This window comes from Haliotis rubra, unplaced genomic scaffold (assembly GCF_003918875.1).
Source record: "Haliotis rubra isolate DU_JTF1 unplaced genomic scaffold, ASM391887v1 Scf77, whole genome shotgun sequence".
Lineage (NCBI taxonomy): Eukaryota > Metazoa > Mollusca > Gastropoda > Lepetellida > Haliotidae > Haliotis > Haliotis rubra.
In genome coordinates this window covers 447,295-519,383 of record NW_025767490.1, presented here as the reverse complement: position 1 = coordinate 519,383, position 72,089 = coordinate 447,295, and the positions used below count along the sequence as shown (strand labels likewise).

General features: G+C 39.0%; 1 protein-coding gene across 1 annotated transcript; it reads left to right on the top strand.

Annotated features, from left to right (window-relative positions):
- The first annotated feature begins 38,347 nt into the window (after window positions 1–38,347).
- On the top strand, window positions 38,348–70,950 carry LOC124260615 (protein-glutamine gamma-glutamyltransferase K-like). Its single transcript, XM_046694936.1, has 14 exons — window positions 38,348–39,005; window positions 40,730–40,951; window positions 45,668–45,925; window positions 47,254–47,372; window positions 47,829–48,111; window positions 51,623–51,761; window positions 56,816–56,919; window positions 57,648–57,810; window positions 58,826–58,905; window positions 60,835–60,917; window positions 64,200–64,398; window positions 65,115–65,275; window positions 65,886–66,023; window positions 68,446–70,950. The coding sequence occupies exons 1-14, from the start codon at window positions 38,849–38,851 to the stop codon at window positions 68,554–68,556; spliced, it is 2,217 nt and encodes a 738-aa protein (XP_046550892.1). The 5' UTR covers window positions 38,348–38,848; the 3' UTR covers window positions 68,557–70,950.
- Window positions 70,951–72,089: the final 1,139 nt, after the last annotated feature.

Sequence of the window (72,089 nt, the reverse complement as noted above, 5' to 3'; positions counted from 1 at the left end):
TACTCATGTCCTGAACGTACCCGTGATGATCTTCAGCTGAGACTATATAACGTTGTAGAGCATCCCTGTCTTCAGTAACCCATGCTTGTCGTAACGGGATTGGATGGTCAGGCTCGCTGACTTGGTTGACACATGTCATCGGTTCCCAGTTGCGCAGATCGATGCTCATGCTGTTGATCACTGGATTGTCTGGTCCAGACTCGATTATTTACAGACCGCTGCCATATAGCTGAAATATTGTTGAGTGCGGCGTAAAACTAAACTCACTCACTCACTCATGTCCCGAACGATCATGTTTGTGAGATATTCAACATCCATCCTAGTCAATAACCAGTCTCGACTTTCCCATGAAAAAAATAAAATGCAAATAAAGGAGAAAATGATATGAACTAATAAATGGAAATCCGTGATAGCACAGGTGTTCGCAAAATCTTATCCAGATGGACGGACAGAATTATGCAGAAACCGTTGGCTTTAAGAATTCTTCTGTGCAAGGTGATCATTTGTCAATATCCGTTATGTGAGATGTATGTAAACGCAATATGGATAACGGAGTATAGTAACAACTGGAACGATTTCTGCAGACGAAATAGACATTTGGGATTCTAATTATTTATAAGATGTTTTATTTTTTAAAGGTTCCCTGTGTTTGCTTAAAGGAAAAATGTACTATAATCACGTCAACACGCATACTGAAAAACGTACCAGATCCACATAGAAATATAACACACAAAATAATCTATAAAAAAATGAAAAGGTACACCAAAAACAAACTAGCAAGTTTTTTTATGAAACATATAAACACGAAAAAGTCTTTACAAAAATCCTAAGAAAGTATATTGTTCAATTCCGACTGTATAATGAGAATTATCTAACGAACCACTATAATTTTAGGTTTCAACAGTCCAAATTAAAATATTCATAACGCGAAACGATTCTGTTTTTTCCGTAAGTTTATAAAGAGAGGACAAATAAATACGAAGTGATATGGATCAAGGTTGTGAAGACATTAACAGGGGGGTACATCATGTGTCAGAGCGACGCAGCAAGGAAGGCTGGACATAATCTTAGCCACAGGGGCGTGTCACGCTTAGAAACAGCGTTAGAAAGACATACAGGAATATAGACCCTACCCTAGTACTATATTATGATACTATATACCTGTGATCTTAGCAACACAAACACAACACAACAGCAAGTACACACGCCCCCAACAAACATTCACGGTCACTTGGTTCCTCTACGGATTGTCGCTCAGAATATCAACCACTGGTTGGTCTAATCTGGATTCGATTTTTATAGGCCGTGATCATGTATCTGCAATATTTTATAGTGAGGCGTTAAACATTATTTAACACAAATCAAACTTAACCTACAACTATTCTTGGCCAATTATTTGATGTTTCTCTTATCATCAATAACTTGCCTGGGAATTAGTGCTGGTCCGATTAATTGAAATAATCGAAGATTGGTCGCAATGACTAAACGACCAAGCAATCGATCATGTTTTCTCATAATCGAACACAAACAATTTTGGCACATTTGTTTGCATTTAACAACATTTTTCACAAGGTTGGTTTTGTCTGTTACATTTCATAAGTACTACAAGCTCGTTACTTGTCATGATTGAAATTATCTTAAAGATTCCAGGAATTTTATGTTCCTAACATACTAGTCCTCCTTTGTAAATGCATTTTGTGCAATTTGCAAAAAACACCGAAGTACATGTTTTTTCTATATATTTTTTGTGCATCAACAAACATAACCAGGAAAATTTGATAAATCACGCTAACCAATTTTAGGAAACAATGACTTGGGATTTTTAATGAATATACTTTTAATAAATGTTTATCTAAATTGAACAGTTATATTCTGAAAAACGCAAGAACGAAAACTCTGTATACACCGTGTGATCGTTAGCCTATGGATCCGATAAACGATAAAGCTGGACTGTAATTGTTTGTAAAGTTATTTGTTCAACATTGTCGCATGCCACATTATGTGCTCATTCATTTCACCATGCCAAGTTTTGGAACTTTTTTGGGCGGCTATCGTAAGGTAAACATACCCATTTATTTTCTTTGAACAAATGCTCTCCCCAACTGTTGAATGTACTCTTCTAACGAGACCCTACTACGATCGTTTCCTGAGTTTCGATGGATCAGTCTATTCGTTGGAAAGGGGATAACCAATCCCATTAATTCAACAGCCACCGTGCTAGTTGAGACGTGATGTTCTGCTGAAACATTCTTGAAAGCGTCTTGGCAGGATTGTCCAGAACCTGTGTCATGTGAAGACGACTGCAAGTATCTGTTGAAACAGCCGTAAAATCGTAAGTTCAACACAGTGCACTGAATTTCTGGTAATTTCTGTGTCCCGCGAGAAATGCGCTGGCCCTTCTCACACATTGAAACTGTCACCTTCACCTCGACTGTTGAGCAGAGCCGATTTTTCATCCAGTATAAACTGTTTTTCACACAAACGTTTTTGATGATATGATATGCATTGCAATCGTTGAAAACTTGATTAGTATAAGGTTTTCGTAGCCGTCTGTGTCGTTGGGAGCGTTAGTGGATGAGTAGGAGGGGTGTGTGCGTGTGTGCGTGCGTGAGTGCGTGTGGAAGATCGGGGAGGGTCACTCAAAAATATGATAATCTCCAGTGGTGGGTAGGGCAGTTGGGGTAGCCTAGTGGTTAAAGGGTTCACACGGAAGAACCATGTTGTTCGATTCCCCAATGTTTGAAGCCCATGTTTGGTGTCCCTCTGCAGAGATATAGCTGGAATATTTCTAAAAGCTAAAAAAACTTAACTCACTCAAGTGGAGGGTAAAAAAATGATATGAATAATTATAAAGTAAATAAATAAATCATAAACATGTGTACATGGACAAGGGCAGGGCCTTACATACATATGCCATGCATGAAGGGAGGTTCATTATTTTGTGCACTTGAAACCTGTCACTGTTGCCGTGAGTTCAGAGGTAAGAATGTTTACAACAAACCAGTCTGACAACAATAGACGAACAGTCCATATAAAGTTTAAGCTTCATTGGTCAAGTGGTTTTAGAGGTGAGGCTGTTGCCTGACCACAACAACGGCAATGGACAAACACACCATGACATAAAAGTCTGGCAAACTCAAACCTGAATCAAAAGCAATGGGAACTAACATTATCCAGTTTTCATAAAATGTAAAATCTTACAGATATGGTGACAGAATGTTCTTTCTTATTTTTCATGTTCCAAGCTGTGTACACATTTATTTCTGCAATTAGCCATGCAGATATTTAATTACAATATGAACGTGAGTAGGTACACAGTATATTTAGCAGCTAGCAAATATTTATCTGAGTTGAGTTGAGTTGAGTTGGGATTTTGCGTCACATCGGCATTATTCCAGCCATATAGTGACGAGAACAAGTTTGCATTAATAAACATTTTAAGTACATACTCGGAATGAGTTTTATTTTAAAAACATATATTCATTACATTGTCATTTAAAAGCAGAAAAAGTCATAGCACCAAATTTAAAGGTAGGCAATTTCTTAGTCACATTTCACAGTTACAATTTATGATAGTCACATTTCACAGTTACAATTTATGATACAGATCAACTTCCCTCAGGTAGTTCACTATCAGATGAGCGCTCACGCGGGAGAACAGATCTTTCAGATTTGTTGCATCATAATGTGAGTCCCTTGCAAACGATAAGTCCACGCATTCAAGCAGGATATGCTTGATGGTGAAAACCTCATCGCAAGAGACGCACATGGGGGGTCCATCCCCATCCATTTTCAGCAGATAGTCATGAGTAAACCGACTGTGGCCAATACGACATCGTTGTAAAATTACCTCATCACGTCTTGATCTATTCATCAGAGAGCAGAAAGACCTTAAAGAGGAGGTTTCCATGATGTAGTTAATGGTTCAGACATATTCGTTCAGAAGAAGGGAAACAGGGTTGGAGTCTTCTAACTGAGTTCACCCTCTCTCTGGTAATTACACATTTTAAAGTTCAAGGCATATATATATATGTATTTACATTAGTGTAGAATGGCTACACAATGTTTTGATAGATAGAACTTGTTAATATCCGGGTTAGAATTGATCTTCAGTGACCCATACTTACAAGAGGCAACTAAGGATATTAGGTGGTCAGGCTGGCTTGGTTGTCACGTGTCTAGACTTAGTTACAAACCGCCACCATATACCTGGAATATTACTGAGTGCGGTTTTAAACAACATAGAAACAAACTTTAAAAGATAGAGTTATAGAAACTGGGAAAGTGTTGTGTGGTCCAGAGGGAAGAACATGCATGTATGAGCAGTTCTGTAAATAGATCTTTTAGGACTACATATGAACTGTTGGACTGCCTTATATACAGCCTCATTATCTGTGACAACATGTTCTGCTTTGCTATGTTGTTGACTCCTAAGAGAGGAACAACATAACGCAGGAGACGAGCCTTCCACTTGACAGGCTGTTTATCCTAGTCTGTCATGTGTTACATAACTTCACCGGATTTTTGTCGTTACCTGCACTAAGTGCATTAAACAAGGGACGTCTGCTGGCCTATCATAATAGTCTGTAACTATTTCAGTTAGAGATATGACACCATATAACACTAACTTTACATCAATATATTGACTGAAATTGGTGTTGGTGCTCTTTTCTGGAGCAGAACTTTCAAACCGTTCGGAAGATTGGGTAGCCTAGTGGTTATGGTGTTGGCTCGTCATGCCAAAGACCCTGGTTCGATTCCCCAAATGGGTACAATGTGTGACGCCCATTTCTGGTGTCCCCCACCATTATATTGCTTGAATATTGCTAAAAGCGGCGTAAAACTATAGTCACTCTCTCACTCAAATCGTTCAATGTTTCTTCATCAAACTTGGCACATAGATCAGGTCTGGTGGTGAACTGGTGCCTTTTGGTAGTTTTGGATTTCTAAATAAAATATGTTTTGTGTTTCCATGGCTACAAATTTTGACTGAAATTGGTGGTAGGGCTCCTTTCCTTAGAACTTTAAAACCTTTCAATACTCTCTTTCCACTTTGTGGGTATTCAAGAACCTAATGACATAATTCAACAGTACCACTCTATTTCCAGTATCAACATTACTGAGGTACATCAAACTGTACATTTGACTTTGTCATAACTAGTTGACATATTCATGACGAGTATTTTAGGGGATATTGATGACTCTGTCTTCTTGTTTCCATTTGTTTGTAAATAGCTGTAGTCATTCTAGGAAAAGTCTGACATGACATTGAGAAACAGATATCTCTGCTCTTGTTTCCTAAGCCTCCACTTACATGGAGACAAGGTGACCATGGTGACTCAACATAGTTTTAGTTATATCATCAGTTTTGTCATATTCAAATTGCCAAAGGCTTGGTTTAATATCTACTTGGACTGTGGGACTGTGTTCTGCTGGTTGAAGGTCAAGGTCATATTTTAGATAGGCAGGGCATATAAGGGTTGCTATTACCTGACATTTCCGGTTTAAAGGTTGACATTAGCCATGATTGTTCAAACTGAAAGCAATGACATTAGTTCAGAGGCACATATCAGTTTCCTGTTAAGGTTATTGAAGTCATGGGATGTGTTGATATGTCGGTGCATATGTGCGTTTTACAATCCAAAAGTGCTGACATCAACGTGGATTTGGGTATTATTTGGTACATCTGTGTGTAGGTAGCTGGAGTCAGTTGGTGATTGAGTTTAAAAGCACACATCAGACACTGGGTGCCAGTCTAACTTTTTCCTCAGACAATTAGTCAAGACAGAGGGGCTACTGGAAATTTAACACATCTCTTCTACGAGATCATGAATACGTTAAAATAGTCAAAAATGAAATTGAGGCAACCAAAAGACAATATGCAATTCATTCTGAAATCTGCGAGATTCATGATATTGATTTATAGTTAAACATAGATGATTGCCTATTTTTGGAAACTTTGCTAATGAATATTAGAGGTAAATCTATCTCATACAGTTCTTTTGTGAAAAAAGAAAGAAAGAAAAAACTTTGGAACTAGAATCTAAAATAAAAGATCTAGAAGATACGATACGTGGCAATTTGCAAAACATTGACGAAACCCTCCTTGCTGACTTGTCAAAATATAAGTTAGTATTTGAAAACATTAAAGAACAGGAAATTAAAGGATTGCAAATCAGAAATAGGATTCAATGGTATGAGGAAGGAGAAAAACCATCTAATTATTTTTGTAATCTAGAAAACAGAAACTTTGTTAGTAAGTCTATTACCAGTTATGTCTGATACAGGGGAAATCATCACTGATGGAAAACGTATATTAGATAAACAAAAGGCCTTTTATCAGGATATATTTTCTGTATCGATGACCATGAAGGTGCACAGACGTTATCCGACATGAACACCCCTGTCCTTCCAAAACCTTTACAAATTGAACTGGAAAAGCCTATTGATACCAGTAAAATTCTTAAAGCAGTTAAATCAATGAAAAATAATAAGAGTCCAGGCACTGACGGCTATTCAATCATGTTCTTCAAAAAAACTTGGCTGGATTTGGGAAAGTGGATTCTTCGATATATAAATCAATCTTTTCAAAATGATCACTTGACTTTGACTATGAATAGGGGTGTCATAACTTGCATACCTAAACAAGGAAAGGATAGAAGATATTTGAAGAACTGGCGCCCTATATCTTTGTTAAATGCCATTTATAAGATTATAAGTACATGTATCACTAATAGACTGAAAGTTACACTTGACCATCTGATACATGAACATCAAACAGGCTTCATTCCTGGTAGATGTAACAGGGAAAATATAAGACTGTTATATGATATCATGTTTGAAACTAGAAAACAAAATAAGAATGGCCTTTTACTATTAATTGATTTTGAAAAAGCATTTGACACAGTTTCAAAAACATTTGTTAGCAAGGTTTTACAAAAGTTTGGATTTGGTCCATACATGCTGTAATGGATATCTATGCTAACGAAAAATGCTACCTCCTGCATTATCCAAAATGGACATCCATCCGAATTCTTTCCTAATAATAGAGGCTGTAGGCAGGGGGACCCCATCTCGCCATATCTATTTTTGTTTGTAGCAGAGATCCTAGGTATCATGATTCCTGCAAATGTAAGTATTAAGGGTATAATCTTGAATAGTAAGGAATATGAGCTAGGTCAATATGCTGACGACACCCAGTTCTTTCTGGATGGCTCCGATGTCAGCCTGAAGGCTGCTATGGATAGTCTCTCTCTCTTCTATCGCATGTCAGGACTAAAAATAAATAAAGACAAGACAAAAGCCCTGTGGATTGGAGCTATGGCCAACAGTAAAGATATAATATACTGAATCAAAAAAGAAACTTCACATTCTTTCTTCAGGGCACTATAAAAGAACAAGAGATGGTAAGATGGTGAAATTGTTATTATTTCATTGCTGAGATCTGTGTGATGTACTCGATACACTGACAGTGCCATAATCAGTTCCATTAGGCTACACCGCCATTCCAAAACATGGGTATACAGAATGTCAAGTCACAAGAATAAAAATGCGAAATTTCTCAGTTCAATATCGTGAATGGCCGCCCCGCACATTCACCACTGCCAAACACCGTCTCCTCATCGACTGCCTGATGCTTGTGAACACATGGTTGGGGATTCTGCACCATTGCTCTTGCAAGGCAGCGCCAAGTTCCTGCAAATTCTGAGGTTGGTTCCTAAGACCACGAAGCCTTCTCCCAAGTGCATCCAAAACGTGCTCTATTGGATTAAGGTCAGGGGACCTCGATGGCAAGTCCATGACGTTGATTCCAGTGTTTTGAAGGAAATTTCGTGTCAACATCACGGTATGCTGTCGAGCATTATCATGCTGGAACTGTAGACCTGGGCCATGAGCCGCCATGAAAGGAACGAGTTCAGGGGTGAGCACCTGGTCGCGGTAAGCAGCAGCTGTGACGTTTCCACGGATGACCAGAAGTCAGGAGGTTGTTCCCACAGAAAGCACCACACACCATGCAACTTCCGCCCCCGAATCTGTCGACTTCCTGTACACAACATTGGGCATACCGTTCACGACGTTGTCTCCAGACTCTATGCCTGCCGTCCGCGAATCTGAGGGTAAACCTGGATTCATCGCTAAAGACGACTCGATTCCAGTCTCTCTGGGTCCATCGGAGGTGACGTTGGGCCCACAGCAGACGTTGACGTTGATGAAACGGCGTCAATATTGGCCCACGATATGGACGTCGAGAATGGAGATTGGCAGCCCGCAACCGATTTCGAATGGTCTGTGAGGACAGTCGACTTCTAAACATCTCAGCCCTGGTTCGTGTAGCCGGCAGAAATCTGTCGTGTAGCTGACGTAGGACGATTTGACGGTCTTCTGCTGGTGACGTCACACGTGGACGACCCAACCTTGGGCGATCAGAAGTGGTGCCAGTTTGTTGTAGACGACCTCGCAAGTCATACACAGTACAACGGCTGCATCCCATTGCCCTTGCGACGTCAATAACAGATCTTCCCGCTTGCAACATGCCAACGGCACGTTCACGTTGCACATTTGACAATCGTGGCATTTCAAGTACCGTTAGAACTGTGGTTTAAAAGTGTTTTTTCAATTCTTGAGGCCAATGCAAACATGTGCATATGAAGAAAACTTCGATGCGAAGATCACGTGCACGTGATCGACTGCACGTGCAAAACCTGATTTGGCACTAACGTCATTTGCACGACGAATGGATGGGTTTGAGTGGGTTTTGCTAACGTTTTTCTAGAATCGAAAGATAGGGATCACATTCGGATCCATAGATGTATCATCAGAGAAAAATTATTCATTATTTTTCAAATTACATTTTGTGAAGTTTCTTTTTTGACTCAGTATATGTAGTGAATATGGCCTGGACTGGCACTTAGGGAACTTTGAGGTTTTGGGTATTGTTTTAAATGCCGATTTGAATGACCTGTGGGTTATCAACACCAGGAAAAGGCTAAAAGTTATATCTTGGGAATTGGCGAAAAAGGAAGTTGACTATTACTGAAAAGATAACTGTGATTAAATCCTTGGCTGTATCTACTTTAGTACACATTTTTACATCACTCCCTAATCCTCCTAAATGTTTCATGGATGATATTGAGAAAATGTTTTTCACTTTTATCTGGAGTGGTAAACCTAATAAGATTAAGAGGAGGAATATGAAAAAGGATTACAGGGAAGGAGGACATAGGATGGTTGATTTAAAATCTTTCATTGCTGCATTGAAACTAGCCACTATTAAGAGGTATTTTAACAATGACGCTAATAAACCCTTGCAATGTTCCTATTCGTCAACTTGCTCAGATGGGCTCAAACATTGATCAATTCTGCACTGTGGACAACCCATATTGGAAAGATGTTCTTCTATCATGGAAGAGATACAGAAGCCTATTCATAACTGATGAGAATGATCTGTCTAAAATACTCTCTGAGCCCCTCTGGTTTAATCACCAGTTTGTTGATTCATCCTTTTTTCTTAAAAGTTGGTTTGAGTATGGAATCACTGAAGTTAAAGACCTCTGTAAATCTGCCGGTCTACTTTCTTTTAATGAGTTCAAGAGCAGATATCCAGTTAGAGGAACATTTCTAGACTACAATAAACTTTTGAAAAATATCCCTGTCTCATGGAGACATACAGTCAATAATTCTATTAATGAGACTCAAAATCTGGGTATTAATGACATAGTGTATGAACTTATTATACCTTCAAAAGGTTGTAGAAGGTTCTATGACAAATTGATTAAAACATGTGAGCTACCTGATGTGTGTAACAAGTGGGAAAGTATGACTCAGATTACATTACCTTGGAGTATTGTTTCTACAAACTATAGAAAGTGTACTCGGGATGTTAAGTTATTGGATTTTCAATTTAGATTCATCCACAAGATTATATATACTAAAAAAGAATTGTTGAAAATGAAATTGATTGACAAAATATTTGTACATTTTGCAAATCAGAACCAGAAGATATTATCCATGTTTTTGTCTCGTGTGAACATGTACAGATGTTCTGGAGTGAACAAAGGATTTTTATTAAAAACGCTTTTAGCATTGACATTGTACTCTCAGATTTCACAATCCTGTTGGGACTTAACACTGGCTATGATTTTATTAACAACATTATTTTCGCTGGGAAACGATTCATATATGCCCCAACAGTTGTACTGTAGTAGACTGGAGATGCACACATCAGACACTGGATGTCAGTCTAACCGTTGTACTGCATTAGACTGGAGATGCTCACATCAGACAGGTTTGTCAGTCTAACCGTTGTACTGTAGTAGACTGGAGATGCACACATCAGACACTGGGTGTCAGTCTAACGTTGTACTGTAGTAGACTGGAGATGCACACATCAGACACTGGGTGTCAGTCTAACAGTTGTACTGTCAGTCTAATCAGTTGTAACTGTATTGTAGTAGACTGGAGATGCACACATCAGACACTGGATGTCAGTCTAAACAGTTGTACTGTAGTAGACTGGAGATGCATCAGACACTGGGTGTCACATCAGACACAGACACTGGATGTCAGTCTAACAGTTGTACTGTAGTAGACTGGAGATGCACACATCAGACACTGGGTGTCAGTCTAACAGTTGTACTGCATTAGACTGGAGATGCACACATCAGACACTGGATGTCAGTCTAACAGTTGTACTGTAGTAGACTGGAGATGCACACATCAGACACTTGGTGTCAGTCTAACAGTTGTACTGTAGTAGACTGGAGATGCACACATCAGACACTTGGTGTCAGTCTAACAGTTGTACTGCATTAGACTGGAGATGCACACATCAGACACTGGATGTCAGTCTAACCGTTGTACTGCAGTAGACTGGAGATGCACACATCAGACACTGGGTGTCAGTCTAACAGTTGTACTGCATTAGACTGGAGATGCACACATCAGACACTGGATGTCAGTCTAACCGTTGTACTGCATTAGACTGGAGATGCACACATCAGACACTTGATGTCAGTCTAACAGTTGTACTGCATTAGACTGGAGATGCACACATCAGACACTGGGTGTCAGTCTAACAGTTGTACTGTAGTAGACTGGAGATGCACACATCAGACACTTGATGTCAGTCTAACAGTTGTACTGTAGTAGACTGGAGATGCACACATCAGACACTTGATGTCAGTCTAACAGTTGTACTGTAGTAGACTGGAGATGCACACATCAGACACTTGGTGTCAGTCTAACAGTTGTACTGTAGTAGACTGGAGATGCACACATCAGACACTTGATGTCAGTCTAACAGTTGTACTGTAGTAGACTGGAGATGCACACATCAGACACTGGGTGTCAGTCTAACAGTTGTACTGTAGTAGACTGGAGATGCACACATCAGACACTGGGTGTCAGTCTAACAGTTGTACTGTAGTAGACTGGAGATGCACACATCAGACACTTGGTGTCAGTCTAACAGTTGTACTGTAGTAGACTGGAGATGCATGGAGCTTTTTTATTTAATCCCCCAGACACGTCACACGTTTTTGTTCCCAGTTGTATTGCATAAGTGACGTGGTTTTATGAATGTGAATGAGATGCTAATTGTTCAAATGAATGCCGTGTGTGTGCTGTGAATAATGACAAGAGATCAAATTTCAGTGGCCAGGAATTTCAAAGTATGACTGCTAATCCGATGTGCAGACATCTACTACCGGTATTTGCTTGGGCGCTGTCTTAGTCAACTCTTGTTAACACATCATCTAGCATGTCAGTCCCAGGCCATCACAAGAATTTCTAAAACTGAACATTGAAATGCTTCACTACATTATACTCTCAAAAACAGCCCTCATTCTGTTAAGTTTTAGTAAATATCAGATATATATAGTAGATATATGAATATGATTATGAATTTTTTAGGGATTGTTTGGTGGCCAAGTGGTTAAAGTTTCGCTTGTAATGCTGAAAACCTGGGTTCATTTCCCATGTTGGGTACAGTGTCTGAAGTATCCTCTGCCATGATATTGCTAGCATATTGCTAAAAGCACACTCAAACTTTAAAAAAATTTATTTGATTTTTAGTCATTCCAAGAATAACTCAAAGGAAATGCTGATGAAAAATGTAATCTGCTATCAAGATAGCCTGCTCACATGTGCATCATTTAGGTGTCTGTTTACTTGAGCATAATGTACTTAAACCAGTATCTATAGATGAGTTGCAGCGTAATGAGCTTGCATGTTTGGCCTCTTCCCTGTAGCTGCAGATACTTAGCTGTGACTTCATGGAGGTGTGCCAGACACGCCGTCTGTTTCATTTGACATAGGTTTTAGGTCATGGAGGCCAGGTATAGAATGTGGCATGCACAGCAAGTGTTATCTTGAATTAGGGGAAGGTATACATGTCTGTTTACTGTCCTGGTTAGTAAAGGTGTGGGGTCCTAGTTGTTGTGTTAGCCTTTGTGCAGTGGCGTGTGTATTATATTTCATTTCTGCAAATTTACAAGTGCACTGACTAACACGCAAGTTATTGAAAACATTCAGCAAGCGTGGTGACATTGTCGGCATCTCTGAAAAGACGGTATTATGCAACTTAGACGAGTACCGACTAATCAAATGAGTGATTCAAGACCTATATACTCTCAACTTAGTGTTCTTGAACACTTGGGGCGGTGGGGTAGTCTAGTGGTTAAAGCGTTGGCTCGTCACGCAGAAGACCCGGGTTCGAATCCCCACATGGGTACAATGAGTGAAGCCCATTTCTGGCGTCCCCCACCGTGATATTGCTGGAATATTGCTAAAAGCGGCGTAAAACCAAACTCAGTCAGTCAGTCTTGAACACTTACATAAGCTGAACATGGTGATATTGTAGACATCTATGAAAAGATGGCATTATGCAACTTTGACGAGTACCGACTAATCACATAAGTGATTCAAGACCTATATAATCTCAACTTTGTACTATTAGGGTTTGAAATACCCCATATATTAGCGTACCATGGCATGGTAAATATTGAAATGACATGGATAAAAATGTTCCCTGTGCCCTATGTCACGCCTAATGGCTTAGAGACATAACTCACCTTTAGTCATTTAATCCCCAAACAAAACACTTACACAAATTACAAACAAGCAAAAACATTTATTGACTTTATCGCCCAGGAAATCACTGGAATTATGATGGTTCATGTAAAGAAATCTGGTTGTTTTTTCCATTTAGAGTGATGGGAGCACTGATAGTTCGGTTATTGAAGAGGAAATTGTGTATGTTAGATATACTGAACAGGTGAACCTGTCACAAAATTCTTAGCTATTAGAGTTGTTGGGAAAGCAGAACAAATGAAGCTTAAGAACGCCATCTTAAACAGAATATATATCCGTGATAACAGAAAACAGGTTACATTTGTTGTTTACTAACAATAAATTTCAAATGATCATCATCATTGCTCTAGTCATCTATTCTAAAAACATGTGGGCACACCTAAAAAATATGTCTGGTGCCCCAAAAAAGTATTCCTATCCCTGACTATTGTCGACCAGTTATAAGAGGCTGTGTATGATTTATGCAATGCTTGACGATCCCATCCCACCAGAGACCATATAATAATCTTATTATATGGTCACTGATCCCACTAGGTGACCTTTGCTCTAAGACAGTCGTAACACCACATGTCCAAGATTCCGGTAATGGATAAGTTACTGGACTCTTGTTACAAATAATATATGACTTATATAAGCTGGGAGCAATCAATATTTGCAGCAAATGTCCAATGTGTGCTTTAACTCACTTTAATTTCAGTGTCTAATTAACAAAATGCTGTGTAATCTAATTCAAAATACGATAATTTGAATATGAAAATACATTCAACACAAATATGCTGAATGGAAATTTCTTTCAGTATGTTTGAATTATAATAAACTTTTTCGCTGATTTTGCTGAGAAAGCCTGAATATTTTTGTTTTCTATGTTCATCTATATTTTGTCATAATAATGCTGTAATATTGCTGGAGTGACATATAATATAAATTTACAAGGAATTGAATGTTTCTATCAAAGTTATATATATTCAGAGTGCTAGTCTAATTCTAGACTTGCATAGACATATGGTTTATGCTGTAATCGTATATAATTTCAAGGGGTGCATTTTTCGCGGAAAGTTCACAAAAGACCTGTTAGCGCAGTTGTTTTTTTGCACATTTCAAACACCTGAGTTTTCACAACCGATAGACATGCAATGATCAAAGCCATCCGCCTTAATTGAAACATGTTTATTAAAACAATCAGAGAAAGTTGGGATTATACTTGTGTCAACATTGTGATTTGTGACTGACAAAGGTGAGCTTCGTTCATTTTGTGATTACGAGTAATCAGCTGTTAATTAACTGACAAATTGATAACAAACATTTGCTGATTGTGATCGCTATTACTAAGATCCTGGCATATGCCTCTATTCCTTTATATATTGTTTTGATGTTGTTATCTGAGAGAATAAACAAATTGCATGTTGTTCCTACACTAGTATTTGTCACGACTTGACCTTGAATATTTCGCATGGTATGATTATTGACGCACAATCTTTTGCGCTAAAAGCACAAAAATTAATCCCACGCAAAAATAACTATGATTACAGTATTTGTTTCAGGGTCTGTATGACAGACTACATGAAAGATTTCATAACGATGTTTCTGAAGGTTTTTCAAATAATGTCTGTTCTCCCTTTAGTTTCCAGTAATCCAGCATCAGTGTCTTCGGTTGCAATCCAGACATGGTTAATGTTTGGAGTGCACCTGAACATATGATTTTGATATTGGGCATTTCCTTGAAGATAGGGTGTAGTGGTTAGAGCGTCCGCCCGGAGAGCGGAAGGTCGCGGGTTCGATCCCCGACCGCGTCATACCAAAAGACGTTAAAATATGGTAGTTGTTGGTCCCTGCCTGGCCCTCGGCATTAATGGGTACTAGAAGGACTGGTCGGCTCGGAGTCAGTATAATGTGTCTGAGTGGGGTATTCCTGCTTCACTGTGGCGTGGTATCTCAGTGGACTAGCACTGTAAAACCAGCTTAAGTCTGGGCTAGTACAAGCAGCTGCACATACACATACACACGCATGCACGTTGTCATATGAGCGAAATATTCTCAAGCACGATGTTAAACCCAAATTAACCTCACCTCACCTTGAAGATGTGATGAAAGTGGGTGTGCCAGTCACAGCAAGTGACTTTGTTTCAAGTTTGGATTGCAACTGAAAACATGATTTTGGATATTGGGAATATTTGTGTAGAATAAATTGGTGTGCCATCACAGTCACTGTGAGTGGTTTTAGTTGAAGTTTTGATGGAGTATATCATGGTATGAAACTCCCAAAAATTTCAGCCAGACCACAGGGCTGGTTAGATGTAAAACTTGCAAGCCCTGACCAAAACTTCCCTGCCCACAAATAATTTAGGTTTCACAAGCGATGTGGTTTATCATCCAATTGGAATTTATCATTTATTTTTACGTGTGAATTAATAATAATCTATAATCCTGAAATATGATGAATATCTTCATATACATGTCTAAATTTTAACCTGACCAGCATGCAGGTGAATTTGAGAATCTGGAATCTGTTGAAAATAACCCATCCAGGCAGGTATTTCAAACGCTTCGTATATCCATGGGGTGCAAAGACATCTCATGTTTATTAAACAGAAAACCTGACACTATTGCGTCCTTTACTATCAAGTATGTGAACACATGGAGATGAAAGTTAAAGCTAAAGTTGACCCAGGTCCTATTTACTTTAATTGACAAGTGTTTAAAAATATCTTATCAAAAGACATAAGGATGGGAATCTATTTATTGTCAAAAATCATTCTTACAACGTTTTCCGTGTAAACATAAAGGGCTGCAACACATTGCGTTCTGCTTGACCTCATTCAAACAGGACCCCCTGGGGAGCCAGATTGGGATGAAAAGTCCACATATACTTAATGTGGTAACAAGAGATCAGACAAAGCACTGAAATTTGTCAATGTATAACAAAGTTGTTATTCATAATAATAATTTTCTTTGGGATGATTATGTCCTTTTAAAAGCATACAAAGACTCAGACTGTTGTATACTGGTGAGAACAAGGTAAGCAACATCCACAGTGGGAAGTAGTCTGTCTCACAGTCCCTGAACTATATTATTTTCCCTACTGCCTTACTAAGCCCTCCCTGCAATGCTAAAGCTCTAAATGAAACAAGTCTAGATTTCCTCAGGTATTCTGGCCCCGATTTCTCGAAACAAACTTAAGTCTGAGTTTTTACTTAAGTTAGAGTTTTTACTCAAATTTGAGAAAACGCAGAAAATGCATTTCCCAGAACGGACTGAGATCGATATCAAACTCAAACTTAGTAGACAATTTGAGTTTGGTGGATAGATTACTTAAGTTGTTTGGGCTTTTTTATTATAAAAATGCAGTTGAGTTACAAATTCAGCTGTTTCAAATTGTCAAACTCAGTTTGAAATTTGTGTAAAAACTTAAGTTTGTTTCGAGAAATCGGGGCCTGGTCTCCTCAGGGCTCCTTTTCAATTTAAATGGGTTTGTTTGTTACTATCAAAATTATATATATTCTATATATAGTCTAAGTGGGAAGACTGTGTGTGGTAATACCAGCACCTTGAGCATGCACTAGTTGCGTGGATATGTGCGTTATATAAATATCCTATATTGATAATAATAATAATGATAATAATACTGACCAGCCATAACAGCGAGATGCAATATAGTGGTGTTTTTTAAATTCTTTTGAGTAGCATATTTTGTTTTTGTCAATATCATGGAAATCACAGATTATTTACAGGATTATGAAAAAAGCTATTTTTTAATTTTGTTTGAGCACTAACAGGCATAACTATAGACATAGGGAAAAAGATGGTATTATTTAACTTTTTTCAAGTAGTATGTGTTTTTTTCATCAACATCAGTATGTGCTGTTGCGTTTTCATGGAAATCACAAATTAACTATATAATATGATAAAAGCATGCTTTTTCTAACTTCTTTTAAGTAGTATAGGTAGTTTTAATCACATTGATGAAAATGATAGATTAACTATACAATAATGGTAAAATGCATTGTCTCTAATTTGTATTGAGTAGTATATGCTGTTTTTATCACCATCATGAAAATGACAGCTTCACAATAAACATACACAACACAGCAGGTGTTGATGCAACATATGCTGTATATTATTACCATCATGTTAATGAAGACAGCAGCTAGGTCATCTTGTCCTATAGACAACTGAAACAGCATCCCATTGTCCGGGTTGTGTGGTATATACAGTTACAGTGGACGAAACCGAAACAAGGTCAGTGTGAATATCCACTCAACTGTTTGGACTTGAAATATTGGGCAAGTTCATGTAAACAGAGGGGCCAAGTTGTTCCCCGTGGTGTTCTTTCATTGGGGCTGGAGGTAAAGTGAAGCCGGTGTAGGTTCCGTGTGGCGTCCCTAGCAATCATTCAGCTGGAGTGTTGCCAAAAGCAACGGTCTGATCTCTTCTCACTGTGCAATTGCTTGCGATCACACTGGTTAGACCTGTTTTTGTTTGCAGTTGGAAAAGTCCTCATCCTTGACATAAACTTCACAGAGCATTCTTTAGTTGCAAGGACGAGCACAGGATTGTAATTATTTTCCACAAGGTAAGTTTGCTTTGCATGTTTTAAGGAATGTTTATTCACCAAGGTATTACTTTCGTGATTGCTTCTGAAAATATTTAACATACCAAAGGATTGTCACTTGCTCAAGATGTCCATGATAAGGTGCCTATTTTACATAAAGTTTTCATTTGTTAACAAAAGTTACCTATCTCAGGTTGTTCCGCTGAGGTGAAATGGGATATTGTCAGGGTGGGGTGAACAGGGTTTCTGTGTGGAGTGCATGGGGGTTTCCAGGTGGACTGAATAGGGGTTTTCAGGTGGGGTGCAAAGGGTTTAACTAGGGGAGGTGAAATTGGGGCTTTCCAATTTAACTAGGTGAGGTGAAATTAGGGCTTTCCAATTTAACTAGGTGAGGTGAAATTTGGGGGTTTCCAGGTGGGGTGAATTTAACTAGGTGAGGTGAAATTGGTGTTTTCCAGGTGAGATGCAAAGGGTTTAACTAGGTGAGGTGAAATTGGTGTTTTCCAAGTGAGATACAAAGGGTTTAACTAGGTGAAATGGGGTTTTCCAGGTGGGGTAAATTTAACTAGGTGAGGTGAAATTAGGGGTTTTCCAGGTGGGGTGAAAATGGTTTAACTAGGTGAGGTGAAATTGGTGTTTTCCAAGTGAGATACAAAGGGTTTAACTAGGTGAAATGGGGTTTTCCAGGTGGGGTAAATTTAACTAGGTGAGGTGAAATTAGGGGTTTTCCAGGTGGGGTGAAAATGGTTTACCTAGGTGAGGTGAAATTGGGGCTTTCCAGGTGAGATGCAAAGGGTTTAACTAGGTGAGGTGAAATGGGTGTTTTCCAAGTGAGATGCAAACGGTTTAACGAGGTGAAATGGGGTTTTCCAGGTGGGGTACATTTAACTAGGTGAGGTGAAATTGGGGGGTTTCCAGGTGGGGTGAAAATGGTTTACCTAGGTGAGGTGAAATTTGGGGCTTTCCAGGTGAGATGCAAAGGGTTTAACTAGGTGAGGTGAAATGGGTGGTTTCCAGGTGAGGTGCAACAGGTGTTTTCCAGGTGGATGAAAGGGGTTCAACTAGGTGACGTAATATGGGGGGTTTCCAGATGGGATGAAAAGGGGTTTCAATGTGGGGTGAAAAGATGCTTACCTGAATGATGTGAAATTTGGATTTTCCTTGAAGAATGACAAAAGTTTTAAACTGAATAGGTTAGGTGAAATAAGTTTTTCCATGTGTGACCAAAAGGGGTTTAACCAGGTGTGGTGAAACAGGGATTTAACTTGGTGAGGTAAAATGAAACATGTTATGTTTGGGATTAAACTTTCTTCATAAAGTATAGATTCTAGTACTTTTGTTGGGTTGAGTCCCATCTGGGATTCGAACCCACAGCTTCAGAGTCAGGCACCTAACCACTGACACACAAAGTCAGACGCCTAACCCACGCAGCCACCGTGGCTGGGACTCAACCCAACAAAAGTACTAGAACCTGTACTTTACTAAGAAAGTGTAATCCTAACTACAGAGGTGGAAATAACCCATTGCCCGACGCCCCAGTCCAGTGTTTTTTTCTGTCGGGCAAGCAAATTTGTATAACGCACTGTACCGGTGTCCAGTTGACTTTCCAATGTTAATTATGTTGTTTATTTAAAAAATCAACAAGAAAATTGGCCAGTATAGTAGAAAAATTATCAGGGCAAGTGATTTTACATGTGCCACTGTACCGGAGTACACTAGCAATTTTAAAGTTATTTCCACCCCTGAAATATAATAAATGTTACATTTGACCACTTTCAAAATAGCATTGTATAATCAGAAGTAAAATGGGGTGTTAACTTGGTGAAATATGGTTTAAAGCTGCTGTCAGGATTATTGCACTTGTATAGGACTGACTGACTGACTGACTGAGTTTGGTTTTACGCCGCTTTTAGCAATATTCCAGCAACATCACGGCGGGGGACACCAGAAATGGGCTTCACACATTGTACCCATGTGGGGATTCGAACCCGGGTCTTCGGTGCGTGAAGAGCGAACGCTTTAACCACTAGGCTACCCCACCGCCCCAACACTTGTATAGGACATTGTATGTATAAGACCGCCTCTGTGGTGTAGTGGTTAAGTCTAGTACAAGCAGCCACACATACACATACACACACATGCACGTCGTCATATGAGCGAAATATTCTCAAGCACGACGTTAAACCCAATTTCACCTCACCTCACCTCACCTCACCTTGTATGTATAAGGGCGGGTGAGATACTCAGCCTGTTTCTAGTGATCACCCACTGCATTAATATTGCCTGCTTTAACACAGAAATCCTGCTGAGATTTATTATATATATATAATATATATATGCTGACTCAGGGCTGACCTGGACGTGCTTTATCCCTTTAATGCCGAGGAACAGGCTGGTTAACTGCAGGAACAATCTCTTAATGTCTTTTAGTTTGATATGGCCAGGGGATTAAACTATTGACCGTGGCAACACCCTGTCTACCACACAATGGAAGCGGTCACCTGGAACTTAGACCATGGTCATTCTGTTTTCTGTTTTCAATATCAACAACAGACATGTAGACATGCCACATACCATAGACTACTTGAATTGATTATTACAGTAACCAGCGACACGACCTACTGGACCTATCTTGGTCATATCACCTGCAGGCTACGTAGGTTTATTTGGTTGTTGTTTAATGCTGTACTCAGCACTTTTTCATCTGTATGAATGCAGTCTGTAAATCATCTAGTCTGGACCAGACAAGCCAGTGATTGGCATCATGAGTAGGTTCATATCATTGTGTATTGGCAGTAAGTAGTTGTCAGAAAGGTATTACTGTCTAATGTAGGCAGTGATGTGAGTGAGTGAGTATGGTTTTACGCTTTTAGCAATATTCCAGCAATATTCACAGCAGGGGACACCAGAAATGGGCTTCGCACATTGTACCCATGTGGGGAATTGAACCTTGGCCTTCGGCGTGACGAGCGAACGCTTTAACCACTAGGCTACCCCATGGCGGTGATGTGCAAGTTGCCATGTTTTGATGTTTTTGTAGTCAAATGTAATCTGGAATGTTCTAGGGCAACTATGGACTAACAGGGCTACAGATAAGGGGCATACATGCGTAATGTACGCCTCAAAATCAATTAAGTACGACATAATATAAGATTTCAAGCGCATCGTGTAAGCACATAAATACCTTCGTACGTCTAACATTTAATGTCCGTGCGTATCGTGCTATTGGAAATCTATTTCGGATAAATACTTGTTCAGTTTCTTTTGCGAAACACGATTTGACACATAAGGAAACCCCGACAGTAGGAATCACTTGCGTTGCCATGCAACGATAAGCGTCACTATTTTTCGATTGGCTAAAAACTACACTGTTCCTATTTATATCCAGTCGGACCTGATATTTCGCGCATCACACGGTCGCTCAGTAATTTCTCACGCGTCTTCAAATACAAATACATGGTTGGAAATAGTGATCGATGAATCGTCCAGACAAACCACATCAACTCACTCACACAAAAACATGTCGGTACTCCTCCAAAATTCTCAGTACACCTTCACTTGCAATATGATGTGTAAGTACACTCACACCCCCAAAAGTTATCTGGAGCCGATCTTAGCCCTACGCCAATCGTAAACCCCTAAAATCCCAATCTTAGCGTGACGTTACGATCGGCATACCGTTCCACTAACCAATCTTACCCAAGTCAATCGTAAAGTTAAGATTCAAAGTCTTAGTTGCTCATGACCAGCTTAGGATAGCTAAAATCAATCGTAGAGAAACCAAAATGGTGGCTTTCCTATTCTGTGTGCAAAATAAGAGCGAGCATTTCACCGTGAGCGTCCCCTAAAGTCCCCCATGAAATGAATTTGTATATTTCTGTGATGTAAACAAACACTGCACTGAAGCCTTACAAATGTCAGGCCAGTCTGACCACTGTCGTCATAGGAACACAACCGAACGTGTCGGTATAACACATTTGTACAACAGTATTGCAACGTCATGGTTAAGAATAACGACAGCCGTGAAGTGAACAATGTTCTGAAGCAAAACGATACAAATATGTTTGATTTCACTGCGCATATTTGGTGGGGGATTCTAAAGGCAGGCCGCGTGTTATTCAAGACCACTGACAGATTCTACATCCGTTATAGCCTCATCATGCCTTGTTTATTCTGATTGACAAGGTTAAGGCACATATTAAAAGCTCTGACACAATTGACGTTTTTAAAGTCCACACTTAAAACCTGTTCTCTGTATATTACTTATAATCTCGGCTGTAAATATTCTCGAGTAAATCATCTGTACACAGCGCTTTGAGCATGCCCAAGGATGTGGAATAGGCGCACTATAAATATGCATTTATTATTATTATATTATGCTTGATACCCATCGTTCACACGTGCTTGCACCTGAAACCAAGGTGCTCACTACCCTAATATTTTGCTCTAGGTTTTTTCTCCACGTTTACACTTGGTTGGAAAAATACTCATGAAGGCCCAGGTTAGAATATTGAACTTCAATAACCCATGCTTGTCGTAAGAGGCCACTAACGGGATCGGGTGGTCAGGCTCGCTGACTTGGTTGACACATGTCTTCGGTTCCCATTTGCGCAGATCGATGCTCATGCTGTTGATCATTGGATTGTCTGGTCCAGACTCGATTATTTATAGCTAAGATACATAGCGTTCACTAACATGAACGCCATGTTAGTGAACGTTATGCATCTTAGCTAGATTATTTACAGACCGCCATATAGCTGGACTATTGCTGAGTGCGCGTAAATCTAAACTCACTTCGTAAACTACTTTCTATCATTTGCTAGACTATGCAAAGGGAGATAACTTGTGCCTCACATTCCTCTATCTCTCGCACGAAAGAGTCTCGATCTAAGCTTGGATCGGATCGTAAGATCGGGACCGGCTTCGATCGGCCTAAGATCGGTTAGTGGAACGGGTGTAACTTTTAGTTAAGACGATTGTAAAATTGGCGTAACTTGCTAAGATTGATCTTAGATAAGATCCGTTAGTGGAACGGCACCCTGGACTAATCCAGCAAGACTTTCTGGAAAGTGTTGCGACTCATAGGCGGATCCAGAAGGGGTGCAGGTGCGCACTTTGTCCTGAAAGTTTATTAAATGACCATTGAAACTCGGATGAAAATGACATGTGCACCCTCCCTTTTCTCAATAGTATGCACCCCCCCTTTCTAAAAAAGCTGTATCCGCCCCTGCGACTATATAGGTGTCCAAGTGCATGTCTATATCATCTCACATTGTATGAAGTAAAGCCTGTGTGTGAAGGTAATGTTTTCACCCAGTACAGTAGAACACGGATATAACGAACTCCAAGGGACCACGAAATTTAGTTCGCTATATCCGGTGTTCGTTATTCACATTTGACCGCCATCTTGGATTGTAGAGATGTAGAGACACGTATATGCTGAGGCTACAAATATTTATTCTTGTACATGTACATTGACATAACATTAAAATTTAACATGTTTAACATGTTTAACAATCACAACAATCTCAACAATACATGTATATAACTTAATTACGTTTAACAAAGTACACAATTTTGCTCTGCACACCACGTCTTGCAGACTTCATTTTGCCGACTGCATCACAGACACGTTAATGAGTTCGCTAATCACGTCGATAGTTGGGCTTGGGGGTAGTAAATCAGTTCGCTATAGCCGTTAATTCGCTACTCACGAGTTCGTTATTCGCGTATAATTTTAATGATATTATAAAGGACTGTTGACGGGACTTTTAAATTTGTTCGCTATATCCGTTTGTACGCTATATCCGTGTTCGCTATATCTGTGTTCTACTGTATATGTAGCGTAAGCATAATTTGGAAGCCTGACCACTGTTGCTGCAAGGTGAATACAAATATTACTGACAAAGTTACTTGTACCACAGTCATTGTAATTTTACGACCAATCAATTTTAAACTTCCGTTGTACCGGTATAATGCCATTGTGATTACTTTGTACTAATTTAAACCTATTTCATGTAGTTATACAATATTTACTTGTGAAAGTATGTTATTTTTATTTGTTGGTTTCACAGCACATCTGTCTACATACAGATTTGTGGATTAACTTACTGTTTCGGTTTGGAAGTTCACACACATATAACACTATGCACTGCAAAAAGGAAAACACAGAAGTGATTTATATGGATGATTTATGGATTACATAAATACTTATTGATGATAAAAGATTATTAAATTTTTTCACACTTCATTTTCGATTGGCACAGGTTACGTTTGGCACACATGGATCAGTAGATTTCAAGGTGAAGTTCATCTGTGCTCAATATCTTGTATGGCCAATATATGAGTCAATCTCTAACTGGCATTGTAATCCCCGGTGATGGAAGCAATCAGACCTAGACGAATGCTTAGTCTCTGACTGACTGACTGAGTTTAGTTTTATGCCGCTTTTAGCCATATTTCAGCAATATCACGGCAGGGGACACCAGAAATAGGCTTCACAAATTGTGCCCATGTGGGGAATCGAACCCGGTCTTCGGCGTGACGAGCCAACGCTTTAACCACTAGGCTACCCCACCGCCCCCTTAGTCTCTGAATATATATAATTTTGATTGTAACAAATAAACCCATTTAAATTGAAAAGGAACCCCAGGGAGACCCGTAATTCGAACTTGGAGAAATCAAGACATGCTTCATTTAAGGCTTTATCACTGCAGGGAGGGCTAGGCTGTAAGGAAAATAATATGGTTCAGGGACTGTGAGACAGACTAAATCAGACCCCACATTTAGGCCTGGGGAATGTTTATCACTCTCTGCAGTACTTCTTTCTGGGGTTGTCGCTGTGCACACAGTCAGTGATTATGTGCCTGGACCTAAAGGGCCAGGAGAATCATTTGGGGTTTCCCACAACAGTTCTTGACATTGTGCCATGGGAGCATATGGTTGGAATATGACATTAGCTTCATTCCGATTGGGAAGAATCTCGTCCCTAAAAGTGAGAAAACCATTTCATGATCCTTAAGAAATCCTTAAGAAAACCAGGGCCGGATACAGCTTTTTGAGAAAGGGGGGTGCACACTATTGAGAAAGGAGGGTGCACACTTCATTTTCACCCGAGTTTCAATGGTCATTTAATAAACTTTCAGGACAAAAGAGGGTGTGTGCACCCCCTGCCCCACCCCCACCCCTGGATCCACACACACATGAAATGTCTGCACATTTCTAACTGTATCATGAGCATGTGTTTATGAATCACTATTAAGATAGTGATGATGCCAGATGGTATGCAGTTTTAATCAGAATGTTCAGAAAGAACATGTGTTATATCTGGGATTACACTTTATCAGTAAAGTACAGATTCTAGTAGTTTTGTTGGGTTGAGTCCCATCCAGGATATGAACCCACACCCTCAGAGTCAGGTACCTAATCGACAGCACACAAAGTCAGTCTCCTAACACGCTCAGCCTCTGCAGCTTCCATATCTGTAAACACATCTCCCATCCACAGGACGAAGCAGAAAACATGGCTCGGCACTAAACCAAAGTTGTCCCAGATACCTTGAAACCATTCATGCATAGTGTTGCAGCCGAATGACACCTTGCATGAATACCTTCCTTGCATAAACAGTTCCTCTGTCTAGACTGTACTCTACACAGCCCGGGGTGCCATTGTTTGTAACAACCTCAGTGCTATACCTGTTGGAGGTCTACATTAAGGTACAACATTTTCATGATCACCTAAGTGCTAAGATTACTTTGTACAATAGCACCCTACTGTTGCCATGGTTCTAGCCTACTGTTGCCATGGTTCTAGCCTACTGTTGCCATGGTTCTAGCCTACTGTTGCCATGGTTCTAGCCTACTGTTGCCATGGTTCTAGCCTACTGCTGCCATGGTTCTAGCCTACTGTTGCCATGGTTCTACCCTACTGTTGCCATGGTTCTACCCTACTGTTGCCATGGTTCTAGCAGTTAGTTCTTAAGGTCCGGGTTAGAATTCAACGGATCTTCAGTAACCCATGCTTGTCGTAAAAGGTGACTAACGGGATCGGGTGGTCAGATGACATGTCATCGGTTCCCAATTGCGCAGATCGATGCTCATGCTGTTGATCACTGTATTGTCTGGTCCAGACTCGATTATTTACAGACCGCTGCCACATAGCTGGAATATTGCTGAGTGCGACTCACTCACTCCTGCATCAAGTGTGCTAGAAGGACAACGGTATTGGACACGACATGACTGTAGAAGACACCCTGTTAGAGGATGGTTCTATCTGACAAAACAACATGTCATGTAATAGGTTTGAAGTAGGCACAGATCAGAGAAGGCAGTGGATGGTGGTGAAAAATCTTAGGCTGAATGAGCACAAAACTGTTGCAATACTGCTTGTTACTGATCCAGTAATTATTTAGGTAAAACAGACCTATCTATTACTTGGACAACAGAACAGGAAATTTACAACCTCAAGCAAGAGGAATTTAGGGGTTATGATGGACTTGAACCATTGCATGGATCACCAACTACTATAACCTTTGTACATTTTGCCAATCAGGAAGTGAAACACTAGAACATTTATTTTTTTCCTGTCAAAAAATTCAAACTATGAAAAATGAGTCCAAATTTTGGTATGAAAGTAGAACCAATTCAAAATTAGACATTAAATATGAATAATTTCCTTCTTGGCGATTCAAAGTTGAGTATCTTTGAAAACCACCTTTTTATGATAACCAAGCGTCACATTCAAAATTGTCATTACAATAAGACTATTCCCATATTTACCCAATTATTACCGCTAATAAAATATAATCACAACATAGAGAAATTCATTTCTGGAGACAAGACCAAATTTGCAGAAAAATGGGCCCCTATGCTAATATAGACGGACGCAAACCAATGCTTGATAATACCATCCTTTCTCTCCTCTATTTTCTTACTTTCCTACATCCCTATACCTCATTCCTTGTACTTTATTCATACACCCATAAATCATGTTGTCTCTCACTTATCCTGCAGCTTGACTATATGTGTTGTGTGTATTATCCAACTGTATGAATATTGTATCACTTGCTATCACAATAAAAAATAAAATATAAAAAAATGTCATTGGTTCCCAATTGCGCTGATCGATGCTCATGCTGTTGATCACTGGATTGTCTGGTCCAGTCTCGGTTATTTATAGACAGCCACCATATAGCTGGAATATTGCTGAGTGCAGCGTGAATACTAAACTCACTCACTCACTCTAGAGGTGGCTGTGATGGTTCTAGCTCATTCATGAATGACATCACTGTAGGAATCAGCTCTGTGTTCTTGTGGTCAGACGGGTTCGTCCTGGTCAGGAAAGGTCAGGTGTAATCCTGTGTACCAGAAAACAGTTCCACAGTCTCGTAATGGTCCTTGGTGCTACATGGAAATACCTGGTGACACTCACAGATAAGTTTCATGTTTGCCTCCAGATGGCGCTGTTCCATTCCCTGTTCACTGAACTGTCTGGACCAGACTCCATTATTTCCACGCCGCCGTCATGTAACTGGAGTCTAACAGCAGAGTCTGGCCTTATTCAATAAACCAGTGAAACAAAAACCTTATTTTGTCTGTACGAATTGATCCCAAGCCATTCAGAAAGGACTAATTCATTGTTGATATTAATTTTATGTAGGTATCCGCAACACCTTGTCTGGTATTTACTATTTTACTGCTGTTGCATATTGTATTTGCTGAGTGTATATTTATTAGTATTCTGTCAAAAGCCAATTACCCGGACAGTCTCCTTGCTTTTTATGAGTTGTTTTAAGTGAAGCAGCTGTTACTTAGTATTAATCATATTGAAGTTTTCTATTGTTCACCAACTCACCAATGATTCACTCAGACTGATAATACCATAAATGCATCAGAAGTTACAATAAAGACATATAATTATTGTGTGCAGGCAATCAGTTCATAGCTTGGACCTCCTTGGGATAAATTCTTCCCAATATTCTCTGACATACCTTATAACATCCGTTCAAGGTTGTAGAAAAACGGCAAAACCAGCTTTCATTACAGCATTTCAAATACTTAATGCTACATGTTATAATCCATGATTGATCATTTATACATAATTTTATATGAATTATACATAATGATATGACACAGTTGTCATTTAGTATTACATTTTTAATGTTAATGAAAATACATGCCTTTGTTATGTATCATTTTAGAAATAGAGAAGAGTTTACATTGTTTTCATGTTAGTTTTCCTTATTCCTTGGTTTCTCAAGATTACGAAGCAGTCAGATTAACCAGTATTACAGCGGCCATTACAATCAAATAAGCGGTTCTAAGTTGGCCAGAAATCCTTGGGGCAGGATGTGCTCAATTTACATTTTACTATTTTAGTCTGTCCTGCATTTCTATTAGTTTCTCTCGAGCAGTGCATATGCATGCATCAAATATAGAGACATGTACATGTCTACCATAATGACCTTTCAAGCTTTTGCTGAGGCCTTGAATCTTGTATCTCTGGTCAAACAACTTGTTACCAAGAGTCCAAAGACTTCTTTGAAATCTTCATTGAAAGACCATGCTGGATTGTAGTTCATAAGTTGCGAAACTGACACACAAAAGGGTAGATCTGCTCAACAGGGCAATGGTTCATGTTAAAACAGAAACAGATGAACATTGACACATGGCAAAAGTTTGTATCATGGCAATCACCTTGCTTATATTAAATATATAGCTCTGTTCTATTGGGGCGGTGGGTAGCCTAGTGGTTAAAACATTCGCTCATCACGCTGAAGATCTGGGTTCGATTCCCAACATGGATACAATGTGTGAAGCCATTTCTGGTGTCCCCTGCCCTGATATTGCTGGAATATTGCTAAAAGCAGGGTAAAACAAACTCACTCACTTTATTCTATTGTCTCTTTATATCCAGGATGCCGAGTTACACGACTCGCTTCACATGGAGTCCAGGCCGGACTGTACGAAGCAGTAGGAGGGTGAGACGACAAAATCAGCCAGGCCATTTCTCCAGAAACTTCTCTCGTGTCACCGATTATGACTACAACAACATTGTCCGACGCCTGACAAACATGTTTGAATATGGTCATCGTCAACTTATTCTGTATATCCCACCCTACCTCTGATGACCATGACTTTTTATTATCCACCTATTCCTGAAACCAGTAAGTATCCCAGCTGTGAGTGGGTACCCGGTAGAATGAAATGGTAATGTCACTGGTAAACTGCTAGCGCTGTACAAGTAACTTATTCTGTATATCCCAGCACGCTGAGAATAACAATCATTTTAAATGGATCCATTGATGGGAGTAATAAAGGCGCTCTGTGACCATTTACTTTTTGTTATCCACTGACTTATTCCTGATGTAAATTTTATTTCCTGAGAACTGTAATGAATAATAGTTTATTGTTTGTTACTGCGAGTATGGTTTGAATGGCATGTCCTTGTCTGTCTCATGCATTAAGTAGCTAGCATGAAGTCTGTAATAGCAGGATATGCCAGAAATGCTATATACAGTTTAGACGGATGAGATTACATGACAAAGGTTGTTCGAATTCAGATTTTAAGTGTTGTTAAGTCAGTAAGCGTGAACGACTGAATGGAATTAAGTAATGTTATATAATGTTTAGGCGATGACTCATCTACCAGCACTGTATTTAAAATTTTCACAAGGTACATGAGCAGTATTAAGCTTAATATATATAACTTGAATTTTTTGGCGAATGCACTATTCCAGGTGTCTTTAACTTGCAGATCCGGTTTATCCTTAAGTTACCCACCTGACTCAATGGTGTGGTGTGCTAAACTGAGCGAAAGCTGTTCAAATACATGTATTTAAGTTTGCCGTGGAGGAAGAAAGTGTGATATGTAAAGAAGGACTGCTATGGAGCTTGTCTAAACAAGCTTGACCATACCTGACACAGTAGACGACAACAAACATGACAGTGTTGCAATAACATAACATTAAGTGTGTCAGCTGTTGTAATGATTGTTTCAATGAAACTTGTGTGAAAACAATCTTCAGTCTCAAGAGTGAGTGAGTGAGTTTAGTTTTACGCCGCACTCAGCAATATTCCAGCTATATAGCGGCGGTCTGTAAATAATCGAATCTGGACCAGACAATCCAGTGATCAACAGCATGAGCATCGATCTGCGCAATTGGGAACCAATGACATGTGTCAACCAAGCCAGGGAGCCTGACCACCCGATCCCGTTAGTCGCCTCTCACGACAAGCATGAGTTACTGAAGGTTTGTTCTAACCCGGTTCATCATCATCATTGTCGTCATCATCATTGTCGCTATCACCATCATTATCATTACACTGACAGATCCATCATCAGTGACAGAATCATGACCATCATCTCCTTCTTATTCTTTTTTTTCATCATCATAAAATAATTTAGTTTAATGAATTTGATAGCTAGTTGGGGTAGCCTAGTAGTAGCCTAGTGGTTAAAGCATTGGCTAAAGCATGCCCTCATCACGCTGAAAACCCAGGTTCGATTCCCCACATGGGTACAATGTGACGCCCATTTCTGGTGTCCCCCACCGTGAAATTGCTGGAATTTTGCTAAAAGCAGCTTGAAAAGTTAAAACTCACTCTCACTCACTCACTCACTCACTCACTCACTCACTCACTCACTCTCACTCACTCACTCACTCACTCACTCACTCACTCACTCACTCACTCACTCACTCACTCACTCACTCACTCTCTTAAACACATGCCTATGATACAGTGTTGTATGATGGCTGACCAGACATTTGTTATGATAATGGTGAGCTTCTGAAGTTTACATAATCTGATAACGTGATGACTCAGTATGTAACGGCATGTTAACACTAACGCAGGTATCCACCATAACACATGTATAATGCCATTATGCTATCACTGGAAACCTGGTCTGAGATAAAAATAAGATCCGAGAGAGTGGAACACATCTCCTGTTAATGAGGTTCCTGATGGGGTGCGCTATTTGCCATGAAACAGATAAGAAAACCTAGTGTAAACATAAGACAAGTCAAATATGTATGTAAAAGATTGATGTAAAAGGCTTATTATAAACTGCAAAGCAATTAAAACGTAACTGTTTTTCGTAATCAAGCATAAATCTCGTAGAATCGGGTTGGTTCAATGGAAAAGCAAAACTACACACTGCAGGCTTCACATGCTTAATGTTTCTATCTATCCTAAGCAATGTGTTGTTAACTGGCTTCCAAATGCTATTTCAGTCCTAATCCCCATTGTACTCTACAAACACTGCCTCACACTTGTATATATGCTTCTCAACCTCATTCTGTTCATCACTTGCTTGATAACGGTGTTAGTACCTACACTGGGACATCGTTTTCACTGTAGTAAAGAAGTTGATCATCCATATATTGTTATCCATCGTCAATCAGTTATCAGTCCTCAGTCATTCAGTTTTTTGATTGGCAAAATTAATTGATTAGTAACCAGATCCAGGTATATAGATGATTTCCATACAGTGAGTGAGTTTAGTTTTACTCCGCTTTTAGCAATATTCCAGCAAAATCACGCAGCGGGAGACACCAGAAATGGGCTTCACACATTGTACCCATGTGGGGAATGGAACCAGGTGACGAGTGAACGCTTTAACCACTCCACTACCCCACCGCCCCAATTCCTGGCAGACTGACAAACTGCATTCATACAAGGATCATGTCACATATTTTGCTTATCAATGTTTCTGTTGACTAAATATGATGAGGAAAGCCAGTTCCTGATGTCTTTACTAAGCAGAAAATATACATACCGGTACTACTGACTGAGGCACTAAATTCTACTGACATGTTGACAACCCCCCATCAGGTTCCACATTCATGACAAAAAGTTTGATGGTAGACATGTGGTGGACATTTCGAAATTTAATGCATCAGTGACAAAAATTGTACTTGTTACAATTGTACTTGTACCATATGGTTCCGAATTATTTCAGGTGAACAATTGACAAAACATGTTTAGGATGGATTCTGGGCAGGATAGGCTCAGCTTTTCGCGAACACCTGGTATCATCACTATTTCATAGTGATTCATAAACACATGCTCTGTCCTCGTATCCGAGGGTGACAATCACTGGATTGTCTGGTCCAGACTCAAGTTGTTAACAAACAACATCATACAGCTGTAATGCTGCTGAAACAAATATCTGCTCTTTATATAGTCACAATTGTACAATCGACTCTACATTTGGCAGAGATTTGTTATGGAGGTGGAAATGGTTTTGTTGCTTTTGTGGTTATACAAAACACTCCACATGAAGCTGTAGCAGACATTACCATGATCATGATAAATTGACTGAACTGAAACCATAGACGGAATTATCATAACCCCCAATAGTGTTCAAGAATATCTTCAACTAATCTGTTTTTGTGCTAGTTCCAGCATTGAGAAATCCTCTTACTATGTCAAAGTCTTTGTGGTAAAGGGCGTGGTGGTGTAGCCTAGTGGGTAAAGTGATCACTTGTCACGCAGAAGACCACTCACTCACTCACTCTATCCTGTAATGTTTTACTGTTATGTATCTGGGAACTATCACTCTAGTCAAACAGTATAAAAATACTACTGACACATAATTTCATATCAAACCAGATCTGCAATCTTTTCCTTGGGCAGTATGAGGCTTTCTGAACGTCAACCAATATATCTGCTGCCTTTTGTACCCTTTTATCAAAATCATGAAATATCAAATATTAATATCTTCTTCAAGCATGTATCTAATAGTCCTGCTATTTGAAATATGTGATGTAAATAAACTCAGAAATCAATCTTGACAGAAAACTTCCAGAATGTGAAATTCTAATGACTTCAAGTCAAGCACTGTAACGAAAATGTGGTTGTAAAGACTCCATCAGGCCTGGTCACACAGTCCCTGAACCACATTATTTACCCTACTGCCAAGCCCTCCCTGCAGTGCTAAAGCCCTAAATGAAGCAAGTCTAGATCTCCTCAGGTTCAGGCTCTCCCATCACACTGGGTCTCCTTTTCAATTTATATGGGGTTATTTGTTACAGTCAAAATGATATATGTTCAGGTACTACAGTCCGTTTGGCTCAAAAGCGGACCGATGAATTGCAATCTAACTCGAAAACTAATAAACATAACATACTCAAGTTGTTTAACAATCTATCATTAAAATATTGACACAGTTCACTATTTGTTACAAGGGAGGAGTGCAGCGAAAGGGACAGCCAGGTGTTCGAGAACGGATGGAGCCGGCACAGCACAGGTTAATGAATAAATAACTTTGTGAACGTGCTTCTCGAATACATGGTTGTCCCTTTCTCTGCACTCCTCCCTTGTAACAAATAGTGAACTATGTCAATATTTTAATGCTAGATTGTTAAACAACTTTTTTAATTTTAGGACAAAAATTCTGCAAAAACCTCACAGAGTGGGTATGATGTTTTGATTATGATCAGCGTTTCATTGAGTATGTTATGTTTATTAGATTTTGAGTTAGATTGCAATTCATCGGTCCGCTTTTGAGCCAAACGGACTGTAAGCGTTGGAACTTTAAGCCCCGGTTAAGTCCTAAAGTCTTCGCCTTGTGAGTACGTGCCAGCCTGGTTCTGTATTCCAGCCGCTCCCACTTCTCCAGCATCGTCCCACTTCCTGTATCTCTGTCTGACCCCCCTTTAATGTCATCATCGGCTGTAAGTTGCCTAATCTCAGTGTACTATCGGTTTCTGTCACTGATAGCATGTAGCTGAGATGCCGATCCCTAATTCTCTCACGGTCCCCTCACTGCAGCTTGGAGGCACAGGTGGTGCAGTCATCTTTGATGCCTCAGTTTGTTGGGCAGAGTTGCTTCCCTTGGGCATGTCAAAAAATTATGAACATGGGTTTGAATCCTGTTTTGCCCCGATCATTTGTCTGGGATTACCAGCATGGTGCCACTGTAATATGATTACCAAACTGGTAAATATCTCTGGCATGCTTCTCTTCAGTCTTTCTCCCACATTAAGTTAACATGTCATGATGTAACTGGAATTCTGTACGAGGTGGCACTTAAAGCCCTTGTCATTCACTCATACATGGAACCATCTGGATTTCATCTGCCATGTGAGTGAGTGTGGGCTACTGTTAGGGGATGGGATTTGATACTCTTGGTAGGATTTCTAGGGGTATGCAAAATGTGTATATGTGCAGACTTGGTAGCAATATGGCTGAAACAATTCTGATGCGACATAAAACTTCAAATCGCTTGCTCACTCGCTCACACACTCACTCATTGTCTCTAGGGGTGTGCTCTATATCAACTAGTTTCACAAATAGACACACACTCACACACTCCCCACTCACTGTCTCTAGGGGTGTGCTCTATATCAACTAGTTTCACAAAAAGACACACACTCACACACTCACTCACCCACTCACTGTCTCTAGGGGTGTGCTCTATATCAACTAGTTTCACAAAAAGACACACACTCACACACTCACTCACCCACTCACTGTCTCTAGGGGTGTGCTCTATATCAACTAGTTTCACAAAAAGACACACACTCACTCACTCACTCCCACTCACAAAAGACACACACACTGTGCTCTAGGGGGACACACACACTCTCTTACTCACTCACTCATTGTCTCTAGGGGTGTGCTCTATATCAACTAGTTTCACAAAAGACACACACTCACACACTCACTCACTCACCCACTCACTGTCTCTAGGGGTGTGCTCTATATCAACTAGTTTCACAAAAAGACACACACTCACACACTCACTCACCCACTCACTGTCTCTAGGGGTGTGCTCTATATCAACTAGTTTCACAAAAAGACACACACTCACACACTCACTCACCCACTCACTGTCTCTAGGGTGTAGTTTGCTCTACCGGCCATCAACTAGTTTCACAAAAGACACACACTCACACACTCACTCACCCACTCACTGTCTCTAGGGTGTGCTCTATATCAACTAGTTTCACAAAAGACACACACTCACACACTCACTCACCCACTCACTGTCTCTAGGGGTGTGCTCTATATCAACTAGTTTCACAAAAAGACACACACTCACACACTCACTCACCCACTCACTGTCTCTAGGGGTGTGCTCTATATCAACTAGTTTCACAAAAAGACACACACTCACTCACCCACTCACTGTCTCTAGGGGTGTGCTCTATATCAACTAGTTTCACAAAAAGACACACACTCACACACTCACTCACCCACTCACTGTCTCTAGGGGTGTGCTCTATATCAACTAGTTTCACAAAAGACACACACACACACTCACTCACCCACTCACTGTCTCTAGGGGTGTGCTCTATATCAACTAGTTTCACAAAAAGACACACACTCACACACTCACTCACCCACTCACTGTCTCTAGGGGTGTGCTCTATATCAACTAGTTTCACAAAAAGACACACACTCACACACTCACTCACCCACTCACTGTCTCTAGGGGTGTGCTCTATATCAACTAGTTTCACAAAAAGACACACACATCACCCACTCACTGTCTCTAGGGGTGTGCTCTATATCAACTAGTTTCACAAAAAGACACACACTCACACACCCACTCACCCACTCACTGTCTCTAGGGTGTGCTCTATATCATCTAGTTTCACAAAAAGACACACACTCACTCACCTCACCCACTCACTGTCTCTAGGGGTGTGCTCTATATCAACTAGTTTCACAAAAAGAAAAACATAACAAAATCTTCCATATTTTGTGTAAAACATATGTCTCAAGATCAAAATAATCACCGAAACACACCCCAACTTCATGCACATTATTGATGTGATCCTTTGAACTCAATTTTGAGAGAATTGGTAGCTTTAATACTTTGTTCGAGTCCTATGAAGATATCATATCCGATGGACGTGGATTGAGTTCTATGTCTAGGTGTGGTGAAGACACAATAGAGAAACTCTATATTTCCTGTCTGTTGTTCAGATTGCACTATGTAAATATAAGGTTAATACGCTGGCGTACTTCGGGATGGTAAACATCCTGTATAAGGATATCTGATAACCAGTCAATTTGGTGAACTAAGTACATTGTATTACAAATACAGACTATTTACCATCCCCAAACACAAATGTTTGATGTTTGGTGTATCATATCATCATTTATAAATAATCACACAAAATCTGTCTCAAACAGTACCTAGACCTGTCAAGTGTTCCTGGAATATGGGAATAGCAGGGTGGAGACATCCCACGGACGACATCCCCACCCTGCTAGGCTGGTGAATGGATAACCTCTGTCATCATCTGGACATGTATAGTCTGTTTGCAGTGAAAACGTACGGATGAATTTCACTTTAAACAAAAACGTAAATGAAATAAAGTGAAATTAAGATTGCGAATCCTCTTTATTTTACCCTGCCAATTGAACATTTAAATCTCAGAATTTTATTCATCTTAGGAAAAAAGTTGTTTAACAAACGATCATAGATTCAAATCGGTATTATTGGTTTGTATTACAAGGGGGTAAGTGCAGTAGTTGGAACAGTAAAACAAATGCACGTGCGGTACGTGATGAGCGTTAACTTAGACCAGACCTACTTGTTCTCGGTGTTTCATCTAATAAGCAACCCCCTTGTAATACAAACCAATAATAGGTAAAATTATGAGGATTCACGATCTTAATTTTACTTTATTAGATTTACATTTTTCTTTAAAGTGAAATTCATTGGTACAATTTCACTGCAAACAGACCATAGTCTGACCTTGGATCAGAAAGTCAGTCATGGTCATGGTTCAAGGGGCGGTGAGATAGCCTTGGAGTTAAAGCGTTTGCTAGTCCCGGGTTTGATTCCCCACACGGGTACAATGTGTGAAGCCCATTTCTGGTGTTCCCCGCCTTGATATTGCTGGAATGTTCAGAGCTACAGATAACTTTTTGGGTCATTGAGTTATGTACTCGCTTGTGTTCATCTCAATTGGGTATCCAAATTTTCCTTTGAATAAACAAATAAATAAACTCACCTCACTCAAACTCAGTTGGGTATTTTGCCATTATCCATTAATTTTAAAAATATAATAAAATTTAAATGTTAGTGTTTGTTATTTATATTTGATCTGGAATATGAGAAACAATGAGAAAGACTGCAAGTTGTCAAGTTCATGTCCTGAAATAGAACCTCTCAATATACCTCAGTTATTTTATCTATCCACCAGTACGCAAGCTAAGATTTGACACTTTTGTGTGTATGCATGTAAGATCACTTTATTAAGTATTTACAAAAATTCAAGCGTATTTTTCGCAATAGACTTAATAGGAATTGAGTTTTCACATAAATATTTGCGTAATTTACGCAGATACGCAGCTTATCTGTACCTCTGAATATTGCTAAATTAAACTCACTCACTCATTCACTCTGTTCTATCACTGGAGTGGTAAATTTAAGGCCCCTTCATGTACATTGATTCTATGTATTATCAATATTTCTCTCATGACTGACTATACACTGTTATGTGAAGCATGAGTTACTGTTTGTATGGCACACACTCGTATTTCCATATCTGTAGCTGTATGTTGCGTAACAGGTGTCAATCCCAAACAAGGCAATGTTGTTTATGTTAAAGGAACACCGCTCTGAACTAAATGTGTATTTGATCTTTGGGCAGTGCATAATATAAACACAGCCAGCCCAACCTTTAATTCAACACATAATTTAAGGAGTTTTGCACTGTATTCAACTCTCCTGGAAAATGCTATGAATATAACATATGTTAGTCAGAGATCTTGGAAAATCAATGCTGCTCTGCTCATCTAATTAGTGACATTGCCAGATAAATGATTAAATCAGCTTCATTATTCATGGACATCATTATAATTTTGCAGATATCTAGTCAGTGTGAATAAAAATTTCATAATAAGTTCATTAAATTCACTTTATAATGAGTGAGTGAGTTAAGTTTTACCGCTTTTAGCAATATTCCAGCAATATCACGGCGGGGGACACCAGAAATGGGCTTCACACATTGTACCCATGTGGGGACTCGAACCCGGGTCTTCGGCGTGACGAGCGAACGCTTTAACCACTGGGCTACCCCACCGCCCCCTCACTTTATAAACTCCCATAGCTGTGAACTAGGAACCTTCTGTATGTATTGCTTCAATAGACTTTAGAAATATCTTCTTTTCATGTATTTTCAGAAATAGTGAATTTGAATAATTTATCATCACCATTATCTGAAGATCAAATAATTGATACAATGGAAACATGAAAAGTGAAACAAGTATTTTAAAGTTTAAATGAAATCTGGACATCCTTCATTATCCAATTTTCTCACTATTAATAAACATATTTACCCTTAGAAATACAGGAAATCTTATTTGTTTTCTCAACATATTTTTGCTGGACATGCAGCATCCGAAGCAAATGTTTTTGTCTCTTTAAAATTGTTTGAATTTTTTCTGTAAATTCCTCTCCTTCGGTCTGGCAGGGGTTTATAGAACAGCAGTCATGCTACAATACATCCAGGAGATGTCCTTTAAACAGTTATTGAAACATCAATGACTGACATGGGGAACAGCCTGTAGGTCAGCCATGCTGTAGGTTTCAGTGTACGCTCAGTGGGGGTTTAATGTCACAAGGTGGGGAGACAGACATGCAGGGATGGATGAAACAGCCTGTTCTAAATCAGGTGTACAAATAACAACCTGACTTGAATGTTGAGAGGATGGTGTGATCTGTAGGGAGAAGCAGGTTGCCCTACTTGGATGGCGAGAGTTGGAAATAAACTGCAAGTTGTAGTCCTCTATCACCATTTCCTGGGGATACAAAACCTTCGGATCTAATGTGTGTGTGTTCTATATATAGGATATCTACAAGAGTCTAAAACATTGGGGGTTCTGTCTGTGAAACTGGCCCAGAGGTTGGAGCAGTGCTGAATGTGCAAATATTACATATCAATGTGAAACTGAGCAACACGTGTTACCAGAATTGACAAGGATGTGACAGGGAGAATGTTGTGACATTTAGAAATCGTCCCTGACCAATATCGGGAACAGTACCAAACACCACGTGAATAGGAATAAAAATTATTACATGGAGAAAAACTGACTCTTTGAATAAATTTCATTCAGACAGTTGATATTTCATTGTGGGAACCGAAGTTGTAGTACTGGGATATTTTTCAAAAGAACTTCAACACTGGATGTTTGGGACTTAGTATTACTACAGATTTGAAATTCATGACTACAAGAGACTATTATGGGATGTACAAAGAGTCAACCTGTCGATGGTGAAACGTCATCACGTGGCCGCACGACTGTGGATCGTACTTCGTACGGTAGCAGTCATGTGGGTGTACGAAAAAAACTCACTCGAGATACAACTCTGATATCTGTGGAAGGCTGGAAAATCATAGGTGAGCATCATTCAAGGATCTCAAACCGTCAGCAGCAGTTTCCTATAACTTTTTGCTGTTCCTTCTAGCCTTTCAATGAGGCTGTTTTGAATGAATCCATCAATATATTGTTATTCTGTCCTATAATTCGGAAGTGAGGATAGTTCAATAGTTCTTAAGACTCTGGCTGTCGTACTGACAGCTTGTTCTTATTATGTATTTATTTTAGGAGTTATGTGACTAGTTATCACATCCTGTGGGACTTGTGCAAGTCTATGTACCTCCCTGCTCTTTTACAAATAGGAAGGTCACTGGTTCAGTGCTCGCTGTCTCTGTAGTGGATAGAGCGTATGTCTGTAGAGCGGAAGGGAAGGTCGGCCACGGGTTCGGCCCCATAGTTGTCATACCAAACGCTGTAAAATCAGGTACTTGTAGTGCTTGTGGGGGTGGTCAATAAAGTAATAAAACCGGTCAGCTCGGTATGCTGTGTCCGGAGCCTCCAATCCAGTGAGACTCAATACTAGTCACACTAGTAAGTAAAGACACATAGAACAAACGCACAATTATGCATTTCACTATGTACAGGTAAGTGCATATGAAATATAAAGTATATTTTGCTAAGTAAGTACAGCTGAAAATAAACAACATTTTACATCACACCACACCAGATCATCTTGATTCCCTATTACAAGTGTAACAATTGGTGTGACCATGACATATATATCATGTTTACACAGGGCACTAAGTAGAGAAATTCTGGACACCAAACAACAGTGAGAGTAGTGTCTACATTTAATGCCATAAAGATTCCGACCATGCCACAATGCCCTGAAACATAAGGCAGCTGTATATTTGGTTCTAGGCCTGTCTCTAGTGAAGACAGCTATGATGTGTTGTGTATACAGATGATACATACAGCTGCAGTCTGTTGTGTTTGTCTAGTTCAGCTACAACAAGAATCTTTTTAGAAGTAATGCAGTGTGTTGTGTAGACATATCATAAGTACAGCTGCAATGTGTTGTGTAGACATATCATAAGTACAGCTGCAATGTGTTGTGTAGACATATCATAAGTACAGCTGCAATGTGTTGTGTAGACAGATCATAAGTACAGCTGCAATGTGTTGTGTACAGATGTAGACATAAGTACAGCTGCAATGTGTTGTGTATAGACAGATCATAAGTACAGCTGCAATGTGTTGTGTAGGCAAATGATGCTGTAGTGTGTACAGATCATAAGTACAGCTGCAATGTGTTGTGTATGGACAGGTCATGTTGGTACAGCTGCAATGTGTTGTGTAGACAGATCATAAGTACAGCTGCAATGTGTTGTGTAGACAAATCATAAGTACAGCTGCAATGTGTTGTGTGTCATAAGTGTAGACAGATCATAAGTACAGCTGCAATGTGTGTAGACAGATCAGATCATAGGTACAGCTGTAGTGTGTTGTGTAGACAGATCATAAGTACAGCTGCAATGTGTTGTGTAGACAGGTCATAAGTACAGCTGCAATGTGTTGTGTAGACAGTACAGCTCATAAGTACAGCTGTAAGTGCAATGTGATCATAAGTACAGCTGCAAGTGTTGTGTAGACAGGTCAAGTACAGCTGCAATGTGTGTGTAGACACAGATACATAAGTACATCATGTACATCTGTAGTGTGTTGTGTAGACAGATCATAGGTACAGCTGTAGTGTGTTGTGTAGACAAATGATAAGTACAGCTGCAATGTGTTGTATTTTCAGAACCTGACCCAAAGGAGGAGGTTCTGGGAGTGGAGAGCATTGACTTCAACATTGCCGAGAATACTGTTGCCCACCACACATCTGAATATGACATCACTGACCCAGAAGAGACGGAGGAGCCTAAACTGGTTGTTAGGCGTGGACAACCGTTTGACATCTCCATCACTTTCAACAGACCATACGACAAGAAGAAGGATGACCTGAAGCTTGTCTTCCAAGCAGGTAAGGCTGTCCAGAGCAATATACTATAGAAGAAAACCAAGGATGACTTAAGGCTAGTCTTCCAAGCAGGTAAGGCTGTCCAGAGCAATATACTATAGAAGAAAACCAAGGATGACTTAAGGCTAGTCTTCCAAGCAGGTAAGGCTGTCCAGAGCAATATACTATAGAAGAAAACCAAGGATGACTTAAGGCTAGTCTTCCAAGCAGGTAAGGCTGTCCAGAGCAATATACTATAGAAGAAAACCAAGGATGACTTAAGGCTAGTCTTCCAAGCAGGTAAGGCTGTCCAGAGCAATATACTATAGAAGAAAACCAAGGATGACTTAAGGCTAGTCTTCCAAGCAGGTAAGGCTGTCCAGAGCAATATACTATAGAAGAAAACCAAGGATGACTTAAGGCTAGTCTTCCAAGCAGGTCAGTTTGTCCTTAACAACAGGCTATATGACAAAACAAGGATGACTTAAGGCTAGTCTTCCAAGCAGGTTAGTTTGTCCAGAACAACAGACTATATGACAAAACCAAGGATGACTTAAGGCTAGTCTTCCAAGCAGGTAAGTTTGTCCTTAACAACAGGCTATATGACAAAACAAGGATGACTTAAGGCTAGTCTTCCAAGCAGGTTAGTTTGTCCTTAACAACAGGCTATATGACAAAACAAGGATGACTTAAGGCTAGTCTTCCAAGCAGGTTAGTTTGTCCTTAACAACAGGCTATATGACAAAACCAAGGATGACTTAAGGCTAGTCTTCCAGGCAGGTTAGTTTGTCCTTAACAACAGGCTATATGACAAAACAAGGATGACTTAAGGCTAGTCTTCCAGGCAGGTTAGTTTGTCCTTTCAACAACTGACCATATGATAAAACCAAGGATGACTTAAGGCTAGTCTTCTAATCAGGTAAGTTTGTCCTTAACAACAGACCAAATGACAAAACAAAGATGAATTAAAGTTTGTCTTCAAAGCAGGTAAGTTTGTTCCTTAACAACAGGCTATATGACAAAACCAAGGATGACTTAAGGCTAGTCTTCCAAGCAGGTAAGTTTGTCCTTAACAACAGGCTATATGACAAAACCAAGGATGACTTAAGGCTAGTCTTCCAAGCAGGTAAGTTTGTCCTTAACAACAGGCTATATGACAAAACAAGGATGACTTAAGGCTAGTCTTCCAAGCAGGTAAGTTTGTCTAAGACCGCGATGTCAGAAACAGAAATTATGGAAGCAGGTGTTCAATGAAAAAGGGTCCGCGGATGTCAGCAAATATCATACAGTCCTTAAACAAAACTCCCCACCCATGATAAATACATGCCCAGTCCCGAACTTGAAAATGTTAAAAGCGAATCTTTTCAGTCAAATATGTTGATATCCCTCCTTCTTTTTAGATTGAAAAGAATCCTTCAGCTGTTAACTGGCATGTTCCCAGAAACTTTTTGGCATTGCTTAAATACTTTTGTATTAATAGCAAATATGTCAGACTGGGCTAATTCTTGCAGCAGCACCTGAACAAAAACTATGTTTATAGTTATCAGCATACAGGCTGCTCCTCTAAATTGTACTACTGATCTCCAGGAAGATAGTGTCAACACAAAGCTATATGGAGGGTGAAGTTAATGCATCTCCTTGGTCCAGAGGAGCGGAGGTCACTCCAAGTGTGGAGTCATCTCACTGGAATTTGATAATTCATCTATCTACTTTGGTGATCAAATCCAAGACCTTGGCATGTTCCTAGATTCAATCTTGTCACTCAACTCTCATATATCTCATCTTGTCAAAACCTGTTTCATGTCACTCCGCAACATTGGAAATATTCGCCAATATCTTTCAGTTTATTCTGCCAAGACTCTTGTATCGTCACGTGTAATGAGTAAACTTGATTATTGCACCTTATTGGAAAGACCCAGATAGCCAAGCTGCAGAGAGTGCAGAACGTCGCTGCCTGCATCTTGAAAATATGAAAACATTACTCCTATACTGTACTCAGGATTCCAGCCGAGTTCCAGATCAAGTTTAAACTCTTATGTCTTGTTTTCCGCAGTCTCAGTGGAACTTCCAATCTTCTAACTGTGTACACGTCTTCTTGATCTCTCCGCTCATACGATAACAATTCACTTGTTGTTCCCAAAGCTAAGACAGTGCAGTATTGAAACAGGTCCTTTGTTCATGTAAGATCAATGGCCTGGAACAGCCTCCCGCAGAGCCTCAGAGACTGTTGTGACTTTCAAACCTTTAGGTCCAATTTGAAAAAACACACATGTTAAAGACTAAGACTTTCATCTTAACCTCTTTACCTTAATTGCATTTTACTTTGAGGATGCTTAAGCATGGATATGTGCTATTATTATTATTATTATTATCTGTTACCTCAGGTCTGGAATGTGGAAGAACGTGTTGGTAGTGATACCAACAACTTGTAAAATCCATCTCATGGGTTTAAGAAAGGTTGTGAGTGGAACATTCACCTGATGAAGGAGCAAGAATTAGCTCTGAAACGTCGTGTAAAGAATAAAAAAGAAGTTGTTATCCATAAAACATGTCATGTATTCATGGAAAGTTTTGATTTTTAGAAATTATTATTTACTTGATAAGCATCCATCTTGAAAAATTAGGCCCAACATGTGGCATCTATCATAAACACATGCAAAGGCAAGGAAGTGCAAGTATACAAACACAGGGACATATGATAACTGAACTGATAATTGCACCTGACATCATTTCGGAATAGGGGCGGTGGGGTAGCCTAGTGGTTAAAGCCGTTCGCTCGTCACGCCGAACACCCAGGTTCGATTCCCCACATGGGTACAATGTGTGAAGCCCATTTCTGGTGTCCCCTGCCGTGATATTGCTGGAATATTGCTAAAAGCGGCGTAAAACCATACTCAGTCAGTCAGTCATTTCGGAATATTATTTTGCCAATAAAACAGGGTCATTGTGTCTTTTTCTGAATCATTCCCACTCTCTATTGCACTGCAGATGTTGATGCCTTTCCTTATTTCTTGTTTAATCTGCAAAGACAACATAGATCTTAGTCAAATAAGATGTTCTGTGAACTTGAAAAAATAGCAATAAAATCTACTTTTACAAATACTTACCCCTCAAAACACCACCGTACTGAGGTTAAATCTGCAGTTCATTTGGTAAAAGAAGATTGGATTCTCCACAGCAAGGAGGCAACTCTGTTAACCCCTAATATACTCTTTTATCTGTGGGGGTTGTGGGGCAGCCTAGCGGATAAAGCATTCCCTCCTCATACTGAAGACCCGGGTTCGATTCTCCACATGGGTACAATGTATGAAGCCCATTTCTGGTGTCCCCCGCCATGATATTGCTGGAATATTGCTAAACTTATTCACTCTTACACTTTAATTTGATACATTATTATTGTAGTCAAATCATGGACATTATTCTTGTACTCAAATCTTGTACTGTATTCTTGACCTCCAGTCTTTGTACGCTATGCTGGTGCTCTAGTCAAGTGTGAGGTTTTAGTAGAATGTGTTTGCACGAGTTCAAGATAATTGAAATGCATGCCAGGATGTATTAATTGTCTGGAGTCTTCTGGAAATAGTGTACCAAGGATGCTGCAGCTTGTAATGTAATGAGCAGGATATGTTACACAACTAGTAATATTTCCTGTACAGTCCTTGTAGTTTTTGTGATCCATGCATATGATTTTCATAACATCTTTTCCCCAAAAGGAATCTCTTTTGGCAGAGATGAATATTCTCAAGTGTTGGCATGTTGTATAGTACTTGGTGATCCATGCAAAGGTTACCTGTGACACACCGGAGTCATTGTCATTAATGTGTCCATATATGATGACATGTGCCGTTTAAAGTTTATGTTTTAAGACGTTAGTGCTTGCAAACACATGGAGTCATCACTAATTTTCAATTGTCATTTCATATATGCTGCACAGCTAGTTTGCCCTATTATACCGAATGGAATCTATTCCTGTGGATAGTGAAGATTGATATTCTTTTGACTTTTATATTTACACTCAGTATAACAAGGTGTGTTGTGTCACACAGACATTGTAAGTATTAGATGGCTTGCTTTAAACATGTCCTTTAGAAGTGAGAGATATCTTTTTCAGTCGTTTATGTGATTAAGGCCAGACCAATTCTATTTTTTTCTTTACGGATTTTGGTCCTCAGAAAACCTAAAGGCAGGAGGGGGAAAAAAGAAAAATACAAATCACCAGTCAAAGTAATATTACTTTTAAATACTAAAAGTGTTTTACTTTTGGCAATTTATGAAGTGTATATGGGGCAAAAAACAATCAAAGACTTTTTGGCCAATAAAAACAATAGGATTTTATTTTTTGAGCAGGGAAAATAAAAAAATAAATTTTATTCTTGAACAAATACGATTGGCGGATCCATAAAACAAGAAATAAAATTGGTCTGGCCTAATGAGAAAAAAATGAATATTTCTTGAACATCCAAAAACCACTTCTTTGAGAGGAATTCTTTCACCTAGGCTATGTGTACTTATTGTTACTGGCTTCCCCATGTTACTGGCTTCCCCTTTTTGCAGTCCTAATCCGCACCTTTTTATGTACAAACATCTCCTGGTATACTAGTATATGCTTCTCTATCTTCATTCTGTTCATCACTTGCTTGATACCCATGTTAGAAGCTACACTGTAATAAAGAAGTTGTTCATCCATATATTGTTATCCATCCCAAAACCAGTAATACAAGGATATATGTTGTTTTACAGGAGGAAACCCTACTCCCAGCAAGGGAACCCATGTAGAGTTGATCCTGTCGGACAAGGATGAGCCCAAGCAGTGGGGGGCCAAGATCAAGAAGCAGAGTGACCAGGTTCTCACCGTGACTGTGTTCACCCCTCCCACATGCTATGTGGCCAAGTGGAACTTCAAACTGGACGTCATCAAGAAGAAGGATGACAAGAAAATCATATTTCGCTACAATCACAAAGATCAGATCTACATCCTCTTCAACCCATGGTGCCGAGGTAACATCTCGTTGATGTTTATGACATTTAGTTAATAACATCTTGTTGATGTTTGTGAGAGGGGCGGCGGGGTAGCCTAGTGGTTTAAGCGTTCGCTCGTCATGTTGATGTTAGGGAAGACCTTGTTGGTTCAAATAACATCCCACTTGGGTACAATTTGTGAAGCCCATTTCTGGTGTCCCCCGCCATGATGTTGCTGGAATATTGCTTAAAGCGGTGTAAAACCAAATTCAGTCAGTCAGTCAGTCAGTCAGTCAGTTTGTGAGATGTTAATAATGTCATGTTGATGTTAGGGAGATGTTAATAACATCTTGTTGATGTTTGGGAGATGTTGTTTATAAGATCTTTGTTTTCATTGTTAAAGTAGGCACAGTTTTAGAGTAAATCTTTGTCTCTGTAAATAGATTTTTGCATAGAAACAAATAACTATTGAAATGAAGAAGAAGACTGGATATTCAGAATATAGAGATGAATCATTAAGTTCTTTCGCAACAGATAGAGATTGGCGGAAGAGAAAATGATTCTGTTCAGGGACTTTGAGACAGACTAGCACAATTTATGGATATCAACTTTAATGTATACTGTTTGTTTATATTTACTCATGCCAATAATGGTTGTCACCCCCTTCAATTTTTTTAATTGGAGAGGGATGTGAGGTGGGTGTGAGGTGTGTGGGGGTTGGGGTGGGGGGGGGTGACAACCATTATTGGCATGAGTATATATTTGTTTGAAAATGGTGTAACCATCAATGTTGAAATGTCAGAGTAATTGTCAATTAAAGACGTCGACGTCGTGGTCCATATAATGTGTCAACTTTGATAGACCAGTGGTTCATGACTTCCAGGAATTCTTGATCAAACAACTTATTTAGTTGACAAATACTTCAGTAGAACTTGAGCTGTATTGCCTTGGTGAATCTATTATTTTGAATGAATAATAGAATGAATAGAATGAATAAATAATGAAATGTTATCTGGAATATTTTTGCTATGTCATCACATCATGACATCGTAGCTGTTTGTTTCTATCAAAAATATATTTTCAGAGACTAAGCATAATCCAACCTGATCCAGAATACATGTACTTACAGGCTGGTATGATATCTGAATGTAAATAGAAGCGACAAAACCCTGTCCACATCCATAAGAAATCTCTGCTAAAAACAGAGTCGATTGTACAAGTCTGACTATATCAAGAGTATGTCTTTGTTTCAGCAGTATTACAGCTGTACGATGTTGTTTGTTAGTTTTTCCTAGAACTGCTTGTAAGCTCATCTGAAGCATGTAAGACTAAAGGTGTACAGAGCTGTTAAATTTTCCTTTTCACAGATGACATGGTTTTCTTGGAAGGACAACAGGAGAAGGAAGAGTATGTGCTCAACGAAACTGGAAGGATTTATTGTGGCACCTCGAAGAATATCTCTAGCAAACCCTGGATGTTTGGTCAGGTAATCAGCTTATCGATTCCTTGGTTGACACATTTCTTTAATTCTACCAAAACATCTGTAAGTCACTCTCCATTTTCTAAGGTACATAATCATAACATATATGATCCACTTACAGAATTGTGTTACTAGCAGACCTTTAAGCCATCAATCTGAGCTTAAGGCATGGTTAAGTTTCTGGGCCTAGATTTTCGAAGCACTCTTAGCACTAAGATAGTCGTAAGTGCCATACATTAACATTAACTTACGACTATCTTAGCGCTAAGAGAGCTTCGAAAATCTAGGCCCTATTGCCCATCTGTTGGTCGGTTCTTTTAAACTCTCTGCGACATTGATTTAATAAACTGGAAATATTGAACATATGAAGACTATAGCATTTCTCTGTCTCCATTTTTCTGTCCGCAACAGACTTGAATTGATGATCACTGTTATTGATGACTGTTCAAATGTCTGTTTCAGTTCCAAGGAAAGGTCCTTGACTGTTGCATGTACATCCTGGATGAAGCAGGGATGAGTTGGGGTGTTCGGGGAAACCCCATCCCCATCGTCAGGAAGATCACCGCTGCTGTTAATGCCCCGGATGATTATGGTGTCTTGGTTGGCAACTGGTCCGGTGACTATTCTGATGGGACGTCCCCTCTTTCGTGGACAGGCAGTGTGAAGATATTGGAGCAGTACTACGACACAAAGGAATCAGTCACGTATGGACAGTGTTGGGTGTTCTCTGGAGTCACCACCACAGGTTGGTGCTAGTTGCAGTTTTATACATTATTGGAGATAATACCATCTACAGTCCGTTTGATTTCATTTGAGACCGATGAATTGCTGACAAACTCAAAATCTAAAAACTGCAACAAAACCAAATTTTGCACAGTCGCATGAAATCGACAGACCAACTCTGATGATTTGTCTCATAATTTTGGACACCGAATAAAAAGTTGTTTAACATACGATCATTATGTTGTTGTCATGTTTTGCTATTTTTTACGAGGGGGGACCACTTGCTGGTAGAACAGCCAGGTAATCAACAAGCATGTGTAGTGAAATTTCAATTTCACACATGCAACTCGCACACCTGGCTATTCTACCAGCAAGTATCACTCCCTCTAAAGAAACATCATAAGTGACAACAAAATAATGATATTTCACATCACTGGTGAGTGGCGACATGTTTCTGCATGGATTATTAACAAAATATCGTCCTGAACTGATAATTTAGAAGCAGACCATGAATAAAGTCCTAATATGGCATATTTTGTGAGAAAATGAAAACTTTCTATCACAAAAGTTAATCTATGATGTGATCGATAGCACAATTTTCACATCAGTAGTCCTATCGACGATATTTACAATTATCGATCATTTTAGGCAGCCCTATTGAACATTGAGCAATTCCATGTACATGGGAATTCTTGAAGGGTTCAACTGAATTTGACCACTTGTGGTGGTACATGGACATCCAAAAAATCATGCAGACATGTTATAGGTCAAGGTCATCCTTGCAATCACAGACCAAAAGAAAGGTTTACTTTAAATATGATCCATTTGTGACATGTCATAACATGCCCGTGCCTTTTTCTTTATATTTTCACTTTTACGTAACCAGAAAATTATTATAAAAGATTTCTTAAATAATATGTATGGTCGCCTATTTCCCGATATCTGTGGCTTTCGCGCTCGGTAACATGACATAACAACGGAAAATACCTCCGTTTGAAGCTTCATTATGAATAACATGGGAGGCGAATCGTTTGATGCCGGGTATCGTTCGAAAGCTCTGAACATCAACAACATCACTGAACCCTTGCCGAGAGTATTTTCACAGTTGTAAGAAATGACGCTTTTTCGCTACAGTCTGCTATAAGGGTCGTGATTGGTCAAAATCAGACACGTGACCTAAGGCAGCCAATCATATTACGGCAATGGATACCGTCCTCATAAACGAAACTTTAGATTTAGACGAAAGTGTTTGGTAAAATAATGCTATTCTGAACATATTAAGCAAGAAAATGCTACATATACGCAAATTATGGGGCTTATTACATGAAATGTGATGAGAATCATAAGTCGTTTTTAAGTCTCGCTTTTAGTCATATCCCAGCAATACTGGGGCATAGCGGGACACCAGAAATTGGCTTCACACATCGTACCCATGTGGGGAATATAAACTGGGTCTTCGTCATGATTAGCGAATGCTTTAACCACTAGGATACCCCACGGCCCCTTTACTTTAATAAACTCATACTGTCAGTTAAACATGGTACACATATCCTTAGATGTGATCTGAAGAAACTATTTGAAAAGCTTATGTCGCCAGCAACTTTTTTGTAAAGTGGCTGCTGACAATAGATCCAGGTGTCACTGTTTTTACATTTAACCTGGCAATTCTCTACCCAGGTGAGCTACAGTTGGTGCAATGTTTGTATAATGATATGGTTTAGGTAGCTTCATAGGTAGGTTCCATTGTCCATCACTCCTTCCTGGTATTGAATAAACATTTTAAAATTAGACGTTTTGTCTGAATGTTTTTCAAAATTCAAAATTTTGTTGGGTGCAGTCCCACCCGGGATTCGAACACACACCCTCAGAGTCAGGCACCTAATCGCCAGCACATGAATATGAGGGTGTGGGTTCGAATCCCAGATGGGCCTCAACCCAACAAAAGTACAAGAATTTGTACTTTACTAAGAAAGCGTAATCACAAAATATAACATATGTTACATTTAACCACGTTCTAAATGCCATTGTGTAATCAATATTTTCCTTGTATTACCTGGTATTTTGTGTCTGAAAGAATATATTCTTTCTTAAAGTTTGTCAGCATTTACAGACCGAATGTACTGCATGTGAAAATTGTTTTCACTCTGGAAAATATGAAAGTTTATACATTGCAAAGTGCAAGGAACATTGTAGCACATGATATAGTGTATTTCTTGTGTAAATATATTAGGTCACACCCACTAGTAGTGTTTCCTGATTGGCAGATGGTAGAATATGCAGGAATTGGATGCATTGTTGCACTACACATTGGCACAAAATCTGTTCAGTTAAATGATTATTTTGAATTGACTTCTTTAAATATTACACAGTGCAAAAATTGCAAATTAGCAAATTTTTCAATTATATCTCCATGAATTCCAAATTATAATTTCATTTTTAAAAGAATGCAATTATCAACCTAGAAGTGTCTTTGTTAGTTATCGTATGACTGTCACTAGTGCAGTCCCATCTTTTTGCTGAAGTTTCGCTTGTCAGTTTTTATAGGACCAGTTTTGTGCACATTTGTCTTTTTCCGAGCAGAACTCTAAAACTCGTTCAATATTTCTTCACCAAACTTGGCACATAGATAGATGTCTGGTGGTGTAACATGCCCTTTTGGTAATTTTGGAATTCTGAATAAAACATTTTTGGCGTTTCCATGGTAACAAGTTTGACTTAGACTGACATTAGTGGTAGTGCTAAAATGTTCAAGTAAGCAGAACTCTAAAACCCACTTCACTATTTCTTAACCAAACCTGGCACATAGATAGATCTGGTGGTGTACTGGTGACTTTTGGTATCTTTTGGAATTCTGAATAAAACATTTTTGGCATTTCCATGGCAACATAGGTTTGACTCAGAATGAAATTAGTGGTAGTGCGGAGAAGAGCAGAACTCTAAAACCGTTTCTATTTCTTCACCAAACTTCGCACATAGATTGGTCTGGTGGTGTACTGGTGCATTCTGGTAGTTTTGGAATTTTGAATAAAATATTTTTGGTGTTTCCATGGCAACAAGTTGACTTAGCCTGAAATTGGTGGTAGTGCTCTTTTCGGAGCAGAACTCTAAAACTGTTCATTTCTTCACCAAACTTCCATATAGATAGATCTGGTGGTGTACTGGTGCCTTTGGTCAAAGGATTACAGAATAAAATATTTTGGGCACCATAGCAACAAGTTTGTCATAGACTATTATGACAGAACTTTCTACTCTCCTTCCACTTTTCTATATACACAAGCATATTTGACATAATCATAACTCGTAGACATAATCATGAAGCGTATTTTGCCATTGAGGGGGATATTGATGACTTTGTCTTCTTGTTTTTATTTAGAAGACCCGGGTTCGATTCCCCACATTGGCACAATGTGTGATGCTCATATTGCTGGAATATTGCTATAAGCAGCATAAAACTAAACTCACTCACTCACTCTTTTATTGACACATCAGTGTGCTTTTAAAATGGGAAAACATTGAAATCCAATATGTTGCAGTTTGCCGTGCTCTGGGTATCCCTGCTCGGAGCGTCACAAACTTTGCGTCAGCCCATGACACGGACGGCTCAATAACAATCGACTACCATTTTGATGAGGGGGGCGACGCAGCTGATGACATGAACTCGGACTCAGTTTGGTAAGTTTCCATGTATATGCTATAGTTTGTTTGTTTGTTTGTTTGTTTGTTTGTGTATCATTAAAAACAACTCTCAGCTGTTGTGTCGAAGTCAGAGGAACCTACATTCATAATCATCTGAGGTTTGACACAATCACAAAAAGACCAAAGAAGGAATACTCAGGTCCAAGTTTTTCCTTTGGAATGTCAAGTTTGACTCGTCGATGTTTGACACAATGGTTGCGATGTGCCTGGGCTATAGGACTGGCTAAAATTATCGATAATCAGGAAAGTCATGGATAGGAAAAATTATTCATGATTATCGATATAAAAATTGTGTTATGAATAATATCAAACATAAACTTTTGTGATAGAAAAAAGTTATAATTTTCTGACACAATATAAAATTTTAGGACTTTATTCATGGTCTTCTTCTAAATTATGTTCAGGTCGCTGTTTTGTGTCACCTCTCAGTGTGAAATATATTCATCTCTTTTAAACTTTTTTGGCAATTTTGCTCCAGTTACGTCTGCTATCTGTTGATAAGTGATTGATTTTATGTGAATGATTATCTATCTATATCAGTAGCAAGCTTTACTGGGCTGCCCGTGCAAAATGGACAAAAGGAAACTTGACTGGAATCAAAACTTGCTACCAAGAATGTTCAGCTGTATCTTCGGCAACATAAATAAAGCAGGGATATCTACAGCTCATTGGTTGCCAGGGAACACAACTTTCATAGCTTATGGGTCAAATTGTGTGCATCTCTAGAAATAGGCAAAGACAAAATAATGTGAAGACTTGTTAGATCAATAAAAGTCAATGGTTTGCATCTGTTGTCATGTGCCAGACAATTACACCAAACAACGTCACCAACAATTAGTGAGAAAATGATAATCTGACTAAAACTAAAGTATATTAACTCATGACATCTAATTTATTGCCCCCAAAAAACAAAAAACAAACAAGCATGTGGGAAATTCCACTTAATGTGATCACAACCTTTCACATGCCCCCTGTAAGTGATGCCAAGGGAAAATGGTTCCGCTCTTCGGTAAGACCATTGCCAAGTTTCTGTAGAGTTTCATGAGTGTGCATCAATGGCTGTTATGATTAGGCTGTGTATTATTGTTCATGAGAATGAAATCTGGTTCTGGAATGCCATCACTCTAGTGCACACCTGTCACTGTGACCCTTGTAGGACATGGAGATTGGGTTTTTTCTAGTTCAGCTGATTGCCCCCACTCGCCATCAAAAATCGTTTCTTAGCACCTTCCTTTGCAACCCTGTTCACTGTATCGGAATCCTGACATCCTTTTCCTTTTGTACGGCACATTTAATGATTACGATCTGTCACTCTAGACACTCTCTCAGGTCAGAAAAAACAATTACAGGAGCCCAGTGCTAGTCTGTGCAACGGACATGACCTTCAACCCAATGAACACATGCCTGCCTTTGATGCTGGCCCTGTTGTATGTAAATGCATGCCCTCTTTTACCAGAGACTTGAACGAAGGATTATTATCTCAACTATGATCAGTTCCACATGGAATAAGTTCCATTCAGAACAAATATTGCTAGTGTCAATGTAATGGGCACATTTACCTAGCTGATCCATGGGAATAATTACACAAGAGAGAATATTTAAAGGAACAGTCTCACTACAGGAATAAACACCCTGTTACAATCATGCACTGAGTGTAAACATGCATGCCACTTTGGCAGGTCATTTCTGAGTGAAATAGCGTACTGGCATTCATGAAGTGATGAATTCCTGTTGCAGTCGGAGAAACATGTCAACAGCACCCTACCTCTGTGTGTTGGAATGTTGTCCACCATGTTGTATGGTAGCTGATCCAGACATCTGGTATCAGTTCCTGTCATTGATCATACTTTGGCTGACATGAAGATGTTTGCAATGTGACATTGTGTTAACCCTATTTCATGCATGCATTGCATCTGCCAATACGCACGCGTGCATGCGTGTGTGTATGTGTAAAGTGCGGCTGCTTGTACTAGCCCAGACTTCAGCTGGGTTTTTTTATAGTGCTAGCCCACTGAGATACCATGCCGCAGAGAAGCATGAATATCCCACTCAGACACATTACACTGACTCCGAGCCGACCAGTCCTTGTTGTACCCATGAATGCCGAGCGTCAGGCAGGGACCAACAAGTACCATATTTTAACGTCTTTGGGTTTGACGCGGTTGGGGATCGAACCCGTGACCTTCCGCTCTCCGGGGGTACGCTCTAACCACTACACCACGGAGGCGGTCCTATTTGGTCATGAAACGTGTTGATACTGAGGGATCATTAGAGCGTTTATATGCTGCAATCCTCAAAACCAGAGTCCCGATCCACCAAATGTTCGTAGCGTTACCAGCAATCATAAGTATATAGGTTATCATTGGCTTATGAATATCGTAGTGCTACGACTGCTTGTGGATCGGGCCCCAGATGTTGTGCTCTCTGATAATGTGGGACAGTGGTGTAGCCTAATGGTTAAAGCGTCCGATCGTCACGCCGAAGACCCTGGTTTGATTCCCCACATGGGTATATTGCTAAAAGTGGCATAACACCATACGCACTCTGATAAAGTTGTCACAGTTGTCACGATACATGTAAACCCAGATTTACAAGCAGATTGTGCAGATTGTCCACATGGCAGCATGCTCTTTGTCGCTCACCATGAACCTGACGTCGTGTAGTGATTATCCTGTCATTGTGTACCGAGATAGCTCCAACATTATTTGTTGAATGAATGTATATCATCAAGCCTAATCCTTTGCAAAATTTGAGTGGTGCAATTTTAGCTGATGTTTTCAAAATAAAATATTTTCGATCTGTATGCGTGGGTGATGTCGAAAAAAATTATCCTTAGCAAACATTGAGTATAATTGCTGTGTAGATACTGACAAGATATTACTTGATTTTACTTACCTATTATTTTTACCTGGTCACCTTGACATCAACACAGAGAAATGTGAGCAGGAACTAAATAACAACAACACAGTGTGAATAAAACAACAAGTTGGAAACACTTTTTGAGTTTTCCATCCTTTGCTTGTAAATTTATGTTTACCGTTTGAAGCCATCGTAATTGAGGTAATGGGACGGAGAAGCTGGGCTTCATTAGACGTGAAATGCAAGTTAGACCGGATGTGTATCTAACTTTCTTTAGATAGCTCAAGGCTGTAGGGGTTTGTTTAAAGTGCCCTTCCATTAGACATGTGTTTTCAAGTATTAGTGTCATTAAACTGAAACAGGTTCAAGGTAGCTGAGATATGAGATGTACTGGTTTATTTACAGTGTTGGGCATTGTTCAAACTGAAACTGATGTAGTTAGACTGAAATGAGGTTTCTTTGATGGGCATTTTAGAAGTTGAAGTGAAGAAGAATGAAGATAAATTTATGGGTATCTTGCTTGACAACGGCATTAGAATCTATGTTGAAATGTTGCCTTTCACCGAATAAAGAAGTTGTATATCCATAAAATTATCTTTATAGTTGAAAGTGAGGTGTCATATTTTAGTAATTAGGTAATTAGATGGATAGGACCTTACAAGTTTAGGTCATGTATTTCTCAGATAACTTAGGCTTGTTGGGGCTTGTCACTACCCAGATAGCAATGGTTTTGCCAACATTGCAACGTTGGGCCAATGTCCGAATGCTATCTGGGTATGTCAGATATGGAAATATCTAATTTTGTACTCTTATCTTTTACGTACTCAAAAATCTTGATGTCTAATCGTGTACTATGTATTTGTACTGAAATCTTGTACCCTAATCTTACATTCTGCACATGTACTGTACTGTTTCTTGTAAGCACATCTTGGACTCTGATCTTGTATTTTTTTCTTGTAGTCAAAACTTGTACATTAATCTTGTACTGTATTCTTGTACTCCAGTGTTGTACTTTATGTTGGTACGTTCGTCAGGTTCGAGGTTTTAGTAGAATATGTGTTTGTACGAGCTGAAGATAATTAAAATGCATGCCAGGATGTATTAATTGTCTGGAGTCGTCTGGAAATAGTGTACCAAGGTTGTTGCAGCTTTTAATGTAATTAACTGCAGGATATGTTACACAACTAATAATATTTCCTGCACATTTCTTGTAGTTTTTGTGCTTCATGCATATGATTTTCATAACATTTTTTCCCCAAAAGGAATCTCCTTTGGCAGAGATGAATATACTCAGGTGTTGGCATGTTGTATAGTACTTGGTGATCCATGCAAAGGTTCAAGTCCATCATATCCCCTAAATTCCTCTTGCTTGAGGTTGTAAATTTCATGTTCTGTTCTCCAAGTACTAGATAGGTCTGTTTTACCTAAATAATTACCGGATCACTAACAAGCACTATTGCCTCAGTTTTGTGCTCATTCAGCCTAAGCTTTTTCACCACCATCCACTGGCTTCTCTGATCTGTGCATACTTCAAACTTATTACATGGCATGTGTCAACCAAGTCAGCGAGCCTGACCACCCGATCCTGTTAGTCACCTCTTACGATAAGCATGAGTTACTGAAGATCAATACTCTAACCCAGACCTTCACGGGTACTTGATGCAGGAGGTAGCCATGCGGTTGAACTTTGTGCTGAACACATTAAAGGTTTGGGTTGGATTGCCCAAAAGCCCATTTCTTGTATTTCCAGCTGAGATATTATGGGGAAATAGCTTAAAATGATGTAAAACCATGATCACTCACTCACTCACTCACTCACTCACTCACTCACTCACTCACTCACTCACTCACTCACTCACTCACTCACTCACTCTAGCACACCAAAGGGACAGAACTCTGCATAGAGAATCTAAGTGCCTTGGACAAATGACGATTCTTACACAGGAAAAATAGATATTTCAAAACCAGGTTTTCAGTTTTATCTTACTTGAATTTTCCCTTCAGAAATATTGCTAAACACAGCATTAAACAAACTCATTTACTTACTCAAGAACATCAAGGCACCACAATTCAGCAGAGAGAGCTGATGTGCCTCTACACCTTGCAGGGAAAAGCTTTGATGGAAAAATGGTTTCAGTTTTATTTTACTTGACTTTCCTTCCTGAATACAGGAATTTCCACGTGTGGAATGAGTCATGGATGTCACGGCCTGATCTGCCAACTGGATACGGAGGCTGGCAGGCAGTGGATGCCACACCACAAGAGACAAGTGATGGTAAGAATACATATACTACTCAGTATAACGTAAGGGCCACCCTTCTTTCTTATTACTGTATAGTTCGTTTGACTTCATTTGAGACCGATGAATTGTCCACGAACACAAAATCTAATAATTGCAACAAAATCAAACTTTGCACAGTCACATGAAATCAACAGACCAACTGTGTTGATTTGTTTCATAATTTGGGACACCTGAATAAAAAAGTTCTTTAACTAACGATCATTATTTTGTTGTCACTTTTCGCTATTGAAGATGATTGTGTATATGATTTAAACCAGAAACCCTTGTGTGTATGTGTGCCATATTGTCCTTGATATACACTGTGCTGAACAACTGATGATTTATCAAATGATTGTCCTTTCAGGTGTCTATTGCTTTATCCCAGACAATATAGATGATTTATCAAATGATTGTCCTTTCAGGTGTCTATTGCTTTATCCCAGACAATACAGATGATTTATCAAATGATTGTCCTTTCAGGTGTCTATTGTTTTATCCCAGACAATATAGATGATTTATCAAATGATTGTCCTTTCAGGTGTCTATTGTCCTTTCAGGTTTTATCCCAGACAATATAGATGATTTATCAAATGATTGTCCTTTCAGGTGTCTTTTGCTTTATCCCAGACAATATAGATGATTTATCAAATGATTGTCCTTTCAGGTGTCTATTGCTTTATCCCAGACAATATAGATAATTTATCAAATGATTGTCCTTTCAGGTGTCTATTGCTGTGGTCCTGCACCTGTGCTTGCTATTAAACGAGGTGAGGTCAACCTTCCATATGATGGCCAGTTCATCTTTGCTGAAGTGAATGCTGATAAGGTGTACTGGTCCATCAAGCCAGATGGCACTTTTGAGAAAGTCTACATTGAAAAGAAAGGGTAAGAATTTCTCATTTGATATCTTGATAAAAAGATCATGAACAGGTTTAAGGTCTCAGGACCGGTCCAAAAGAAACTGGACAATAAGTCGGAAGACTGCTAACCAAGTGGTCAGTTTGTTGGCTCATCATGCGAAAGACCCAGGTTTGATTTCCAACATGGGTACAATGTGTGCAGCCCACTTCTGGTATGTTCATTGTGCTGCTTATAGCATTACACCAGACATATGGCGGGAGACACCAGAAATGGGCTGCACACATTGTACCCATGTTGGAAATCAAACCTGGATTTTCAGTATGATGAATGAAAGCTTTATGGGCTACCCCACAACCAAACATTTGTCAGCCAGTGAAGACATGTTTGATATCAAAACACACGAGGTGATATTCTTTCTATTCATCATCCTAAACATGTGTGTGAACAGTGACTGACAACTGTCATGAGTTCAAAAAGTAAAGTTACCAGCTTCAGAAGCAGAGGTGAGGTGAGGTGAAATTGGGTTTTACGTCGTGCTTGAGAATATTTCGCTCATATGACGACGTGCATGCGTGTGTATGTGTATATGCGGCTGCTTGTACTAGCCCAGACTTCAGCTGGGTTTTATAGTGCTAGCCCACTGAGATACCATGCCGCAGTGAAGCATGAATACCCCACTCAGACACATTATACTGACTCCCGAGCCAACCAGTCCTTGTTGTACCCATTAATGCCGAGCGCCAGACAGGGACCAACAAGTACCATATTTTAACGTCTTTTGGTATGACGCGGTCGGGGATCGCGAACCCGTGACCTTCCGCTCTCCGGGCGAACGCTTCAGAAGCAGAGAGCTTTGTGACAATGATATCAGATTACGATGACATCATGATCCTGGATGACGTCACAATGGTCTTCTGTAATGCTGTGATATCTCTTAGGAGATAATGCTCTATCTCACCCAAGCGATATCTCCGCAGAAGCCAATTTGGGGTGGTAAAAGTTACCATGATATTCAGTATGTATATTGTCTTTGTTCTAGAGTTGGAAAGGAGATCAGCACGAAGAATATGGTGGATAGCAGCAGAGAAGTCGTCACAGGCGCTTACAAATTTATTGAAGGTAAATCATTTATGTATCAGACTCGAAATCATGTATTCGCCAAAATCATGAAACTGTCCAAGAATTCTATATATATCCTGGGATGTTTTGGCATATGGCGGTAAGAACAATCTTGTCCTTATTGGTTAATGCAAGCGTACTAACATTTATATAAGTGTTGACATGGCTTGGGCATGTATTTTGTGAATGGTGATGACAAAAATGTCTTCAGTATTTACTGGTTAAGTTATTCAGTTCGACACAAATCCATCTGCCTCAGTTCTGAAATTAAGAGCTGATTTGGCTCCATTGGATAATTTTTCGTTTCTATAGATTTAACTTCTTAAATAAGATATCTTTATTTCTGGGAGTCAAAGCCAGTCTTTTACTGGTTAGTCAGACAGTATTATCGGGACTTAAGGCTGCCATTATTTATACGATTTGCCTTAGGTGGACATGTGTTATGCCATTTAAGAAAGTGATTAGCATTTTGAGAAAAGAATCAGGTGGCTGAAAAAAAAGGTATTGATGTTCAGAAGATTTAGCTCACCTGATCGGAGTCAAGTTAAATTACATTTAACAGGACTTGATTAAGTGCTGTAAATTGTTACTTGCACTGGTGCAACCCAACATTACAAAGTGCAACCTTGTTATTTGTTTAACTTGCACCAGGTGCAAGTCAATTCTTGAGAAATAAATCAACACTAAATTTAACATTGTAAGCATACTTATGTCAGTTCAATTTTCTTCTTAATTTTGGAAAATAAAATAGCAAATTTCCTTCATTACATATTGCAATAAAAGCAGTGCAGCTGGAATTCGGCTGGTGCAACTGTTTTGTTCACCATAGGTTGCACCTGGTGCAAGTAGGTTACTGTCTCTTAAATCGAGCCCTGATTTAAGCTTGCTTGTCTAGTATTGGCAGCAGTGGTGTTGGTGCTGGCATCAGTAAACCTCTGTGAGCATCTTCTCAGATACTCCTGGAGCAAAGATCCTGAAGGATGCTTGCTCCCACATCAATGCATATACAAACATTAATAATTTTTTAAAATGGAGAGCACAGCCGCTTTTTAAACCATTTAATGGTCTTTATTTGGTAAACTTTTTAGACTTTTCTGTATTCACATTGCTGTGAAGTCAGTGGTGGGGTCTAACATCTTTCCCTGTTTTGTGATCTGTGAATATGTATTTGACCTTGATTTCACGTTATCACTTGTAACAGGCCTATTAATCCTCTCGAAAACATTCTTGGCTTGGTAAATATATTCTTGTGAACCTGCTCTTCTTAAATTTGCCTTTAACGAAAATCACTGTAATTTTGTTGCTTTAAAATTGTTTACTCTAAAGTAATTTTGAAATAAATATTTCGCAGATACCAGTGTAAGATTGTGAATACACATTGCCATTTAGAAAGTGGTCAAATGTAACCTATGTTATATTTGGGATTATACTTTCTCAATAAAGCACAGATTCGAGTACTTGTTGGCTTGAGCTTCATCAAGGACGTCAGTACTGTCATCTTTAAATCAGTTCAGAAAACTCTACTCCACATACTGCAGTTAGGAAATTGATGACCCAATGTGCTTGACACTTCGTAGCACATAAACATAGCTAATGAGATAATAAGTGCTTTGCCTAATTACATGCCAGTATGATAGGAATTGATCACCTGTTTGGACCAAAATTATCCTTGGAATCAGGTGCTTAATTAATGCCCATGTGTATATATGAACATGTGGGTTTAACTCCTGCTTGTTTCACAACGATGTACGTCACGCCTAAGACCCGGGTTCGAATCCCCACATGGGTACAATGTGTGAAGCCCATTTCTGGTGTCCCCCACCGTGATATTACTGGAATATTGCTAAAAACGGCGTAAAACTAAACTCACTCACTCACAACGATTTAGAATAGAATGTAAAACTTGCAGTGTTTCAATTCCTTGTGCAGGCTCCAACGAGGAGCGAGTGGCAGTACTGACGGCAAACCAATTTGGATCCTGCCGTCCGGACGTCTATGAAAAAGGAACTGAGGTAAGGTTTTTTAATTCTTTATGAACAAAGAGAAATAGAATTATGTGAAATTACTACCTTTTGTAAAATGAAGTAGCATTTTATGTCGGCTTCAAGATGAGTGCACGTGTTCTGCCAGTTTTGGTGCTAGCCTTCTGAGATAAAAAAATTCTAAATTGTCTGTTGTATTTGTATAAATATTTTTTCTGTCTTCAAAAGCACAATCATAGACTACCTATAACCACAAACAACACTCCATGACAACCCATGAATTGACACAGAAGTATACAATTCAATTAAAAAGTAAATAAATTCCAACACTATTATCCAACCTGCCAACCAGCTATAGTCCGTTTGGCTCAAAAGCGGACCGATGAATTTCAGTGCAACTCGAAAACTGAAAAACATATAATACTCGATGAAATGTTGATCATAATTAAAACATCAGACCAACTCTGTGGTTTGTTTGCAGAATTTATGTCCTAAAATTAAAAAAGTTGTTTAACAATTAAAATTTTGACACAGTTCACTATTTGTTACGAGGGAGGAGTGCAGAGAAAGGGACAGCCAGGTGTTAGAGAAGCACGTGCACAAGTGCCCACCAAGTTATTGATTCATAAACCTGTGCTGTGCCGTCTCCATCCTTTCTCACACACCTGGCTGTCCCTTTCTCTGCACTCCTCCCTCGTAAGAAATAGTGAACTGGGTCAAAATTTTAATGATAGTTTGTTAAACAACTTTTTCATTTTTCGGGATATAAATTCTGCAAAAAGTTGGTCTGATCAGCGTTTCATTGAGTAATATACGTTTATTAGTTTTCGAGTTAGATTGCAATTCATCGGTCCGATTTTGAGCCAAATGGACTATATTTCAAGTCAATGTTACATGAAACACAACTACATGTACATTGTATTAGGTCTGGAGCCTGAGCATGTAAATGGCAATGCTCTAAGGTTTTGTCTACATTTACTGCAGTAACAAAGGCTTGGACATTGAGTGTTTTATGGGATATCATATCCAATATATGTGATGAACTAGTTTTGACATGTTGATAACACATGTAAAAGGTTAATGTAATAATTTGGTAAAAAACTTATTTTGAGAAGGAGTGTCTGTGGGTCTATTAATGTGAGTATTAGAACTTGCCATGTTTAGGGCAGCTCTCAAATCTGAAAAGGTGACCAATATATGAGGTCAAGGTCACCATGAAGGTCACCTGTGAAGTTCCGGGTTAGAATGAACCTTCAGTAACCCATGCTTGTCCTAAGAGGCGACTAACGGACTGGGTGGTCAGACTCGCTGGCTTGGTTGACACATGTCCTCGGATCCCAATTGTGCAGATTGATGCTCGTGCTGTTGATCACTGTATTGTCTGGTCCAGACTCGATTATTTACAGATCGCTGCCATATAGCTGGAATATTGCTGTGTGCGGCGTAAAGCTGAAGTATATTTGCCATTTTCTGTAAAACACGCATTTTCTCCTGATATCTATGGAATTCTTATGCATGTTGTTAAAGTATTTACATACATACTACATGTTATTACAATGTAAATGGTTGTAGTCAGTTTGGTGAAAATGAATATATATTTTTTGTATGTGTCAAACATTTAGAAAAGCAGCTGGGATCTGTTTGCCTTGAAACTGTTTGCTCTTAGACCGACTTGTGAAATTCAAACCATATCAAATGTGTTATATTTCTGCATGTGTGTTTTTCTTTGGGTGGGAGACACACAACGAGCATCAAAGGGTTCAGCATTGAGAATGTGTTGCCATGGAAACTTTAATGCAGTGTCAGCAAATTAGCTCAGAATCATAGTCTCAACAGCAAAGTGTTTTATTTTGTTGCAGGTGGGTTTGAAACTGATCCACCTCGTAGATATCTTTGTGATTCAGTATGTTTGTTTACCCATTGTTATATGAACAATGCCTGTTCCTGGTCACAGTTTGTTATCACCGTCTGGAGGTCATAATTGCACATATTTTCTGTGAACATTTTCTCTTCTGTAATTATTATAGCCATGTTGTTTCTTTACATTCTTCATAAATTGGTGTGTTTGAGGAGGAATGTTTAGGTGTAGTTGTATAAATTTGATGCTTAACCTGATGTCATTATTATGTACACATGAGCGAGTAAGATGTTTGTTTAAAACTGCTATCAGCCCAGTCCCAAAGCTGGTGGACCTCTAAGCATCTCATGGCACCCTGCACAGATAAGGGCTACAACAAATACATTCTTTACCCTGGTCGACTGTGTATTTGCAGTAACCAACACCACTTGCAGTCTGACATGGGGGAAACAGGAAACGTAAAGCTCATAGACATTCCATTGTTAACATAATATTTATCTTTTCTTATTTCAAGGTATTAGGGTATTCACATAAAGGGGATACAGAAGCAATTTCTTCATCAGCAGCCTCGATATTTAACATGAGCTCATTAAATAAACAATGTGTTCTTCTTAAGTTGCTTATCTGATACAGCCCAGAACCTGTGTAAAGATGATAAAAGCATATATCGAACCTGAAAGTAGCTGGGTGACCTTGACCCAGGGAAGATAAACTACCTCCCCTGACACCACACCCATTGTCTGCAAGGGCTGACAGCAGTTGATATAGCTAGGATGGAGTCAAGGTTTAATTTTATGAGGTGTCTGGACAAAACAATTCTTAATATGAATGGTTTAAACTGGACATCTGATGCGCCGTGCAAGTATCCTTTACACCATTACGTGAGGTGGGATTGGTCGACATAATCCCTCTTGATGTGTGTGTGCAGAGCAAGTGTCCTTGACATCATTACACTTTACGACATTATTCGTCTTAATGTGTCAGTTGTTACTCGGCCAAGCAACTTTCCTTCATTTCTGAAGAATGAATCTGCCTGTGTGAAACATCTCAAACCTAGCTGAATTGGATACAGTCATTCCTCGCCATAAGGCGGGTCTTGGGGTCCATGAATCACCCCGCGAAAAAAGGAAAAGAAAATGTTTTGCCAATTGCTCGTTATTATGAGTGAGTGAGTGAGTAATAATAGCAATAACATAGTGTTTTGGTGCAGATTGATACCCTTGACACAACCTTTTACCTTCAAGATTCCTTTTGTGGAAAACATTTGCACCTTTTAATGAACTCATGTGTTCAAAAAACTTCCCTGATTCTTTTTCGCTTCTTCTTTAACCAGTAAAACCCTCCTGATCAAATATTCCAGGAACCTGTGGGTGAGCTACAGAGCCATGAGGCTCTCTCTACATAGAATACAATGCCCAATTCAAGTCTGATGTTGATACTTTTTTATATTACAGGATGTGCAATTTGACCTTGATCACAGTGAGGACGTATTTGTTGGTCAAGACTTTGATGTGATCCTTCGAGTGAAGAATATCAGCACTTCAGAGAGAACTCTTAAGACATTTTTGGCTGCACGTACGATGTATTACACTGGTGTGTCTGCAGACCGTGTCAAATCTCAGAAATTTGATACAGTGCTCAAACCACAGGCCAGTAAGTGTGCTTTTCTAACATGTTTTTTATTTTGTTTGGATTTTTTTTAGATAAAAATCCAGATGAGAATTTGTCTTACACCTTTAATGTTGCAATTATTGTGAGTCAGTATATTTGTGTGTATCTGCAATTAAGGACAGGATATGATCACCTTTTGCAAATCTGTACTTGATAGTGGTACTTGATACCAATTGGTTTGCGACAACCGATGCTTGTCGTAAGAGATGACTGACAGGATGAGGTGGTCAGCCTTGCTGACTTTTTTTTCTTTTTTTTTCTTTCTTTATTTTTTCCTTTTTTGCTGAGTTGGCTAGTGCAGGTCATTGTAGCCCAAATGCGTAAATTGATGCTCATGATGTCGATCACGGGTTGCCTGGTCCAGACTCAATTTACAGACCACCGCCATATGGCTGGGATATTGTGGAGAGAGTGTTAAACAACAAACAAAATATCCTCTCTGAAGAAGAGTGAGTGAGTTTAGTTTTACGCTGCTTTTAGCAATATTCCAGCAATATCATGGCGGGGGAAGGGGGACACAGAAATGGGCTTCACACATTGTACCCATGTGGGGAATCGAACCTGGGTCTTCGCATGATAAGCGAAATAACCACTAGACTAACCCCAACGCCCCCTCTAAAGAAGACCCCAACAGGAGTGATAGGTCCTGTTTCCAGGTGCTAGGTCTGATCATATTGCATTAAACCCTCACATTGCAGGTACAGAGATAAAGATGACTGTTAAAGCTGAGGACTATCAAGGCAGCCTGAAGGACATGTGCATGCTGCAACTTACTTGTATGTCACGTGTGACTGAGACATTGCAGGCCTTCACCAACATGTGCGACTTTAGACTTCGTAAACCTCACTTACAAATCAAGGTAATCTATCATTTGCTTGCATATATCTACAAAATATATAGGTCACTGTGACCAGAGACCATATAATATATATTATATGGTCTCTGCTGGGACCTAATTCTAATAAGTATCTACTCATGAAGATCCGGATTGGAATTGATCTTCAGTACCCCATGCTTGTCAATAGAGGCGATTAATGGTATCGGGTGGTCAGGCTCGATGACATGGTTGATCACTGGATTGTCTGATCTAGACTCTAATTTTTACAGACCGGGCACTATATAGCTGCAATATTGCTGATGGAGTCTAACCCACTCAGGGACCAGTGTAGATTTTGTCGCTTGTGTTCTCTTCACTTAGAAAATGGTAAATTGTTTTGTGGTTTATAATTCCCCAGACATCTAATTATTTCATTGTTTGTAGTGTATTGTTGCTGCACAAAATGTGAATATGTTTCACACTTAAAATACCTATGTAAACAACAGTTTCTATGGTCAACGGTTGCAATCCCAGTATACGTTAATATTACACACGGCCAGGTGGTTGCACCTTGCTGCAGGGCTATGTAATGTTTTTTCTATTACTTGATTGTTTCATAAGGTTATAAAAAACACAAATTCAACTTTTGTAGGCCCCTAAAGCGGGACAGGTTGGGAAGAAGATGGCTTTTGAGGTGTCCTTTACCAACCCCTTGGCAGAGACTCTGACAGGATGTGCAATCCAGGTTGAAGGCCCCGGCCTTCAGAACGCCTCTCAAAATCAAACAAGAGTAAGTACTTCATGGAATCCCTTGGTTCAGGATAGACTGTCTTATCCTAGAGGTATTGGTACGACGATGATGAGGTCTTGTCGCAGTAGAAGGACCATGGGGGATATGGTGGGACGTCATCAGAGGTTTTTTCAACATTTAAATGTACCAAAGGGATTACTTGTTTGCCTGTGAGGTATCTTCAAACCTTGAAATGTTCATGACATGCAGACGGAATTCTGACAGTAGAACATTTCAGAATCCACATTAGTTAGTGTCTTCATCTCCTCAATTTCGAATCGAGGGAGCCAGCTGGGTTTTACCTTGATCTACAAAACGAGGGGTCATTTCACTAGACAGGTTAAAGTGAAAGGTTTGAAAGGGCTTGTAGAATTTGGATCCTTTTGGAGGTTTAAATATTTGATAATTCCTTAATTACAAGAACTACATTTCCAGTCAGAATTTGGTACAGTCAACATACTGTATCTCAGGATACAACAGATATATTTTTGTGCATCCATTCTAGTCATTAATGGTACTAGATGCACATCTCTGCATTATGTTAAACCCTGAGATTAACATGTTTTGTCTTGTCTCTACGAACTGCCATAATTAAGACAAATATTAAGTTATCTCTTTTTAACATCCTTTCTACTATGACTTCTTTGACTGGCATTCTAGAAGTTGAAGAGATGAAGAATGAGGACAATTTTATGGATATGTAACTTCTTTATTCTGTATAGAAGTTGTATATCCATAAAATTGTTCTCATTCTTCTTTCTAATATGGCCGCCATAATTTTATGTTCCAACTATTGCAAGTGAGATAGTTGATTTGGAGTATTCACACATCAGACACAGGATATCATTTACCTTTCGCAAATCCATACTTCTTGGTCAGTCTGGGTTGGAATTGATCTTCAGCTACCCATGCATGTCGTAAGAGGCAACTAACAGGAACAGGTGGTCAGACCAACATGGTTGATACATGTCATCTTTTCCTTATTGCATAGATTGATGCTCATGGTTTCAATTACTGGATCGTCTGGTCCAGAATGGATTATTTTCAGACTACCGTCTTAAAGTTGGAATATTGAGGAGTGCTGCCTTAAACAACATACAAACAAACATGTTTGTGAATTATGAGCTCTTGCTCGTGACATATCGGGAATCAGAAAAATGAAGTTTGGTTTATTCCATACAATGTATTTCTTTTGATTATAGGAAGAATTTTTCATGCTTTTGGATACATAATGTGTGGTGCTCCATCTATAGACCCCAGCAAAAATTGCTGGCGAACAAATATTCATCCACCACCCACAACAGCGGTCTTAAAACATTTCTATCAACATTCCACTGAAATATAAAATATGATTATATGCACTAGGGCTGGATATTGCCCTGATTTTCATATTGCGATATATTGCAATAATTTAAGAGATATTGCAATACATATTGTGTTATATTGACTGGAAGGTTTCTGCCCAAGTGCGTACATCATAAAGTCATAATAGCTCTCTGTGTGCGACATTATCTTCTTAGTCGCTGTTACATCATACTTTCAGGCTCCCTGTCCCCATTGTGTATGGCTGTATGCCAATCGTTTACAGATGAATAAAATAATATAGAGCCTTAATGTGGAATATATTGCACCAACGTTTTGCGAACATAATGATAAAGGTAACAGTATAACATGATTTTCATAGTCAGTGTTGTTCACTTAAACAGAATGCACTTCAGTGCAGTATGCAATTATTGTTACTGTATGTGATTCATTCAGATTCAATGTGTTAACATGAACTATTGCCAAATGAAACAAAAACAAGATTTAGTTGAACTACTTGAGATCAAAATCGCATGTGACCTCCAATAGTTAAGATCCTTGACTGGAATGTCATTATACAGTCCTACAATTTTTCTAAAACTCAGGCCTGATTGATAAATTGATATCATACGCCCCATGATGAAACAAACAAAAATAACCAAATACTGTGAACTGTGAAATGGTCACTCAGAGCCAGAGACTCTACTAATAAGTCCAAATAAAAATTGGTCCATTTGAGGCCACTTTAAAAATTCCTTCAAATGAAACCATTCAAACCCACAAAACATAAAGTATTTGGTAGACTATTTGGCAATTTTGGAGCCACTTATAATGACACTTCCACTTGGTAAATATTGCATGAAACCAACAGAAATAAAAGTATATTTGTCACTTTTAGAGTACATTTGTTTGCTATGGAAATCAAGGGCAGATAATTCAAATGGAGCTAACTCTGGATGACCCAATATATTGCAGAATCTGAACCATATCGCGATAATCATATCGCAAGATACTGTAGCGGTATATACCAGTATACCGGTAATATTGCACAGCCCTAATATTCACATCAGGCACATCTATAAAACAACAGTTAATATAAACATATACTCTTTGCTTTCAGTCCTGTTGGTCCAAAGCAGACGTTTATGACAACAGTGGATCTGACTCCAAAAAAGAAAGGCAAACGAGAGATTGTGATCATCTTCAGCTCGAAACAGTTGGAGGATATTAATGGTTCATATGTGATCAATGTCAAACCAAAGTAACTGGCCTGTGTGTGCCTTCAGTTTGTGCCTTCTGTGCACGCCTTTAGTGTGTGCCTTCTGTGCATACCTTCAATGTGTGCCTTCAGTGCATGCTTTCAATGCGTGCCTTCTATTAATGTCTTCCAGTTTGGTTGTTTTTTTGTCAAGAAATGTCTGATATTAAAAAGCTCTGAGACAAAGATTTCACAACTGATACCAAATACAGTCTATTGGGTGTCATTAATAAGTATTTAACTTACATACAGGTTTATATGTGATGACATTACAGCTGTACAATGCACCAGATATTTACAGTGGTTGCCGTCAAATATTTACTACATTAAGTATTATGCACAAAAGAGTTTTGAGAACATTCAAAACCTATCATATTATACCATCCATTAAACAAAATGGGGCCTTCTTCCACTTTGTAATACACACATAATCTACACTCGCTTATAAGCAATATTTTGATCAAGATGTCTGCACCTTGTTAAAATACAGTATTCATCACTTCTTGTCAACTGTTTGTCAATAAAATGTTCTTTTTTTTACATTTTTAAAAAATACCACTTATCAGTTCTTGTCAGTTGTATGACGGCAAGGTGTTTTCACCTTCCCAAAAACTAATATAATTTAATTTGTGTCAATTGTTTTTAAAAATGTTTTTACATTATGTAAACGAAAGATTCTTGATTCTTGTCATTTGTATGTCAACCGAGTGTTTTCACCTTGTCTAAGATGAAGTTTTTCAATTTTTGTTAATTGTTTGTCAACCACGTGTTTTCATCATGTCAGAAGATAATATTTATCAGTTATTGTCAGTTTTTGTTGACAAATTTGTTCACAAGCTGTTGCCACTTTGTCCTTTGGAATGCAGACATTTTATAGAAATGCCTTGCTTTGCTGTTATCTGCTTGAATGTTAGAAATGTTCATACATTTGTGTGCTTTGACTGTATCATTTGTTGAAGTTCCATGTCACTAGCGGTCACCTTTATGAAAAGTAAATTTCAGAAGGTACTAGTATTTACTGTGGAGGACACTATAACTTGTGTTTCCACCATCAAGTAATTCCTGCCTGCACCAGGAAGTCTTCCAATGGAGTAAACTGATGTTTGAAGTTCACCTACCACCCTTGTCTTTCAAGACTGGTAGTTCATCATATTTTGACTAGACTAACAAGTCTATGCATAATCCAGTCAAAATCATGGAACAAATTCAACATCTGATTTGTAAACTGCCCTGAAAATTCAAGTTGATTGAATGATTTAACAATTGTATACAATTATCTGGTGTCAGCAGATATCTTCCAAATCTTTTCATGTTTTTAATCAAGTTGATGCACTTTGCAAGATTAGACCAATTTCATTACAATATATATTTTGTTTAGTGGAGATTGTCTTGAATGCATGCAGCCATTTTGTTTGAGTCTATGCATGTGATGTGATAAGTGGAATCTGATTGGACAATAGAGGGGAGATCAAAGGGACATAACTCAATATATATGCTGGAACTACAATCCATCCTGTCAAGTTTGGCAAGGTTGGAAACCGAACTGTAGTCAACTCCCTTTCCTTGGGAAGAAGTCATCTGATAAGTTGGTTATCTGTTTAGGGATACAGAGTTGGAAAAGCTGCTGTTGCACTTGGATAATATGGTCTGATATTGTGTTGGAAGAAGATGATCAATAATAGTTCAAATTGGGAACATTTACCTCAGTGAGTTAGGTTGTTGAAATGTACTTTCATCCTATAGCATACACAAAAACATGAGGTATTTACATTACGTTATTTCAACAACAAAACTTTTAGGCGAGAGCTTATAGTGCAATATAATTGTCTGTAGCATATCTTATATTTCTAACATAATATAGTTGGTTATTATTAATAACATGGATGGTGTAGTATTTTGTAGAAGAGGATGGATTTAGATTCTCCTATTCATTTACATTATGATTCACAGATTTATATTTTAGACACAGTGATTAGTTTCTCTTATTAATCCACTTTATTTGGCTTCCCTATGTTCTCTGTCCATGTTGTTTCAATATTATCCTTCTGTTACCAGTTGACCTAATCATGTTAACCCTTCTTGTGTATAAGTATTGTTAATGTTAATCCCTTGTCTGCTATATATAATTCTGTATGGTGTTCATTTTCCAGTCAAATAGTCTATACCTAACTGTCACTATTACAGTACTAAATACAGAAGTTGTTATCCACAAGTTTTGGTCCGTCTTGACATCTGTCTACATCTAGGAAACACCTGTCAAATAAGTTGTTTCCCTTGTATGAAATATGTTTCCTTTATGAATACGTCATAATACATTTGTGGGGTGTGTATCATTGCAGTGTAGTGCAATAAACTATCTTTCTTCGTTTTAGTGTTTAGTGTTGGTTCTTCTTCATGCGTATGCTACACAAATAAAGTTGAAGGTCAAGCTATTCTGCCCCAACAACTCCTCTCTCATGGTATTTTCCTATGACCGTATGTTTTTAAACATGACTCAATTTACATGACAGAATACATTGGACGTGTTAAAAACAGGTGTTCGTTGACTTCTTGAAACTGGAATCCAAGAGGACACAATATAAAGTGTCACAGTTCAGCCATAACAGAAATTAATGCAAAGAATTTGGCATTTATATCTCAAATGACCTTTACCTTGGAAATTATTGTCTGGAAGTTATCAAAAGTACTCCAACAGTTGTACAGCAGTTGCCAAACACCTTGATTGTGTATGGATACTTAATTAAGAGGACTATCATTAAAGATTTGTTCTGGAATATTTCCTTGAACATTTGAGCATTTGTGTTGAGGAGCCATTGTTAAGAGTTGTTATGGAACATTTCCATGAACAATTGTGGGTCAGATTTCAACTGTCAACCTGGCTAGCTATTCTCAAAACTTTCGTAGCACTACGAACTCCTTAAGCCCATTCTTAACACATAGACTACGATCAAAGATAAGAATTCTTACGGCTACGAATGTTTCGAGTAGGGCCTAGTAACTTATGAATAACCATCTTTAATATGTAGGAGTGGTGGTCACTCGTGACCCGAAGACCCAGGTTCGATTCCCCACATGGGTACAATGAGTGAAGTCAATTTCTGGTGTCCCCGCCGTCCTATTGCTGGAATACTGCTAAATGCGGCATAAAACCACTCACTCACTCTTTAATATGTTCCAGTTGAGGCACTCGGACAGGATGTCACTGGAGATATTTTTTGTGTTAAAGATATCGCATTACCAATGGATGTAATCTAACTCACTTTTCTCTGAAACTTTACACTTGTAGAGTTTACCAATAATATCAACTTAATGAAAACTTAGTTTTAAGGAACTCTTTGGTGATTTTTCAGCCGGAAGTTTCAGACTTGTCATCTTTGGTATGGTTCCTTATAGATATCAGTCATTCACAATTCAACAGAACAAACATTAAACACACTGCAACAATGAAATAATCGCAGCAAAATTTATTTGAAAACAATGAGTAAATTAATAACACACAAGTTGAA

What these genes read in the sequence shown, in the direction of transcription:
- LOC124260615 (XM_046694936.1), top strand. Translation starts at nt 38,849, where the DNA reads ATGGGATGTACAAAGAGTCAACCTGTCGATGGTGAAACGTCATCACGT. An exon ending in GTCTACATTGAAAAGAAAGG is followed by an intron (nt 57,811 to 58,825) that starts GTAAGAATTTCT and finishes TCTTTGTTCTAG; the next exon opens with AGTTGGAAAGGAGATCAGCA. An exon ending in CGCTTACAAATTTATTGAAG is followed by an intron (nt 58,906 to 60,834) that starts GTAAATCATTTA and finishes TTCCTTGTGCAG; the next exon opens with GCTCCAACGAGGAGCGAGTG.